The following is a 69,199-nucleotide window of genomic DNA, read 5'->3' as shown; positions in this document are numbered from 1 at the left end:
ATAATTGAAAATAAATCACTCTCTTTTCTCTCCTTATTAAAATAACCATCCATCTTTTTCTCTCTCTACTTGCTTTACTTAACAACTCCTTCAAAAATCTCATGCCATAAAAAAATGTGAACATTTTAAGTGAACGAATGAGTAATATATGCGAGGGTGTAAGAACACTGTTTCTTTTTCAATAATAATTCTGACATGGGCCACTGTTTAATCATGTGGAAACAGATGGCTTTGTTTGGTTTGCAAAATGAATGTTCGATTGGACTAACGTTTCTATAGGTCCAACAACAATTTATTTTGCTATAAGTTTCAAGCAACTCTAAATCGATTACCTCTTTATTTTTTAATATTGGGTGCTACAAATAATTTTGTTTAGTTGTTTATAGGTTGTAATTTTAAAATAATGTTAGTATATCATTTTTTTATAGTGTTACAAGAGGCTAATTTTTTAAGTTTACCTTTAAAATATAATTTTTGTATTATTCAATTTATTAATAGGGCTTTTACATAATTATTTACATAGAATTTGAATAAATTTAAAATTTTTACTATAAAAGAAAAAAAATACTCCAATTTTGGTAGGAGCTAAAGTGCCCTCACACCTCACTTCTTTATGTTCGCTACTCGCTAGTGATTGATATTCTTTTTTTTTCATCAAATATTGGAAAACCGTGAGCCTTGCTATAAATGAAAAATTAGTAGAATAAATTTGAATGGGATCTTGTTGATTAGGGATGTGGACTTGGAGGTTGAGTAGAGAAATTGAGCATTGGATACTCATCTTTCTTTTTTTTTCAAAATAGACAGCCCCACGCCATGTGTAGCCTAATGCAATTGTTTTTCGTAGGCAAACGTGCAACTTGTGTAGTGGATTAATATTATTGATTTTTAATATTTTCACATCAACACAAACAATTACACAAAATTGAGGATTGTGTTCTGTTTTATTTTTCGCTTCTTTCCTTTATAGTTGTGTTTGATTTACTAGATAAAATAGTAGTGAGATATAATTTAGGATTGTGTTATAAGATTATTTAGTAAGAAAGGTTTAGCTATGATTAATTATCACATGACTATTTATCTATGATTAAGTCATTAGACTCAACCTCATGAACTAAATATAAATACAAATTTAATCATGGAATATAATCTTGCAAATCGAATGTGCAAAACATATTATTGGTATTATTACCAATCTTAAATGTCTCTTTCTACTTTACATGTTTTCAATGACATCTACTTGTGTTACAACTGGAAGGAAATTTATTGAAAATATATCTTCAAATTTATGGACCAATAATGAAGTGCTTGCTAAAAATATGATGCCACGCATTGTCGCATCATATATATGTGGAAATTTATTTTTTAGAATAACTAGTTGTTTCAACTTTCAAATAAATAGTTTTTCTCCTTTTTTAATCTCGAATGTTGTTTTGGACGTCCTTTTTAAAATTTTCTACGGCTATTCGATGTTCAATTAGGGGACATTTTAGGAATAAAGTTACACATGTAAAATACTAGGAATATCTGTTTTTGGCGTACCGTTTTTACTAAACATATCAGATTGATTCATACAAACCAAAAATTCACATTACATTGTTAATACTATGACTAATTTATATTATAGGAAATCGCATATTATATCATACTATATCCCATTATAAGGGATTAATATTCCTTTTTTCATTGTCTTAAGTAATCAATTTTCATTTTTAGCCAAAAATAAAAACACATTCATCTTTTCTATTTTTTAGCTCTTATTTTATTCTCTTCACTTAATTTAATAAATATTATTTTTTAAATATCTCGTACCAAACAAAAATGCAATCACTTTTAATGACACGTGGAGGAGTAACAAGTAACCAAGAAATAAATGTGCAATATCTAATAATGTTATTTCCTGAGGTTTTTTTCTATTGTAACAGCAATTCCACCTCATAGTTTCAGAATCTAAAGTTCTCTTAACTAAAGAGCCATGTCAAACTTTGGAATTTCAACATATAATTTTTTGATAGAATTTACAAGAAAAAGCAAGTATATATAATCAATATATCAAGCTCTAGTCTTAGTAGAAATAAGATAGAAATTGAGCTTGAAAATAGATACACATGCAAATTGGTTCACTTTCTTTATGGCTCAATACTTAACAAATTATTCTGCTTCAATACTTAACAAAAACATTCCTTCGTTCACCGGTTCACCCTATCATGTAGTAAAACATTATACTCCTCCGTCCCATAAAAATAAGAACTTTGGGGACGACACAAATTTTAATACAAAATTGATAATGTAGGAGAGAACCAAAAAGAAGAGAAAAATATACCAAAAAATGAACATGACTATTTTTATAGGACGGTCCAAAATAAAAAAAAAATGCAAAGTACCATTTTTATTGGACAAAGGAGTATTGCCTAATTTTAAACCCCCAAAAAATAATGGGAGTGAGAAACATATGGAGTATGTCGTTTTAGATCCCTCGCTGAGGCCATCCACTACGCTGTCTCTATACCGTCTCTTAAACCGTCCCTTAACTACTATTTGAGCACTATTTGAGGGCCCCACTGTCCCTTTTTCATCCATCCCTTAACTAAGGGACGGAACCTGCAACGCTCCGTCCCTTAACCGTCTCTATACCGTCCCTTAATTACTATTCATTCAATTTCATTTATAATTTTTTTTTCAACCCAATTCAATTTAAACAAACACACTTTATTAAAATTAAAACAACATTACAACTTAAAATTTAAAAAAAACGAAGGCATAATTAAAATTCCCAAAAAATAAAAATGACATAATTTAATCTGCTCCGCCAAAGTTTTCCCAAATGTGCTCAATTAGATCCTCTTGGAGTTGGGTGTGGGCGCTAGAGTCGCGTGTCCTTGCCCGAATAGCCAACCGTTCTTGTATAGACGGATGCGCTCCACTTCGAGGCGGACTACTTGCGGTTGAGCTTCCGGGGGATTCGGGGTCGAACCAATTTCCCGCATCGGGTCCTTCGTCTCGGACAATCATGTTGTGCAAGATTATGCACGTATACATGATGTCGACCATGCTCTTCATGAACCACGAACGAGCCGGGGCTTTGATGATGTTGAAGCGCGCTTGGAGAACCCTGAACGCCCTCTCCACATCCTTGAGCGCAGCCTCCTGCTTCTGCGCAAAAAGAGCTTGCTTTGGGTTCGCAGGCCTGCCGCACGTCTTCACGAAGGTCGGCCACTTCGGGTAGATGCCGTCGGCGAGATAGTACCTCATTTTATACCGCCGGTTGTTGGCGACGAAGTTGATGGCCGGCGCTTTACCATCCAAAACTTCGGTAAAGAGGTCGGACTGTTGGAGCACGTTTACGTCGTTGTTCGAGCCAGGAACCGCGAAGTACGCGTGCCAGATCTAAAGTCGGTAGTCGGCAACGGCCTCGAGTACAACGGTTGGGTGGGTGCCTTTGTGGCCGCTCGTGTAGGACCCCCTCCAAGCCACCGGGCAATTCTTCCATTGCCAGTGCATGCAATCGACACTGCCAAGCATCCCGGGGAATCCGTGCACTTGTTCGTGCAGGTTAAGGAGGAACTGACAATCCTCCGTGGTTGGCCTCCGGAGAAATTCGTCACTGAAGGCTGCCCGGACGACTCTGCAGAAGTTGAGCAAGCACATGCCCAGTGGTGTCTCCGATGTGCAGGTATTCGTCGAATATGTCGGCCGTTTGTCCAGTCGTAAGCTGCCGGATGGCTGCAGTACATTTCTGCAGCGTCGTGTGGCTGGGACGGCCGACCGCGTCGAACCCTTCTCGGAAGAACTCTTCCCTGGCCGCCAAAGTATTCGCTATGTGGAGAAATAGTGGTTTCCGCATGCGGAAACGGCGACGGAAGTAGGTATCTCCCCAAATCGAGTTATCGCAGAAATAGTCGCGTACTAACCGTGCGGCGGCTTCTTTCCGGTTCCGATTGATGTACTTCCGGGAGCATCGTGGGGGTGGCGCGGCTTCCTCCGCCTCCCGTCGTCGATCTTCTTCGAGTGATTGTTCCATTAATTGACGCATTTGCTCAAAATGATCCATTTATTTTAGGTGATTGAAGATGGAAATTGGAGTGATAGAGAGGATTTGAGAGGAATAGATGTGTGTTTGTGTTTGAAATGAGTATGAAATAAGATTATTTATAGAGTAAAAAAAATAAAAAAAAATAAAAAACAAAAATATAAATCAAACGGTAATATTACCGTTTGTATAAAAAAAAATTAAAAATTCAATTTAAAAAAAACGAATTATTGTGTCATCAGTGACGTCGCCCACTCGCGGGGCAGCGAGTGGGCGACACGCACGCAAGGGACGAGCGCCACGTGTCCCAGGCGCGTGGCGGGACAGCGCGTCCCGCGTCTCGCGGGTACGGGCTACGGGACGAGACGGGCTCGGGCTGGGGACGGGATGGGCGCTGCAACGCGTCCCGCGGTGAACCCGTCCCTCCGGGACGAGACGCGAGACCGGGGCGGGACGCGTTGTGGATGGTTTGAGATTCTTACTCAGCTTTCAAAAATTACAGTATAATCTTGACAATAATTTTATTTTGTAAAATTGTAATTCCGTTGTTCCATAGTAAATGTCACACTTTCACTTTCATTTTGAGTTTGTATCAACAAAAGATGTTACTCTCTTCGTCCCAAGATAAGTGAGCCAAAACTTTTCGACACAGAATTTTAGAAAATGAGGTTTTGTTAGTAAAGTGAAAAGTGAATAAAATAAGAGAATTAATAAAGTAAGAGAGAATGTCAAAAAGGAAATGTCTCAATTATCTTGGGACGTCCTAAAAAGGAATGTGAGTCGCTTATCTTGGGACGGAAGGAGTACATTTTTTTTATAAAAAATCCCTCTCACATTAATATAAATACATTATTTTTTCTCTCAAACTAACCCATAAAACAACATGTTCTAAAATATTATGTCATCATCAAGTATGCCTATTCGGAGGGAGTAGAATTATAATTTAAAGTTTAAAGATAAAGTATACATGAGATAGATAGTGGGTCCCATGGGGTCAGTCTCAGCGAGACAGAAGGAGAGAGACACGGGAATGGGTCACGGGCTCATCGGGAATTGCGAACTCTCTTTCTGACATCGCTGCAGCATTTGTAAATTATTTTCGCCATATTTTATTTGTATCTACAATCTATCTGATTTAAAATTCACACCTTTAATTATGTTGTAATGATTTTATTCCCGAACACACGACCTACTACAAAGCTTATTCACTTTTACATGTTACAGCCTTTTTCACTTGTATATTTGTTTAGGGATCTAAAATTGTGAACCCTAAATAGAAATATTAGGTAAGAATAACTATTACTCCAATTCAAATTTCACAGAGCCCCATGTTTGTCGAAAAGTTGAAACTTATTAAAACCATTCCACGTTTGACCCATCTCACTCTATTTTAGGTCCACCTTTTTCAAAAGAGTGATGCTAAATGGTCATAATGTGGCTGACCATAAAGAGTTAATTTAGTCCATTTACATGTATAAAAAAATTAAAATGACCGATATAAACTTATATGTGTGTGAATGGACTTGTGAGTTGATACTTATCTTTGAATTCCATTACGTAAAACACATTAATATCACGAATTACTGTATACGTTGAGCAACAATCAAGAAATGACAGTAGTAATAAGTTGAGCAAAAACTACGAAAGAGCAACACTAACATGTTGAGCAACATATAATGAAGATGATATAAAAGTAAAATCAAGTAGTATTAAACCAAAAATTTGAAAAAAAAATCATTTTTTTGTTATTTAATTTTTCCAAAATTTTGTTCCATGTATTTATACTTATCTATGTGTGTGGCTATTAATCCGAGGTTTATGAGTCAAAGGAGAAAAAAATTGGAGTCCAATATGAGATTGTTTTCGTGACGCTGAAAATAACAAACTATTCACATGCCACTCCCTTTATATATACATGGAGCATAAATATGAAACAATTCGAAAAAATGAAAAGGTGCACCAATAGTAAGTCACTGTATTCGTGCGACTATATATAGTCAGTTGTGATTCGAATAGAAACTATTATTCAAATATTTTACATTTTAATTCGAACTAGCTAGCTATAGTATTCAATTTTTTTTTACCAATTACAGTGAAATGCATATCTTAATTCTTGGGTGTTGGTAATTGTCACGACCGCCCTTTAGGGTTAATAAATACGGGCGATCGTGATTAAAAAAACTTAATAAACAGGCGTAGAAAACTAGGGTTTCACTAAAGAGTTTGACCAATAATTAATATTTAAAAAAAACGACCAATGGTTTGACATTATCCAAAAGATATCAAGTTTTCAAATATCCAAATAATTAGGTTCAAAGCTAAATAAATGATGAGAAAAAAAAACAATGTCTTAGCGGAAGCATTCAAGAGAAAGAGTGACGCCATGTGTGGAGACACAACGACACTCGTAGTTCAAAGATAACCAAATAATACTTCAATTTTAATTGCTCAACACCACCAATTGCTCGTCGCCGCTCAACCTTCACATAAGAAAAACTCATGCAGGGGGCTGAGTACTATAAAAATACTCAGTGGACTTATGCCGAAAACATGTTATCAAAATAGTATTTATCATGCCATCCATAAGTAACCTTCGGGATTTAGCTTTAGAAAGGCCCGAGGCACTCAAAATCATTTCCATTGTAAAAAGTCGATTGATCGGTCATTTTCCCATAGACGTTAATCATATCTGCACATACATGACATGGAATGTGGCCACAAACCAAGTCACTAGACCGGCCAACCCATACGCTAGCACACGGTCTACCATAGGTGTACACTAATCCAAGTAGGGTTTGCAGCCCTACGAGGACCCGAATTCGATTTAAATAATAATGGCAAAAGCCACATCAGATAAGCACGTTAAAATCAAATCACAGCATGATAAACATAGTTTCATTCCCATCGATAAAATATTTAGGACATTGTCCTTATTTAAAAGAAAGCACACCTCGAGTGCTTAATCCAAAAATATATTCTTTCCCTTGCGATCACGATTCACTTGCGAAGAATCACCTTTAGAATTTACATAACATATAAATCAACACACTTTCCAAATAAATAAATAAGATGCATGCATCCTATGTCTCCAATTATCTTCCTCGTTCAAGACTACCAATTTCTCACGATTAGGGGCTTGGGCATTTTTGATTAATTCTGGCCGCTCACACCCCAACCATTCATATTAGAAACAAGCCCAATCAAGCCGGGTTACCAGTGTGGGAGTTTCACCACTGTGGTGGCTCCTTGTGTGCTGGTTACCAGTGTAAGTTCCTCCCACCTAATGGGCCGCTGAGGTACCGTGTTTGAACCCCTCCATAGCGATGTCGGGCCGGGTTATGGGGGCGCCTGGGGTGAGCGAATCACCTTTTGTCCCTAAGAAACAAGCCCAATCAAATAAATTCATTCAGCAATTTTAATTTAAAACAAAAGCCTACTAGTTAAATAAAAAGTGAAGCTTCTGACTTAAAGACAAGAAAAAGAGTACACTTCCATTTTTATTTTTTTTAAAAAGACACACGTACACATACTCTTTGAACTAGTAACACAATTCAAGTAAAAACAATTTAATAAGAATTCAAAAACTCCCATTTGTTTACACATACCCTCACATCCCGTTTTCTTTTAAAGAAACTACGAACGGGAAAATACTTATAAAGAAATCAGTACAAATAAACAATGAAGAACAAAACTCCCCATTCCATACCGCCGGTTTCTCTCAATTTCACAACAAAAAATTGAACAGCAAATTAGAGCTTTGACGCCCTCACCCACAGCCGTCGCTCGGCGCCGCAGCAGCCGCTGCGTCGCCACTCCGACGGCCCCGAAGATAAGTTCTTAATTTGGTTTCACGAATTAAAGTTTGGTTCTTTATTTTATATTATTCAAATTATTGATTTGCTTCGGTTACTGGTTTCATGAGATGCACAAGTATGGAATTGGATTTGGATGGGGAAAGTGTATACCTTCAATTTGCTGACAGATTGTGAAAGAATAGATGATGACACTTTCCCTGATTTTAGTTCTCGGTTCCTGCCAGAGAAGGGGATTTGTACGTCATTGTGTGAAAAATATTTGTGAGGAAGGAGATGGTAGATTTTTGAAATTACCAAGTGAAAGGATTGAATCGTGTGTGGCTTGAACAAAAGCTTGTCTAACTCTCTGCTTCCTCTATGTTAAAAGATATTCCATGAGTTTGATTTGAATAGAGTGGCATTAGTGAGATAGAACAAAGATGGATGGTTACCTCGGTGGAATTAGGATTGAGAGGGGGAGAATGATGAACTTTCTCTTCTCTGGCGCCTTAAGAAATTTTTGTGATTAAAAAGTGAATTGAGGGTAATTGCAGAATTGGTGTTAGGCGGAGAGATAGGGTATAGAGATTTATACCGCATAACGTGGGAGTATAATTAGGAGTTAGTTGTGGTTTAGATTTGGAAGAGATTTACGGACTGGGATACGTTTTTTGTTGAACGTGGGAAAGGGGGTGGAATATGGGTAATTAATTTCACAAAAATTAATTAGGATTGACTAATTTTATTTCTTTGGAATTTTATTTGCAGATCACGGAGGAGGTGAGGAAAAATCTCTACAGAATATTTATTTAAAATTTGAACTAAGGAAAGTCTTGGTGACCAAGTCAATGAGGAAAAGATTTAATTAAATTAGTTTGATTCACGGTCCTTTGTATTTTATTTAAATTGTGCAGCCCACAATTTATTTTCCACAAGACTGGATTTTTGTATTATTTATTCAATTTATCGAATCACACACGAAATTGAGTCCAATAAATATTTCTCACGGAAATGAATTATTTAAATTCGCATTGTGATTTACTTCACAAATTTCTAGCTCTCATAACAAATTATCAATTATTCAAAAACAATTAAATTCACCTCACATCAATTATTCAAAGCAGTCACGTCACATATTCAACAAAGTTGACCCGGTCAAAATTCCAACTCAAAATTAGGCCACGAAAAATATTCAACAACAATTGCACTCGACAATTAATCCACGGACTTTGCAACATTAAAAGTATTAAATATAAGTACTTTAGGGTTCGAAAATTATGGTTCAAAAAGTTAGGCGTTAAAGTAAAAGAAGTATAATAGAATTGAGCTCGAAAAACTACGGTTGACACAACTGATTACAAGCAGCATACAGCCAATGTAGCGTACAATCAATTGTATCTAGAGAGAGAGAGATCAGACAAAGCTGGGCCCATCAGCTATTTCTATGGCTGACCGACTTTGAAATTACGTATAGATAATGAGATAGGAGTTAGAACCAGAGAGAGAAGAGAGAGGAGTTTGGTTTGTTAGAAGAATAGAGAGGAAATATTCTCTTTAGCTTTCAATGGTATTTTTGGTGTTTTGCTCCTGAAATCAAACAAATCATCCACCAGATTGTATTCTTGTGTTGTGCTCCTCGGATTCAAAACGTTATTAGAAATATACTAATTGTTGCTGTTGTGTGTTTTCGTCTTCTTACTTTCTTCTTTCTTCTTTCTTCTGTTTGTATTTGGAGACCTTGTTTGTTTATTTTGTTCTGTAGCTCTGCTCCAAGTCCAACTCTTTATTTTTCCTCCTCACTCATTCACCTTTTCAATCAAATGATGTCTGGTGCCCCCAATTCCCAAACAAACCCTAACTCCAAACCCCCTTCTTCTGCAAAAAGGCGACGACGAAATCTTCCCGGCACACCAGGTACATAATTATTCAAACAGTTATTTATATCTATATTATGTTGTGATGCTGATGTTGACACAGAGATACATACTATATACATACAGATCCAGATGCAGAAGTTATCGCTCTTTCTCCAAAGACACTTATGGCGACCAACCGATTCGTCTGCGAAATCTGCAACAAAGGTTTCCAGCGAGACCAGAATCTCCAGCTGCACAGAAGAGGCCACAATCTACCGTGGAAGCTCAAGCAAAGAGCTAACAAGCATCAAATCAAGAAGAAGGTTTACATCTGCCCGGAGAAGACCTGCGTCCACCACGAGCCTGGCCGGGCCCTCGGCGACCTCACCGGAATCAAAAAGCACTTCAGCCGAAAGCACGGCGAGAAAAAATGGAAGTGCGACAAATGTTCTAAGAAATACGCAGTTCAATCCGATTGGAAGGCTCACTCCAAGACGTGTGGTACCAGAGAGTACAAGTGCGACTGTGGAACTCTCTTTCCCAGGTACAAATGTTTTCTTGCGCCAATTTAATTAATGCTCTCGAATTTATTTCCTTCAAATTAATGATTAGGTAATTATCATTTTTATTGCTTTTTGCAGAAAAGACAGTTTCATCAAGCACCGCGCCTTTTGCGACGCCTTGGCGGAGGAGAGCGCCGTCGCAACCAACAATTTGAACTTGAGAAATGATTTCGATGGGAATATGATGAATCAGGGAGAAAATTCGTTATCGGTGGATCAGAATCAGCAGAAGCCGAGGCTGTCGCTTTGGTTGGATCAAGCCAATTCTCAGCTCAATCACATTGATCATAATTCAAATACTATGTTTATGCCTTCATCGACCGGTTTGACGGATATGATTCAGATGGCGTCGAACGTTCTTTTCGGCTCGAATTCATCCATGGGAAACAAAGCAAACACGGCGACGATGGCGGATTCCCTGGCTTCGACTCTCTACTCAGATAGCCAAAACTCGGGCATGTCGGCGACGGCGCTGCTGCAGAAGGCCGCTCAGATAGGGTCCACGAAGAGCAGCTCGACGTTCTTCGGCAACACGGTCGGAGTGATGAACTCGTCTTCGCCATCGGCGTCGTCCACCAACACATTGCCGTACGGCCCTCCGCAGACCGAGCTGCATCAGGTGTTTGGGGAGAATCCCGCGGGGGCGATGATGAATTTCAACAACAATCTCGGCAACGCCGCACAGGGGGCTAATTCGGTGAGCTTGCATTCGGGATTGCATGGTTTCACGAGGGATTTTCTAGGAATGGGCGGAGACGGCGGAGGGACATTTTTGCCGCAGGAGCTGGCTAAGTTCGCTTCGATGAGTCCGGCAATGGGGCTTACCCACTTCACTACCAATCACTACTAGCACCTACCTTTTCTTATTTTTTCCCCTCTTCCTTCGTTTTTGTTTTTTGAGGTTTTGTTTGATACTACCATAATAAAAAAGTGTTTATACCTCTAAATAATTACTCTACTTAAGTAAAAGTTAACAAATTAAAAATACCTTGCCACTAGACTCAATTAACATGGAAAAATGATTCAACCAACATATTTAATGAATTATAGATTTATCTGCTAAATAATACTCCATACTTCTTAATATTTTTCTTTTAGTGATCAGATCTTTTGGTTTTTATCATTTTCTTCCTTTTTTCTGTTAGATACTTTGATTCTTTTAACTATTTTTTGCTTCTTTTGTCCTTGATTTTCTCCTACTATCAATTATTCCTTCGCATTGCATCTTCAAGAATATCAAAAAATGTATATATGACAGGTAAAACTATATTCATTTTGCCAAACTTTCAATAAGATATTTGTTCAAACATTTTAGAAGCATAGACAGAGTGATATAAATACATTCTTCAAGCAAATTCATAATATGACTCCCATAATAAAATATCTACGAAAAATCTCTTTGAAATTGGGAGAGAGAATGCAATAGAGCAAGGGTAAACAATTTGTTACGCTTTCCCCCGCTTTTTTAGGGAAAGTCTTCTAATCATTGTCGTTATGGAGATGGAATTCGAATCCAAATTTCAAAAGACAAATATAATGGAAAAAAATAATAATAAATGTTTTATTAGGCACTCACAACGTTGCACTTTCTTATTTGTATTTTTAAAAGAATCATTGGTGGTTCCTCGAACCCTATCCATAAATTCAAACTCGCATTCATTTATAATATCAACAAATATTGTGGACATTTTTTTTTTCATTTTTCTTCCAATTTCTTAGTTTTTCCTTTTTAAAAAAAATCTCTTCAAAATACATGTATCCACATGAATAAAATGAGGATTCATCCGACAGGAGTGTCTGTCGAAAGAAGATCCCAAAATATCCTGCATAATCAAGGAGAATATTACACAATCAAGGAAGAAATTAGAGGAGATCAATACCGAGAAATTAGGAAGATATTATTGACACGTTTTTTACCTTCTTCCCTTGTATAGCTTCTTTGTAGCCTATATAATGTGTACAATGCACTATGAATAAAATCATCAGAAATTATCCCCATTACTAGTTTCTACATGGCATCCGAGCAGGTTAGGCTCAGAAAAAATTCATCACAGCCCGATTATACCTTCCTTGACCTAAAAGGTGAGAACATCCAGCCAATCAATCCAACCCAAAATGACAAACAATAAAGTAGAAACAAACAATAAAGCAGAAACAGAACCAGTGATCAACAAGATTCGATCAAGCAAAAGTGTTACCGTAGCCTTCAAACTGAATGGCTCGAACTACTCACTGTGGGCACGCCTGATGAAGGTGTCCATTGGAGGCAGAGGGGCATACCGCCACATCACAGGTATCCCAAATCCGCCTGAACCAGGGGAGGCGGGTTACTCCGAATGGGAAGAGACATAATTGTCTTCTCTTGGATCGTGGACAACATGGAAACTAATATCATTGCCGATTTCACACATCACCAAATGGCAAAATCACTCTGGGACAGCCTCGCTTTCACATTCGAAAACTCAGGAGATCCATATATTGCCTACGATCTGAAGACAAATCCTTCAAGATTACTCAAGGGGATTTGAGTTTGGAAGCATATTGGAGCGCCCTTCACGGGCTGTGGATCGATATTGATCAATGTGAAGATCAACCCATTAGCTGATGTAATAAAGGAGTTGGACAATACAGGAGGCATAATTCAAAGAAGAGATTGTTCAAATTCCTCACCGGATTGAATGAGCGATACGAGGGTATCCAGTGTGACATCCTCAAGGAGAGACCCTTTCCCTCAGCTGCTGAAGCGTATGGGTGGGTGAAACGGGAGGCAGGTCGACTCAAGATCATGTCACCGACATCCGGATCACCACCCATCGCCCATGGAAACGACTCATCATCGGGAATTGGATTCGGATTTGGAGCCCCAGAGTATCGCCAACCACAACCACCAAACATGAACAACCAGCAACCGACCCAGTCACTCTCCGCCGGCCCAAATCGATGGGGAAACAAATCGCCCGACAAATCAAAACTTTGGTGCTCTCACTGTGGCATGAACAAGCATACAAGAGAGTCATGCATTCAATTGGTGGGATACCCTGACTGGTGGGAGGAAGAGAAGACGGCGAAAGAGAAAATCGGAATCGAGAACGAAGGGAAAAATCCCATCAGAACAGCGGCTGGAGCTGGAAGTCAGGAAACTTCTCAAGTTCAGGACGGAGACGGGAGGTTTCAAGACTGACGGTGGTCGGCGAGGTGACAACGGCGCCGGAGGAAATGTCGCCGAAGCGATGACAGTGTCATTATAGTGGACGGCGAGGGGTGGCAGCGCAGATGGAGGTAAAGGGTTAGGGGTTGAGAACCCTAACCCTAATAACACCTTGTTTACTTTTAAGTCCTCAAATTTTAGTGAACTGCATATTTTACCCCATCCGATAAATAATCCCAAAACTCACCCCATAGTTACAAGTTATAATGCAGAATACCCTATTAATTGTAAAAATTCATTTGCACCTCTAGAAAATCTATCGTATGCCTTTGATGCCCGGGGGTGTGAGAAAATTGATGATACAGGTTGGATTTTTTGTTGTGGGGCGACTGATACCATTACATATGATAGAAATGATTTTGTGAGCATACATAAAACCCCTAAATCCCATATTCAAACTGCGAATGGGGGGTTAACTCTAGTTGAAGGGGCATGAACTATAGAAATCTCGCCAGATATACTAATTTCAAACTGCTTATATGTTCCGAATTTATCTAAGAAATTAATGTCCGTTAGCCATGTGACAAATGACTTGAATTATACTTTACTGATGCACCCAAACTTCTGCCTATTACAGGATATCCGGACGGGGAAGATTATTGGACATGGCACTGAGCGTCGTGAACTCTATTTTGTGGATGAGATTGTTCGACAAGATGGTGTGGCGTTGTTTGCTCATAGTCCCACTGATCAAGATACTTAGCTCTGGCACTGAAGAATGGGCCATCCCTCTCCGGGTTATCTGAAATCTCTTTTTCCGAACCTTTCTTTTCCTAGAAATTTTTCTTGTGAGACTTGTGTTTTGGCCAAGAGCCATAGGAACTCTTTTAAACCAAATGATACTCGTGTTAAGACTCATTTTTCGTTAGTTCATTCTGATGTGTGGGGTGGTCCTGCACCCGTTGGTACAAATCCGGGTTTTAAATACTTTGTCATATTTGTTGATGATTGTACAAGAACCACTTGGGTCTATTTCCTCAAACATAAGTCTGAAGTTTTTGATAAGTTTGTGTTGTTCCACAAGATGATTCAAACCTAGTTTCAAACTTCAATTAAAATCTTGCGATCCGATAATGGGGGGAAATTTGTGAATAGTTCTATGTTCAAATTTTTTTTACAGAAAATGGTTTAATTCATCAAACTTCTTGTCCCCATACTCCTGAATAAAACGGGGTAGCAGAAAGAAAAAATCGAATCATTCTTGAAGTCACTATGGCCCTTCTCATAGACTCGAAGGCACCTACCTCTCTTTGGCCCGAGGCCATAGCCGTAGCCGTCTACCTCATAACCAAACGGGTAATTACAACCATGAATTGCAATTTTTTTAAGTCCGAGTTTTACTATCACAAACACCTTGGGAGTCAGGGGGAGAATCGAGAGAACGACTCTCTTCGATGTTGTGTGCCAAGTACCTTTGATATAAGACCACCAGAGCAAGTTGGCACTATCCATGAGCCGATCCCATCCACAAATGCGATTCAGACGCTTCCGCCGCGCTCTTCTGATCCAACCAGGTCGGAATCTGAGGTAATTTCTGATCATAATTCTAAAGATACAACTGCCATGACCCCTCCAATGCAGAAGAAGATAATACTATTGATCAAGATACTGGTCAATATTTACTTCCCCCAAGGAGTACAAGAGGCGTTCCCGCCAAGAGATATTCACCGGAAAGAATCGGGAGACAAAATAGATACTCGACGGCTAATTTTGTTGAAGCCAACATTTCGAAAATGGCAAAATCTTTCCATATAGCCCTGTACAAGGAGGAGATTCCTCGAACATTTGAAGAAGCAGTAAAGTTGAAACTTCGGAGGGAAGCAATGCTAGTCGGAATGAGGGCTTTAAAAAGAAACGACACTTGGGAGGTCAGCCCATTGCCTAAAGGGAAGCATACCGTGGGGTGTAGTTGGGTCTTTTTACTATCAAGTGGAGACCAGACGGGAGTATTGACAGATATAAAGCTCGACCCGTGGACAAGGGATACACACAGACCCAAGGGATTGATTCAGGGACGGAACCAGAATATAAAATGAGCCGGTGCTGAAATTTTACAACAAATATGGGAGGATGCGTGATGCTCCTAGAATCACCAGTAGCGGCTTGCCTTCCCTAATACTCCCTCGTTCCATAGTAGTGGATGCATTTATTTCCGGCACGAAGATTAAGAAAAAAGATGTATATTAAATAAAAGATAATAAGTAGGAGAGATGAAAAAGTATAGATGATAAAGTAGGAGAGAAGAAAAAGTAAAAATGAGAAAATGTGTTATATTTAACTAAAAAAGGAAATGACTCTACTATTTATGATAGGGAAAAATAAGAGTGAGGAAATATATAATGAAATATCATAGACAACAAAATTAATAAATAATAGACAAAAAATTAATAATTAAATTGATACGTAAAATTTTAAATAATACTACAGATAATAATTGATTCTTAAAACATTTTTAAAAAATAAAAGAACAAAATGGTAGAGTATATTCCTAACCTAATAATTACAATAAATAAGGAATGAAATAATCAACTACTCCTTAATCCTAATCACACAAAACAAGAAAGGGATACGAGTGGTTTCTACTATTCCCTAGGTTATAATTATACTCCTCTTCTCTATTCCTCTTTTCCCCTTTCTTTCTTCTGCATCTTCTTTTTCTAGTCCATCTCTCTTTATAAACAAAATCCAAAAACACTATAGGTCAATTGAGGAGGACGGCTGGCCAAGCCCCCGCTAAAGCGGCGGCTTGGCATATGCTATCTCCGTCCCTTGATTGATTATTCTGAAACCTTCTCTCCAGTGTTGTTCCGGAAGAATGGGCACCTAGATATTCATGAATACACTGATGCTGATTGGGCAGGAAACCCAGTGGACCGACGATCTACTGGGGGATACTTCACATTCGTTGGAGGAAATTTAGTTACTTGGAGGAGCAAAAAACAGAAGGTGGTGGCTCTATCAAGTGTTGCAGCAGAGTTTCGAGGAATTAAGAGTGAGCTAACTGAAATTCTTTGGCTCAGAAGACTGATGAAGGAATTAAATTTAGAGTCAGAGAAAACATGTAAGTTATTATGTGACAACAAGACTGCCATTAGCATTTCAGAAAATTCGGTTCAGCACGATCGAACCAAACATGTTGAAATCGATCGACATTTCATAAAAAAAAATCTTGAAGGGAAAATAGACGAAATTCCATATGTGAAGTCAGAAGATCAGCTAGCAGATATCTTGACCAAGACTGTATCAGCAAAAAGTTTCCAAGAAGTTTTGAGCAAGTTAAGCTTCGGAAATCCCGTCACTTAACTTGATGGGGTGTTGAAAGAAGATCCCAAAATATCATCCACAATCAAGGAGAATATTACACAATCAAGGAAGAAATTAGAGGAGATCAATACAGAGAAATTAGGAAAATATTATTGATACGTTTTTTTACCTACTTTCCTTGTATAGCTTCTTTGTATCCTATATAATGTGTACAATGCAGTGTGAATAAAATCATCAGAAATTATCCACATTACTAGTTTCTACAGTGTCGATCATCAATCCTACAAGAGTTCGTCTTACACAAAGGACGTCATTACACAAGTGCCCCTATCCGATCGTTGTTGATTTTCTATTTTCTATTTTTTTCTTATTTGTATTTTTTAAAGAATCATTGGTGGTTCCTCGAACCCTATCCATAAATTCCAACTCTCATTCATTTATAATATCAATAATATAAATTAAAATGTTTAAAATAAAATGAAATATATACACAATTTGATAAATATTAAAGCATGGTTCTGAATTGTGAACTTGAAATTTCCGATTGTTTCTCTATTTTAAAATTATATTAATAAATACTAATACTAAGGGCAAAGGGAAGTGATCAATTGCTAACTAATTAGCAATCTCAAATTAAGAACAAATCTTAGTCATTAGATTAAGATTATATTAGAAGATCTAGTGGTTGAAATAATATTATATGAACTATATTTTAAATTTTAAAAATTATTAAATAAACTTAAAGGGTATTAATGTCAATTCGCTCTCATCAAAAGCATCTTAAAACTTTAAATTTACTTAACTCTCTCGATTTAAACTATTTTTTTACAAAAATTATATCAATTTAAAGATAATTTTATAAGGATTCTAACGAGATCTCAATTGCATATGTTCCGACGATGTTCGGGTGATGATATTTGATAAATTATATTTCAATTTTCGTATATGTTGATAAGATTTTATCACCAACTGCAAAAAAAATCTCAATATAGTGTATGCAAAATCTCAATATAATGTATGTAAAATATCAATAAAACTGTGTTGATATTTTCTTGTCATATTGTTGATATTTGTAATATAACTATGTTGATATAAAAAAACACCCATAAAAATTATCATATGATAACAAAATGACGATATTACCCTCTTGTTGATATTTTGTCTACTATTTATTGAAATTTGTGAGCTTTAATCTCATCAACTTATTTTAAAGTCTAAAGGTGTAAATTTAGTCTTAGTTTTGAATTACGGTGATAAGCATTAGAAGAGGACCCCTAATGCAAATATTTGCATATATAATAATTTATAAGTATACTTTGGAGGGTTAATTTTACCAATCATGATTGTTAGAGTAGTTGCACTCTGTAGCAACCAACCATGACCCTTTTAGAAAAACTCAGCATGCTTCGACTTTCTAAATATGGGTACCTAAGGTTATGTTTTTTAATATAAGCCCATGTATCTGGGCTAAGATAAATAAATCATATGGAGGCCCAGCCCAGTTGAGGCAATTTCATGCGTGAGGTAAGAAATAGGTCCCTCCACGTGGCATATGTTGATTGGTAAATGGTCTCGCACGTGGCAAGAGTTTATAGGTTAAAACAACGTGGAATTAGCCATGGATCTTTCTTCTTGCCACGCAGCCAAGCTTACAATATTTTGATAGGAATTAAATTCTAGAGTGGCGCTACACATATCTTTAGTAGGGATTTGTCACAAATATTGGAGTGGAGGTTGCAACATCGAGGTCTAGATGGGGATGAAGCTCTGTGGTTTTGATTCTGTGGCGCGAAGAGGCTTTGTCTACGCAGCATTGATTCTCAACTTCGTGTTTTGCTGCCACCTTCTCCTCCTCCAACCGCTCGTCGCTGCAGGTTTCTTTAAAATTTCTCTTCTTTTTTTAATTGCATTAACTACTCCATTGATCTGCTTTTATCTGCATAAAATGCATGTTTCATTCCGATTTTGACTTGTCCTACTGAAACAACCGATGAGCCTTAATATCCGCAGTCTATGTTATAGAATTAGGTATCTAACTTTCTATGAATGTTCTCTGTTTTACAATTTTGAAAAGATCTTGTTCTAGGAATGATTTGATTGTTTAGGGCTACATTTAGCAACATGAACTCAGGCGCGGTCTGTATTTGATAAATTATGGAACTTTGTTGTTGGGACACACTAACTAGTTGGATACCATCAGGTTTCTTTGTTTCACGTGACCCGTCTCAGCTCCAGGGATCCCTGAGCTTCAGAGTTCAAATCATGTTATAGAGCCTAGTTTCAGTTTATCCTTTCATCACTCATCATCTTCATGTTCTCTTTAGGCTATTCGATACAAATTTAGTGTCTTTCTATGTTGAATTCGCATAGTTCTATGAGAAGGGAAAGTGGAAACCTTGTTGGCCAATCTTTAAAATTCCCCGTTAGGATATGTATGGTCTTTAACTAGTTTTGGAAGACATAATGGCATCTTGGATTGAGTCAGAGTTACCAAAGTTACTTGTTCATCAAATACATGAAGATTGGTAATTTGTGCATTGCTTGATTGTTCTATGATATTGGTTAAAGTACCTCATACTCTTAAGCATATATTTTTTTACTTAATGAGCAGATGGCCAAGCAGGTGGCGCTTCTCTCCTTGAGAGAGTTTCACAGAGTGTCAAAGTGAAGAAGTATAGTGAGGCTCTCAGTGACCTCAATGCTGCTATAGAGGCAGATCCAGCCCTTTCAGAAGCATATTGGCATAAAGCATCAATTCTTCGTCAGCTATGCAGGTCTTTTTAGCAGCTATTAGCTAAACTCAATAACTGTACTTGTATGTTGGCAGCTAAACAAATTTTTCTGTGTTCTTACTTATGCTGACACTTGTATTATCACTCCATGTCTGTTATTTCTAAACTCTTAGATCTTAGTTCCTTGAGGATGGGATCTGGTCCTCCCTTGCCTGTTCATTTCATCTTTACCTTATACTCCCAAAAACTTAAATCTGCTTCTTTTCCGAGCAACAACATAATGGAACCTTAGCCAAATTTTATTTTGTTCAGAGTCATTATACTGTTCGCCTTAATCTGATTATTTGATGTGATTCTTAAGGTTTTTATTTATGTTTACTAGAGACTTAATACACATCATCATGTCACTGAGTGTTGGATAAAGGGATGGTCTCAAGTCATTCTTTATTCTTTTGCATCTGATTGTTAAATCATACGATTCAGGAAGTTTTTCGCTAATGTAGATATGAAGAATCAGAGAGAAGTTACAAAAGTTTTCTGGGGATGAAACCTGGAAATTCGGCAGCAGAAAAGGAGCTTTCGCAGTTATATCAAGCTCAGAATGCCTTAAATTCAGCTGATGACCTTTTTGAATCGGGAGATTTTACTAAAGCATTGGAGTATATTTATAAAGTTGTACTGGTGTTTTCTCCAGAATGCTCTAAGGTTTGCTTTTTTACTACTACATCCTATATGAACAGAGGACCAACTTGTTTTTAGTGTAAACATTACATATAAGTCTTAAGTCACTTTATTTCAGGCTAAACTCCTTAAAGTGAGGCTGTTGATAGCAGCTAAAGATTATTCAAAAGCCATATCTGAGACAGGATTCATTCTTAAAGAAGACGAAAATAATTTAGAGGCTTTGCTGTTGCGTGGTCGTGCCTACTATTATTTGGCTGATCATGACATAGCCACTAGGTCTGTTGAAATCATATACTCCTAACTTATTTTCCTCACTCATTCGTCCAATTGTAGCGTCACATTTAATTTCTTATATGTTTTTCTTTACTGTTTCGCATACTTTTCCTTAGGCATTACCAGAAAGGTCTTCGTTTGGACCCCGAGCATGGTGAACTGAAGAAGGCATATTTTGGATTAAAAAACCTCCTAAAAAAGACAAAAAGTGTAATGTTCTTTCTTTTTGACTTGTTAATCTGCATTGTTGCAGCAAAATGAGGACCATTCTCAATTCAGTTCATTTTACTTACAGGCCGAAGACAATGCTGGCAAGGGTAAACTCCGCCTGGCAGTGGAGGATTATAAAGCAGCCCTTGCTTTTGACCCAAACCATACTGTACACAATGTACACCTTCATCTTGGACTGTGTAAGGTCTACGTGAAGCTTGGTAAGGGAACTGATGCGTTAAAGAGCTGCACAGAAGTACTCGAAATTGATGGAGATCAAGTTGAAGCTCTAGTCCAGGTATTAATCTTCCATTGTTTCACATATTGTCTTGTAAATGGAAACCTTTCTTGGGAAGGGTACTTGAACTTTTTTGGCCTATGTCTAGTGGAGTAACTCAATTATTCTTCAAAAAAGATGTTTATAGTATATTTTAATTTCTAACAATATCTTGCAGAGAGGTGAAGCGAAGCTTTTAGTTGAAGACTGGGAGGGAGCTGTGGCTGATATAAAATCAGCTGCTGAAAAGTCACCTCAGGTTAGTTACTTTACTGAGTTATTAAGTTTTCCGCTTCAATTATATGGACATATTTCTGAAATGTTTCTTCATGCAACTTACAATAATTGAAGCTTTATTATGTGTTTGTGGGACTTCTCCTATCCTATCCCCCCCCCCTCCCAAAGAATAGTTAGGGTTTTGTATCTTTGAGATTCGTATAGAGTTCTGTTGTTGCAATGAGTTGCATCTGAAAACAAAATATCCTAACTATTTCTTCTACTTTGCTGATTATGACTTCGGCAAGAATGGATGACATTTTGTTTTAGATTACGTATCTTCTGAAACTTGGGTGAATGGTAGCATTCTAGTTTGATACAGAAGATTAACACATAAATTCATGTTCAACTCACATACAAGTGTTGCCAACTTTCAGCTTAGTAACTTGGACGTGGTAGTTGTAAGTCACAGTAGTCTATTTCAAATTTCTATTATATTTGGTATCCATGAGAAGACGATAGTTGAAATTATACTTTGTTACTTATATATATGTGTGGAGTTTCTGCAGCAGTTAATTAAAAAAAATATCTGCTCATAAAATGTGATACTAGTATTTTTCCTTAATAAAATGTGTTCATATAAATGACTACCTTTGATAGGATATGAACATACGTGAAGTGTTAATGAGGGCTGAAAGATCGTTGAAGTTGAGCCAACGCAAAGACTGGTACAAAATTTTGGGAATTTCAAAATTTGCATCAATATCAGAGATAAAGAAGGCCTACAAGAAGCTCGCATTGCAGTGGCATCCAGATAAGAATGTTGACAATAGAGAAGAAGCAGAAGCTAAATTTCGTGAAATAGCAGCTGCATATGAGGTAATAGCTTCTTCATCTCATCTCGCACACCGACTTTTTGGTCACTTCTGCAGATCTGTAGTTACCTAATGTATCAGCTGTGATTCGCATTTTTCTGTTGTTCCAGATTTTTAGAATTTCATTGACTAATGCTTAAAATTTCGTTTGATGACCTTCACCAATGAAGGTTATTGATTTTAGTGTGATAGGTGTCGTCATAACTTGAAACTTTAATGTCAGGAAAACTGCATGGTAGGAAAGGTCAAATTACAAACTTAACCTCTGACGCTGATCATCGCTAATATCATTATACTCTAAAACCCACTTTGGCTGCTGTTACCTATAATAAATTGTAGGCTTCTTAGTTTTTCCTTTCAATATTTGTCGGTGCATCTTAATCTACTCTTGTTTTTGTTACTTACTGTATCTCTTCATCTCTGTATTTCATGTTCATCTTTTTGTAACTTTTTCTCTACTGTAATCTTACTGCTTAGAAAACTTGGTGTGTATTTTTTCTCCACAGATACTTGGCGACGAAGATAAACGTACCAGATACGACAGAGGAGAAGATATGGATGATAATGGCATGGGAATGGGGGGAGGAGGATTTAACCCTTTTGGTGGAGGAGGGCAGCAATTTACATTTCACTTTGAAGGAGGCTTTCCTGGAGGGGACTTTGGAGGATATCATTTTTAAACTTGGGGGGAATTATGAAATGTGATAGCTTTTACCAAGAGAATGACATGGAGCGGTGAGAATAGAATTTTTTGACTAACCGCTTTGTAGGTTCAGTTCATTTTAATCTTATAGTCTGTTGTTAGTGTTTAAGCTTGTACCTTACAAATATGTACAAATTTGATTTGAATTATAGAAAGGCAATTGCTCGAATGCTATAAAACTCTTGTATACATGGAAATCCAGTAGAAGAAGCAATTGACAGTGCACCATATGAAAATATTTGCAAATGTAATTCTAATATTGCTATTTAATGCAGGCTGTAGTCCTTATTTAAAGAAAAATATATAAGCAAAAAATGACTGGCTTGTGCTACTCAAAAGAAATCTTGTAGCTGAGCATCAAGTTATGAACTAATCTTCATGCGAATGCAGCCAAGAATAGGATCCCACAGGCGACCATCTTTGTAGTAATAACATTTGCATTGGAGGAATCAGGAGTGGCATCAGATCCTGAGGGCGAGTCCGGTGCCTTTCTGTGAGTGGAAGGTGAAGGAGCCGGCGATGGAGTCACGAAAAAGCTGAGAGGAAGCAGCACGTGGTCAACCTGGTAGACAGCGAGCTGGGAATCAGTGTAAACAGTACTGGCCACCGTGGCATTGGTGACGCCGGTGGTTATGTTGACCTGGTTGGCCGACACGGTGACGTTGAGCGGGTAGGAGCCCCCGGCCTGGGTGCGTATGGGGTTGCTGGACGTCTGGAACTGCGAGATGGAAAACACGGAAGGGAGGATGTGGAACTGCATGAGCTCCACCTTCTGCTCGTCAGTGAAGGAATTGAGGGTCCCGGCTTTGAGGTCGGAGAAGGAGCTGTCAGTGGGGGCGAAGAGGGTCACCCCTTGCTTGGAGCTGTTGAGCTGCATGTTTATCTGGTCTGCTACTTTGGTGTTTGTGTAGGAGGCGGATGAATGTGCCGAACTGTCAGGCCTTCTCGAGGATGGCTGTCACGTTTGTGGGGCCCGCTGGGGCTGGCCAGGGGTCATGGTGCAGCATATCGAGACGAGGAGAAGGAGAGGGAATGTGGAGAGCAGTGGTTTCATTTCGTTGAGTGTTTCCAACAAGGAGGTAGAATGGATGGGCGAGGGAGAGAGGAGGCTTTGCTTTAAATTGAGTAAAGGGATGAGCTCTTAAATTTCAATTGATCGATATTTGATTAGTAGTACTCCTAGGAAATAAAGAAAATGAGTAGCTTGAAGTGGGGGTGAGGTGAATGAATCGACGCTTTAAGGTGGGAAGATATGTTGTGAAAATGTGGGGATGATAAAAAATATATATGATCATCATTCATTTTTTGCATCTGCAGAGACAATTCAAGCATTCAGCCAAATGGGTCCATACATATATCATCATAGCACTATGTTTTATTAAACGAAATAAGTTGCCGAATGAATGCCTCCTGTTTCCAATCACAATATAAAATAGGCGGCATGCGAACTATCTCTAACCATTTACACTAAATTTATAGAGTATTTATTTTAGGGCTTGGGTGGTATCATGAAAAGTAATTTTCATGGAAGTGGAGATAGTGGGCTTTTCTCCAACACATGGATAGTGAGTGCAATATGGTGTTTGGTACAAGGGAGAAACGAGATATGCTCAACACATGCCTTCAAAGTAACAATGAATACATAGACAGTAGTATATGGGAGTGAGAAACCCGCTTAGTTTATACCGCCGGGTCATTGTATTCTTTTCAAACCTACCAATACATACAGAAGGTAAATGTGATATTTCAGGCTATTTCAGAACTACCACTCGCCCCTTAATATAAATGTCACATAAAATAGATAGATAGTGATTTTACTTTAACTATTTATACTAAATTTAAAAGAATATTGTCTATATTACTACATTTTTTATTCACAAAATTTGAAATTATTTAAATTTGTTTCAATGTAAACCTAAAAATTTGTATATTTTACTTAAAAATAAAAAAAAGATTGGTCTTGGCCTTGGGATACTATTAGAACCAATTACATATTTCATTTTAGGTTTTAGTGTATTGGTCTTTAGGCAATCCACAACGCTGTTCCTATACCGTTCCTATACCGTTCCTTAAACCACTATTTGAGGGCCCCACTGTACTTTTTTACTCCATTCCTTAACTAAGGAACGGAACCTGCAACATTCCGTTCCTTAACCGTTCCTTAAATTACTATTCATTCAATTTCATTTTTTTTTATTTCCAACCCAATTCAATTTAAATAAACACACTTTAAAAAACAAACACACTTTATTAAAAAACATACAACATTAAAAAAAATTACAACTTAAACTTAAAAAAATAAAAAGCACACAATTAAAATCCTAAAAAAATAAAAGTACACAATTTTAATAATTTCATCCGCCAAAATTTGCCCAAATGTGCTCAATTAGATCATGTTGGAGTTGGGTGTGGGCACTAGAGTCGCGTGTCCTTGCACGAATAGATAACCGTTCTTGTATAGACGGATGCGCTCCACTTCGAGGCGGACTACTTGCGGTTGAGGTTCCGGGTGATTCGTAGTCGGAAACGGCCTCAAGTATAACGGTTGGGTGGGTGCCTTTGTGGCCGCTCGTGTAGGACCCCTTCCACGCCACCGGACAATTCTTCCATTGCCAGTGCATGCAATCGACGCTGCCGAGCATCCCGGGGAATCCGTGCACTGTTTCGTGAAGGTCGAGCAGGAACTGACAATCGGTCGTGCTTGGCCTCTGGAGAAATTCGTCGGTGAAGGCTGCCCGGACGCCTTTGCAGAATTTGAGCAAGCACATTCGCCCAGTGCTGTCTCCGATGTGGAGGTATTCGTCGAACATGTCGGCCGTTTGTCCAGTGGCAAGCTGGCGGATTGCTGCAGTGCATTTCTGCAGCGTCGTGTGGCTGGGACGGCCGACCGCGTCGTACCCTTCCTGGAAGAACTCTTCCTGGGCTGCCAAAGTATTCGCGATGTGGAGAAATAAAGGTTTCCCCATGCGGAAACGGCGACGGAAGTACGTATCTCCCCAAACCGGGTTATCGCAGAAGTAGTCGCGTACTAACCTTGCAGCGGCTTCCTCCCGGTTACGATGGATGTACGTACGGGAGCGTCGTTGGGGCGGCGCGGCTTCTTCGGCCTCCCGTCGTCGATCTTCTTCAAGTGATTGTTGCAATATTTGACGCATTTGTTCAAAAGGATCCATTAGTTTGATTAAATTTGGGAGAAGGAAACGAGAGTTGATTTGAGATGAAAATTGGGGTGGAAATAGAGAGGAATAGATGTGTGTTTGTGATTGAAATGAGTATGAAATAGGACTATTTATAGAGTAAATAAATAAATAAAAAATAAAAAAATATATAAAACGGATATAAAAAAACGGTCACATTACCGTTGCAAAAAAAAAAAATTTTTTTATTAAATTCGTATTTAAAAAAAAAATTGAATTATTGCGTCACCGGGACGAAGCCCACTCGCGGGGCAGCGAGTGGGCTTCACGCGTCGAATGGGAGGCCGCCACGTCGCCTAGGCGCGTGGCGGAACGTTTCGTTCCGCGTTCCGGACACGGCATAGGAACGGGGGCGGCACGGAATGGCGACGGAACGCACGCTGCAACGCGTGCCGCCGCGGAACCGTTCCGCCGGAACGGCATAGGAACCGCAACGGCACAGCGTTGCGGGTGCCCTTAGCCCTACATTATGCTTACCACCACTTTCACTTACCAAAGAGGGAATTAGCAAGTGACATCTATAAATATTTGTAATCTATGAATCTAAGTCAAGTCATAATTCTTCAGGCAATCTAAACTCTTTTTATCCCTTGCATTAACTAATACTCCATACAGAAGCATCTAAGGCCATCCACAACGCTGTTCCTATACCGTTCCTAAACCGTTCCTTAAACCACTATTTGAGGGCCCCACTGTACTTTTTTACTCCATTCCTTAACTAAGGAACGGAACCTGCAACCCTCGTTCCTTAACCGTTCCTTAACCGTTCCTTAAATTACTATTCATTCAATTTCATTTTTTTTTAATTTCAACTCAATTCAATTAAAAAAACAAACACATTTTATTAAAAAACACACAACATTAAAACAAAGTTACAACTTAAACTTAAAAAAATAAAAAGCACACAATTAAAATCATAAAAAAATAAAAGTACACAATTTTAATAATTTCATCCGCCAAAGTTTGCCCAAATGTGCTCAATTAGATCATGTTGGAGTTGGGTGTGGGCGCTAGAGTCGCGTGTCCTTGCACGAATAGATAACCGTTCTTGTATAGACGGATGCGCTCCACTTCGAGGCGGACTACTTGCGGTTGAGCTTCCGGGGGATTCGGGGTCGAACCAATTTCCCGCCTCGGGTCCTTCGTCTTGGACAATCATGTTGTGCAAGATTATGCACGTATACATGATGTCGACCATGTTCTCCATGAACCACGTACGAGCCGGGGCTTTGATGATGTTGAAGCGCGCTTGGAGAACCCCGAACGCCCTCTCCACATCCTTGCGAGCAGCCTCCTGCTTCTGCGCAAAAAGAGCCTGCTTTGGGTTCGCAGACCCACTGCACGTCTTCACGAAGGTAGGCCACTTCGGGTAGATGCCATCGGCGAGATAGTACCCCATTTTATAAAGCCGATTGTTGGCGACGAAGTTGATGGCCGGCGCTTTACCATCCAAAACTTCGGTCAAGAGGTCGGACTGGTTGAGCACGTTTACGTCGTTGTTCGACCCGGGGACCCCGAAGTACGCGTGCCAGATCCAAAGGCGGTAGTCGGCAACAGCCTCGAGTATAACGGTTGGGTGGGTACCTTTGTGGCCGCTCGTGTAGGACCCCTTCCACGCCACCGGGCAATTCTTCCATTGCCAGTGCATGCAATCGACGCTGCCGAGCATCCCTGGGAATCCGTGCACTGTTTCGTGAAGGTCGAGAAGGAACTGACAATCGGCCGTGCTTGGCCTCCGGAGAAATTCGTCGGTGAAGGCTGCCCGGATGCCTTTGCAGAATTTGAGCAAGCACATTCGCCCAGTGCTATCTCCGATGTGGAGGTATTCGTCGAACATGTCGGCCGTTTGTCCAGTCGCAAGCTGGCGGATTGCTGCAGTACATTTCTGCAGCGTCGTGTGGCTGGGACGTCCGACCGCGTCGAACCCTTCCTGGAAGAACTCTTCCCGGGCTGCCAAAGTATTCGCGATGTGGAGAAATAACGGTTTCCCCATGCGGAAACGGCGACGGAAGTACGTATCTCCCCAAACCGGGTTATCGCAGAAGTAGTCGCGTACTAACCTTGCGGCGGCTTCCTCCCGGTTACGATGGATGTACGTACAGGAGCGACGTTGGGGCGGAGCGGCTTCTTCCGCCTCCCGTCGTCGATCTTCTTCAAGTGATTGTTCCAATATTTGACGCATTTGTTCATAAGGATCCATTAGTTTGATTAAATTTGGGAGAAGGAAAATAGAGTTGATTTGAGATGAAAATTGGGGTGGAAATAGAGAGAAATAGATGTGTGTTTGTGATTGAAATGAGTATGAAATAGGAGTATTTATAGAGTAAATAAATAAATTAAAAAAAAAAAAACGGCTATAAAATTAACGGTCTCATTACCGTTAATAAAAAAAAAAAATTTTTTTTTTTATTAAATTCGAATTTTTTTTAAAAAAAATGAATTATTGCGTCATCGGGACGAAGCCCACTCGCGGGGCAGCGAGTGGGCTTCACGCGTCGAATGGGAGTCCGCCACGTCGCCTCGGCGCGTGGCGGAACGTTTCGTTCCGCGTTCCGGAGGAACGAAACGCGGCACGGCATGGGAACGGTGGCGGCACGGAATGGCGACGGAACGCACGCTGCAACGCGTGCCGCCGCGAAACCGTTCCTCCGGAACGGCATAGGAACGGCGACGGCACCGCGTTGCGGATGCTCTAATAATTCTGCAGGGACAGTTCTGAATCAGAAGAGAAGTAAATTATTGAATTTGGCAATTCATTCTTGTATTAGCATAGTAAGCCATATGTTGAGCCTAAATTTGATCCAATTACCCTACGAATGGGTTTTCTTAAACTAATTTCCGTTTTTCCTTAAACTGCCTTTGTAAATTAAAAATGTAACACAAATTATCTATAAACAATAAATATTTAATATAATAAAGTAACAGACTTAGTAACTTTAAAGACACTAAAAGTAAGGAGATCGATTGGGTAATAACTTGTTGTGCATTGGATTCTAGAATTCTGCATTCGTTCCATATTACTTTTCACATCATATCTTATTGTTCTTGTTTATCTCATTTTATTTTGAATTTGTCAAAATAGTATATTAAAAAAACAAAAAAACCAATTCGAATAATCTAGATAATAGTTAAGATTGATTCGCGGTAAAATGAAAGCGAGTCAATTATCTAAAAGTACTAGTAAAATATGGAGAAGTTGACTTCTCAAATAAGTTTTAAACATCTATGATCTAATTTATTTATATATAGTTAATGTGATTTGTTTAATTGTATATTGTGTGCTATTGATAAAATATTTTGTTGGCATTAATTTATTTTAAGTTTTATATTTTAAATTAAAAAGTAATAACAGTAAATTTATAAAATATTAAACAAAATTACGTGATTCATTAAAAAGATTCTAAAAACATGATCAAAATAATATAATGATGATAAAAAGTTCTTTATATAGTAAAATCTTGATATACACTAACTAATTAAATTATACTCCATCCATCCCAGGGTAGTTGAGTTATATATTCATTTTCGGCTTAATCCATAGTAGTTGAGTCATTTTTTGTTATCACTTTTAATTTACTCTCTCTTTCTCCCTCATACTTTATTATAATATTTTATAATCCTTTATTGAAAAAACTTGCATGCGATAAAACAATAATTATGATAAATATAATTTATACTTGTATATTTTATCAATTTATTGATATTTTGTAAATCTAATTTATTGTAGTATACTTAAATCCTTGTTATGCACATCCATAGATATAATTATTTGTACAATAAAATAATTAATCATATTTGTAACGGTATTGGTGATATTTTTTTGATTCTACATATCTCCACCGTTGTCGATAAAATATTATTATTATTATTATTATTAATTTATTAATTTTTGAAAAAAAATATGTCCATAGATATCTAGTTAATAATAACAAATTAATTTAAGTATAATTTGCACTATTTATTGTCCTATTATTAGTATAGTTACAAATGATATAAAATGCACTATGTATTCTCCTAATATTAAAAGTGCATTTGACCTCTAAACATGCGTCTTTGATTCAGTTAAAAACTTCAAATTATAGTAGTGAAAAAGTCATCAACTGAAACATGGTTATTGGTTATCCAAACGTTGATTGTGGCATTCTACAGTTCAGCATTCTCTATAGAGAAGTTTTTTATAATATTTATTATGTACTAATATATTTTTATGATCAGATTTTACTAATACATATTACTTCATTCATCCACAAAAAATGTCTAATTTTTTTTATATCCACAAAAAATAGTCTCATTCCAAAAATAAAAAAGTTCTTTTTCATATTTATATCTACTTTTTCTCATCTCTCATACTTTATCCATTTTTTACTTTATCAAATTCTTATTAAAACTTGATATTGATTTTTTAGATACTATATTTAACTTGTGAATATTCTTCTTGTAGAAGTAGATTTCTAATCGTGTTATAAGTAATTTACGTGTGTGTTTTTAACAAAATTATTCAGTCATATCGTTTATGTTACACAAATACTTATTAAGTAGTACTTCATATATTATATTTTAAATTCATATAATGATAAAAGCATGATAAATTAGTCTTAATTATACAGTGCACGAGAGTGAATATTAATTAGTATGTTAATAAATTTTACTTGACTACTAAAACAATAATAATTCCCAGCTTGACTATTATACCAAGTCACCTCACATCTAATTTTATTTCGGTGGACGGCATGATCCATGGCTTCTTCATCATCCACATCTCATTGTCGTTTCTCAATTTTTTGAATTCTCCAAGGGCCAAAAAATATGATCTACAATGTCCAAACTCTTACACACTAATCTAATCTAATCTAATCTAATCTAATCTAATCTAATCTAATCTAATCTAATCTAATTTCATAATTTATATGTGAAACGATATTATATTATCACTAAACCAATTGATTATTGAATGTCTAAGCTCCTAACTCTAGCCTACCAACATCTCATCAATTATCAAATTACAAAATTCAGATGTTTTAGATGGCAAACAGAAAAGTGCACTCCCTAGTTTCCAACTCTTAAAAAAGTCAATACACAATTAAAAATAGGGTTTTTAGCCTATAAATACATAACTTTGAGTTTTTTCTTGTTTTTCTTCTAAACTTTAAAATTTGAATATAAATGCATGAAGTTTTGATGTTATTTGATTTTTCCCCAATATATAAAATCAAAATACATGTGACTAATTAAAGCTGATGTGGCAATCAAAACTACACCAACATGTTTATATTAATTAAAAAATAATAAATATTAAGCCCACATCAGCCATCTTTCACCCTCCCTGCTCTTTCTTGTCGAGCTCTTTGTGAAGGCTCTGCCCACCGCCGTCGGGATAACGCCGAAGATGTTCGTGTCTCAAGTTCCAACCTGTTGCCTCTCGAAGATTACATCAATGGCGGAAGGTAAAGAAGCTCACGTGGTGGAAATTCCAGTGGTGGACGAGGAGCAGCGCCGCAGATCAGCTTGTATGGCGGCGATGAGGAGCCATCTGCCGGCGGAGATCTCGCGCAGCCCGGGGCACTTCCTCCTTCTAAGTGCTAAAGAATGTCGAAAAAGTAATCGCGAATGGACTCGATCAGGCGAGAGATCTTCCACCTTTGCACTCAGTTCTTCCTCTTCCATAGAGAATTCTTCATGATCCTCTTCGCCTCGTCATCCCCATTGCCGAACGAGCATTGAGGCAAGTGGTGGTTTCCGTAGATGCTGTCGGTGTGCGCGTCAGCAGCGATCGCGTTCATGGAGAACTGCGGGTGGAGGGGCAGATGCAGAGGGAGCTTACGGAGGAGTGCGCTCACGCGGTGCGAGCTTCAATTTGAGCAAGGAGACGGCTGGTGGAGATGCAAACATCTCCGGCGTTGTCCCGACGGTAGTGGGGTAGAATCTTCTTGAAGAACTCGACAAGAAAGAGTGGAAATGGTGTTGTCCATAAGAGATGACTGATGTGGAATTCAAATTTATTATTTTATTAATTAATATAAACATATTGATTGCCATATAAACTTTAATTTACTACATGTATTTTGATTTTGGATATTGGGTCAAAAAATATAAATTCATGCATTTATATTCAAATTTTAAAGTTTAGGGTAAAAATAAGAAAAAACTGAGCTTATGTATTTATAGGCTAAAAACCCTTAAAAATATCAAATCTCAATCTCAGAGTATTCCTTTTGGGTAACTCATTCTCTCACTCTCAAAACTCTCTCTCTCAACTCAACGAGGCCAGAGAAATTAAGAGGCAAAAAACAAAAAAGAAGGGGTGAAAAACCCTTGATACATACATACTGGCAGACGATACAATACGCACAACCCAGAAAACCCAGCTCTCTTTTATTTTTATTTTTATTTTTATTTTTATTTTTATTTTTTAATTAATTACTCTTAGAAAAAGGGAAAAGAATAGATGTACCCTTTTTCGAGTTCATGATCTCGTTCAAATTTTGACTTATCATCGCTATTCTGAGATTTATTAGTGGGTGAGGAGAATAGATATGATGAACAGTAGTGGCGCGAGTAACAATATGATGTCCTCGTCGGCGGCGTCGGCGTCTGGGAACAACGCGCCGGGCCCTGGTTTGAAAACCTATTTCAAGACGCCAGAAGGTAAATATAAGCTCCAGTATGAGAAGACTCATCCCGCCGGTCTACTTCACTACGCCCATGGTAAAACAGTCACTCAGGTACCTCAATTTTCATTTTCTCTAAATTAATTTTTAGGGCTTATTTTTCCCCAATTTTTTTTCATAAATTTCTTGTATAAGGGGCTTGTTCGAGTTTTGCATCGTTCGGGCGGCAATGATTTTGTTGTGATTGTTTGTTAATTGTGGTTTTCTGCTACATATGTTGTGAATTTCGTAGAGTTGGGTTTTGGTTTGGTCAGTCTGGTTCTATTGATTTTCCCGTGATTGAGGTTAAAAGTTGAAGTTTTCAATAGGTTATTTGACAATGTGCAGGTAGGTAGTTGAATTATGCGTGGAAAACTGGAAATTGTTTTTTCAATACCTTCTTTGGATTTTGAGATGTACTGTGACACGCTATAGATATCTTTTGACCGTTAAGGTATTTGACTTTGTGTTGATAATAACTACAGCATATAGATTTGTGACTCATGTAACTGTAATGGGTATGGTCACTATATGAAGAAGATATAACGTTTTGTTAATTGCCTTCAGTGATTCAGGCCTTCTTTCTGAAGCTAGTTTAAAATTTAAAAATTGTTACAGCATCTGGTATCTACTTCAATCTTCATTCAGTTAAACATTGGGAATGTGTTATTTTTCCTTTGGAGAGCAGACTGATATTGTAAAGTTTTTATTGATCATAGTGTGATTTCATTAATTTGTGATCAGGTGACGCTAGCTCATCTCAAGGAAAAGCCAATGCAGGCATCATCACAATCATCATCTGCTTTAGGTGTAAGCAGTGGTGTGAGGTCTGCAGCAGCTAGGTTCTTAGGTGGTGGTAATGGGAGTCGGGCACTTAGTTTTGTTGGAGGGAATGGTGGAAGCAAGCCTGTGGGTGGCAGCAGTACTAGAATAGGATCATTAGGGGCTTCAAGTTCAAATAACGTTGTTGGTAATCCCAACTTTGATGGAAAAGGAACTTACTTGGTATTCAATGTTGGGGATGCAATTTTTGTGAGCGACTTAAATTCTCAAGATAAGGTACATATGGTTTTCTGCACTTAACCTTTCATTCTCATTTAGTCGTTTCTAAATGAATTGATATCAAGAGGTTTTTTTTTGTGCTGCATAGGATCCTATAAAGTCTATACATTTTAGTAATTCAAATCCTGTTTGCCACGCATATGATCCTGATGCTAAAGATGGGCATGATTTGCTTATTGGTTTAAACTCTGGAGATGGTATGCCTTTATGCTCAGAATGTTAATTAGAACTAGTATTTATATCTTACATTTTTTATTCAGTATATTATGTTTTGTTTTTGTCTTTTGTAGTATATTCTGTGTCTCTTAGACAACAATTACAAGACGTTGGGAAGAAGCTTGTGGGGGCCCAACACTATAATAAAGATGGTTCTATTAATAATAGGCAAGAAATTGACTTTTCTCTTTCCTTTCCTTTCATTTTGTTTGCCATTGATATACTTGTATCTGATCTTTCATGTAATTTCTTGGTCCCTTAATTATATAATGGTGTTCTACTTGATTTATTAAGATTATAGCTTCGATCATTTTTTTTAGTTTACAATTACACGATCTTGGTTTTGTTGTAATCTGTGGTGGTTCTTAAAGCAGCTAAATTCTTTGCAGCTTTATACTCCATGATTTACTGAAAAGTATTGTCTGCATATTTGTCAAACCTAACATTGTGAATGAAAATTTCCTTTGCAGTCCTTGTAATGTGTGAAAATTAGCATTCTAAATTTCTAATAAGAAAAAGGATTAGAATAGGGCATTGAAGCTTATCAACTAGCAAGAAAAGTCTATCTTGAGAGAGAGAGTGAGAGTTATGTTTGGTACTTAGTAGACCAGTCCGGTTGCCTTTTGTTTGCAATGCTTCATATACATTACCATTAGTTAGCGGTATAGTCTGTTCCAAGTTCAACTAATTTCTTTGCTTAACAAATTAATGATGCCCATCAGCCCATGAAAACTCCCTATTTACTGACTACAGAATTCAGATCTGTAAATTTGTTGTCATCAATTGCTTTATTTTCTTTCAACAGTCGTTGTACTTGTATTGCGTGGATCCCCAATGGAGATGGCTCATTTGTGGTATCTCATGCAGATGGAAATATGTTCGCATATGAAAAGGCAAGTTTTGGACTTTATTAGGAATGAAATTGAATGTTCTGTTTTTGTTTTACTGATATGCCCTCATCTCTTTTTTAGAACAAAGATGGCTCTGGTGATCCTTCGTTTCCTGTAATCAAAGATCAGACTCAATTTTCTGTATCACATGCCCGTTATAGTAGGGTATTCACAGTTTTATGTCCTTTTTCAATTCTTGAACTGGTTATCCATTTCCTTCCTATTAGATTCATTTCGTATTTACCTTCTTTCCTCAGCATGGTGGCTCACAATTTAGTATGTTGGGGGGGGGGGGGATTGATCTAGTGTTATTTGTCTTGAACTTTACGGTTTTTGGACCAAATATTTTGTTAAATTGACCAGATTTTTTAGTGTCAACTATATTGGGGTTTGTGAACTGAAGATAGATAAAATTCATAATTTCGTTATCCTGCTAGGTAGTTGGTCTCTAACTTCCTTCATATATTGGTTTTTTGCTTCGGTTTCATGTATTCAGTCCGTGACACTTGTTATGAGCAGTGAACTATCAAGCACTGATGGATGTCTGTAATGATGTCATTTAAATTTGATGAAAGGTCTTTCTTTATTGTCTGCAGGTTTACATTATCATCTTTTGTCTGTCACCTTTAGGAGTTCTGGAATTACCTCATTGGTTATCCACATCTATATTGACCAAAAAATATGAATACATATTTTATGCACCATACTTTCTTTCCGATGTCCATCGTTTCATGATTAAAGTATTGCTATTGTGTTGCATATCATCAGGTGATCAGTGAAATGTCAGTAACTGGAATGGGAAATAGTAGTACTTGTGTAATGGCCAGTGAGGATTTTAAGTCTGCTAGCATGTTGACTCTATGATTTAAGACTCTATAGCTTTAGACGAACAAGGTCTTTATTTCATATCAATATAATGAAGTTCTTTGACCATCAGTGGAATTGGAAGCAATTGCTATGCATGGACTTGCCACAGTTTTGTTACATTTTAACTAATTTTTTTCTTTGTATGCTCTTGTTAAACTTCCAAATTCTTAATTTCTTTTATCTAATCCCATTCAATTATTTGCAGAACCCAGTTGCTAGGTGGCATATATGTCAAGGTTCAGTAAATGGCATTGCCTTCTCAGCTGATGGTGCTTATATAGCCACCGTAGGGAGGGATGGTATTGTCATATTCCATTATCCTTTCAGTGTCTAGGTTATCTTTTCCATTTTCATGTTGACCCTGTTTCTCCATCTCTATTTATTTGGATGATGACAATTTTTGGCTACAGGTTACTTGCGAGTCTTTGACTATAAAACCGAACAGCTTATATGTGGTGGAAAAAGTTATTATGGAGCTCTTTTATGTTGTGCTTGGAGGTGTGTTTACTTTCTTGTCTTTTATTATTGGCTTGGGAGATGTGCTACTTAATTCAGTTCCAAAGTTGCGATATTTTGCTTTCTCGTTATCATTGAAGTCAGAGTCTCCAGAATTAAATTAGTTTGTGTCAGTGTTATATGAAGTTAGCTAATGTCTAGTCAAACAACAGCATGGATGGAAAATACATTTTGACTGGAGGCGAGGATGACCTTGTGCAAGTTTGGAGTATGGAGGATCGAAAGATTGTAGCATGGGGAGAAGGACACAACTCATGGGTGAGTTTCAATGTTATTGAATAAATTGTTATGATTGAGAAGAATTCCTTGATTTTGATGCTGGGCAACTGGGCATTAACATGCTCTTACATTAATAGAAATACATTATGTCTATGTGTGTGTGTGTGTGTTGGTTTAGTGGTAGAGTGGTTAATTCCTGATGCCAAAGGTCTCGGGTTCAAGTCCACTATGACGCAACCTTTAAAATTTTTTTCATTTATCAATGAAAAAAATACATTATGCTACCGAAATAGCACTGAAATAGTATCGATTTTTAGTTTATCATGTTGCTGTGGATGATTCTTTTATTTCATGCTCAACTTTGGCAGGTTAGTGGAGTAGCATTTGATTCATATTGGCTTGCTCCAAATTCAGATGGTGTTGGGGAAAACATAGTCTATCGGTTTGGTTCTGTGGGTCAGGTATCTAAACAGTATATTTATCTATTTGATAAATTTGGTTTTATGAAACTGATTCGTGATAATTTATCTTCTGGCCAATCTTAGATTTTTTGTTTCCTTTTGAAATTCAATACCAAACAACTTATAGGTTGTAGCCCAGTACAGACATTCCATCCACATATTGGAACTTTAATATACCTACCCCAGGGAAAAGCTCATAGATTTTCTCGACTTAGTAGCCGCACCTCTGTCCTCTGGCTCTGTGAACACTTAATGAAATGATTCTACTGATTGATATGAATTTAAAAATGTAATGGTGATGAGAATCACTCTAGCATGACATTTCATAATGTCTATGGAATGAGAATGGGACGAATTATCATTCTTTAGTTTAAGAATTTTGGCAATATGGTATGCCGAAATTAACATTTCAATTAAAGTGAACACCAAGATTTTGAGTAAGAAAAATAATTAATAACCAGTTGATAGACTGATGAATGTGTACTGAAATGAAGTCAACTTTACTGCAGGACACACAATTGCTCTTATGGGATCTAGAAATGGATGAGCTTGTAGTGCCAGTTCGCCGTGCACCCGGTGGGTCTCCAACTTTCAGTACTGGAAGCCAGTCGTCTCACTGGGACAGTGCCTGCCCTGTGGGAACCTTGCAACCATCTCCAAGCATGCGAGATGTTCCCAAGCTCTCCCCACTGGTAGCTCATCGCGTCCACACAGAGCCTCTCTCTGGTTTGCTATTCACTCAAGAATCCGTCTTAACAGTATGCCGTGAGGGTCACATAAAAATCTGGATGAGGCCAGGCACTGCCGAAACCCAATCAACTAACTCGGATTCTTTCATGAGCACAAGCTTGAAAGAAAAAGTGGCAATAGCCGGGAAGGGAGGCAGACAATGATTCAAGATTGAGATTGTGTTGTGCATAAAGCTTTCGCCGGAAAAGATGATGCTGCTTTTGCCATTTGCACAGTTTTTTGTTTCACTGAAATGAGAGAGCATATGATAAAAAGTCAGGTGCTGTAAGATTAACTGTGAAGAGCAATGTATAGGCAGAGAGGGCTTTTGGAGTCAGCCATGATATTGTTGAGATAGAAAAGCGCAGCCAAAGTTTGTAAGTAGGAGAGAGCCATGAAAATAATTTGCCTGGCCAATTTTGCCACACGATATAGCTTGTCAATTGTTATCATTTCTTTGATTGACCACTACGCTAATTTGTTATGAATATTTTCTTTTTCATCACAGTCTATGCATCATGACTCAGCTTGCCATTTTCTTTTCTTTATTGCGTATCTTGTCAATTCATATTGGAAGTATTGAAAAATGATCACTTGCTATATAATGTTACTTAGATCAACAAATTGAATCACGATTCCACCTAATATCCAATTCTGTACATTTGTTTTGACAACTCTTAACCATGATAAAAGGAAAATAACCTATGAAGGTGAACACCAAAGGTATAATATTTACAAGGATATGAGAGCAACTGTGTATCAGTTGTGTTGGCCATTTCCATCAACTCTGGTTGGGGGTGCATCACTAGTCTCCGAAGCTTGAGCAGCATCGTGTTGGGAAGCCGACCAATTGCTCCATGTTCTCCTCCACTTGAGTATCTCGAAAAGGATGGAAGTGCCACACATAGCACCTCCAAAACCAGCAAACGTCGCAAGCAGAACAGATAGAAACGCTTGCACATGGAGCTGTATAAACGAAACAGAAAGATTATATTAGCATCTTGAAGGTCAATGGAGGAAAGAACTGGCAGGTTCATCTAACACATTGTGTAGGTGAATACTTACCAATGAGTAAAAGATATGTGCGAAAATAACCACCATTGTAAACTGAATCGTAGCATACAGCCAAGCATATCTCCTCCTCACTACCCAAATACAGCAAAACAGAAGAATGAGTTGAAAAGAAAAGTTGCTTAATTTTGACCAGTAAAATGACATACCCATGGTAGTCGAGCTCATTGATGCGAGGAGACCTAATATACACGAAAAGGGCAACGATATGGCAATTGCACTTGATCCCATTTTCTTGACCTGCGTGTGAAAAAATGTAGAATCTTGACCTACATTTGTAAAGAACACACAACCTACATATAAGAATGAATTATACTCATTTCACTCACCAAAAGTTGCTCTAGAAAACAAAAAAATGCAAGCATGCTGACGATCACAAGAACCGGAACATCCTGCCACACCCTATATATGGTTGCAACTGTTAGTTCTCTTAATTATTTCGCTCTTGGAATTCATATACTTGCCTGTATCGAGTTATTTCAGGTGGTCGAGTTCCATACCCTCGAGTTTGATTGGTCTGAATGCGTAAGAGTGTGACAGATAAATTTTTGACCTCTTGCTTGCAGATATCACAAGTTTTGTTCCCTTTTATGCTAAACCATTTAATAGCACATTCCTGGTGGGCTAGAGCAAGTTCACCTTTACAGCTGCATTCCATCTTCAGTGTGTCTGAGCCCTCACCCAGCTCAACAAAGCAGATTCTACACACAGCCTCTTCCTGAGGGATGTCCTCAGCATAATCATTCTTCTCATCTGAACACGATTACTAAGATAAGTCATGTGTTTGGAAACACAAGTCTGAAAAAGTAAGATCAATAAGAATGGTCGGACTAGAACTTTCGACCCAAATGTCGCTTTAACTTTCAGCGAAGTAGTTCACAGACCAAAGTAAACAAATTTAAAGACTAAGAGCAACATGCAAACACACTACTAAGCTGTAAGACTTAGAACTAGAAGGGAAAAACAAGTAGATGGTTAATTAGCTTAAGATGGAGCAAGTTATTAAGTCCTACACAACGTGGTTGTTGGAGTCTTAAATGTATGGCAAAGAACATAATAATTTATGCCTAGGTCCCTCCTTAATCATTATAGACATAATATATGTACCTGCACCAATTGTTCCAACAGGTGGAGATGCTGCAGAAGTCTGTTCGGTAACCCTTGGAGTAGTAGGAACCACACGATATACACTGCCCAAAGAGTCCATCTGTTTTATACTTCCCTCTTTGTTTAAAACAGGTACAGAGCGTGAGCGATGCATTGGCAGCTGGCACCCACCTTTCTGCATAATGACTATATCTGTAAGATCCATTGAGAAATGAGGTCGAAATTTGATGAATATTGTTCCCATCCAACAGATGGAATTATTCGATTGCATCAATATTGCAGATGATCTAGAACTAACTTCACCAAGGTAGTAATGGTATGACAATTGAGACAAGAGATGAAAAATGACCAAGTATTCCTATCATTTTACAAATGAAATTGTAAAGAGAAGAAGTACTCACATCTGCAACACCGGTAAATCCTCCATGCGCAGACTCGGGATTTGAGTGGAGAATAGGAGAAGTTGGTAAAGATGATGTCCTATCCATCTTTGGTGTAAAAAGCTTGGAAAGAGAGAAAGTCCTAGGAATCGAAGTCGAAGGCATCTCAGGGGAAACTTGCAGTGCTATGATGGCAGCCTTTTCAATATCTGAGTTTGTATTCCGGAATTTGAAGCTGAGTCTAGGAAGAAGATTTTTGATGGAGGATTTCGGTTTGGTTGAAGGAGATGGAGATCCATTAAGCTTGAGTCTATTAGGACTAGGTAAGGGCGAGAAGTTAACTCTTTTGGGAGTGGGAATTGGAGAAGGGGGCATGTTTATTGCCACAGACACAGAGTCCTCATGCTGCTCCCTGATTACAGCCTCTTCAATCACTATTTCACTCCATTCTCCAACCTATTACCAATAATGATAAACCTAAGCTTTTTAAATAGCTCAAATCAGTTTTTAATGATGTGAAGATAACAAAGAGAAAGACAACACTAATCTTTCACGAATTTTCTTGTACTAACATTTAGAGAAGTATTTTTCAGAATCAATATCATCCCGAACCAAGAACAGAGTCCAATCACAAAATACATCAATACACATTACTTTTCAATTCTTGTTTAGCGAATTTTTTTAAGAATATAAAGCTCGTTATCGAATTTTTTGGAGAGCTCCAAGAGTTGAATCAGTATTAAAGTTGATGAATTGGTTGAAAGTTACAATCTTTGCACTGCATCAATACTGGAATTCAATAATACAAGCAAAATCAGATAAAAAAGAGAGAAATGCCATGATTACATTTGCAGATACAGAAAAACATAAATTCTTTAAGAAAAAAAAAGATACCTTTGGGTTTAGGAGTAGAGGCTGAGGGGGTGATAAATTAGAGCAGTGATGGAGTACGTACTAAACAAGCCCAACAGCAGTAAAGCCCAAGAAAGAGTATCAGTTCGGCATGACTAAAGAGTTCAGTTCGGCACAACCAAAGAGTTCGGCCCCAGCCTACAGCTCGGTAAAAGCCAACCGATCAAACTCTGCTCTCAGGTCGGCATCAAGCTCTACTCTCAGATCGGCAAAAGCTGCTCGGCAATAATTCAGCAGTTCGGTCTCAGTATTCGACCGAACTGGGAGATAGTGGACTCATGAAGAACCTCCACGACCTCCACTACACCCATGATCTATTTAGTGGTGTCAAGCAGTCATTAACTCATGCAGGATAGTGGACCCATGCAAGATCGCCACGATCTCCACGACATCCACTACCTAGTAAATAGCTGCATGCCACGATCTTGGTCCTTGGTATAAATAAGAACCTAGATCAAATAGATAGGGTCAGCTTCTAGACATTCTCTCGATCTCTAGAGATAAAATACAAAATAGCAAGTCTGTATTGTAAGCTGTAGAAAACAGATCAAGCAATACAACTCTGCCCTTTTTTCTTCCCGTGGACGTAGATTTACCTCAGTAAATCGAACCACGTAAATTCTCTGTGTCGTGATCTGCATTTTCCTGCATTCATCACTATCAAAAATTCGCCGACTCATCACTGGCGCCGTCTGTGGGAAACAGAGAACCAAATTTGTGATAAAGCGAATTTTTGACCCTTTTTCTACCCCAAAAAAATGCATACCAGATCACATAACACCCATAATACCGTTCGTGATAACCGTGAGGAAGTTAGTCCAGCTCGCAGGTCTGAAAAACGGCCTCGGGAGACGCCTACCTCCGGTTCTCACGAAGAAGGAACAAGCCACTCCAGGAGTCATCGCACCGAGTCTTCCCAGCAGCCCGATTTAAATGAAGCTGTCAAGCTGTTCTTGGCCGAGAAGCAGGAGGAGTTCTTAACCTTCCTGCAGAAGAGCCAACAGCCGGAGAAGACAACGACGGATTCTCCCTCCTCATCTAGGCATGAAAGTCACTACCGCAGTAGTGACGTGTCTTCCAGGAGAAAGAATCCTCAACCCCGACATGTTCCTGTTCCTCCTCGGTACCGGAACCACAGGAGAACTCCATCTCCTCCGTACCGAAGAGATGTCGGGTTCGCCATCTACGGAGCATTGAAGACTCCGTTCTCGGACGATATCACCCGAACTCCTTTGCCGCGGAACTACCGAACTCCGTCGATAACCTATGACGGACTCGTGGATCCTCATGATTTCTTGGGACGCTATCAATATAACATGGCGAACCAGGGTCTCAACGAGGTCCACATGTGCAAGCTGTTCCCCGAGCTGCTCATCGGGAACGCCAGAAGGTGGTTCGACAGCCTTCCTCAAGGCAGCATTAGATCCTACCGAGATCTAATGGATGCTTTCCACAGGAGGTTCTTTCAGAAAGCGGAAGCCCGAATTACTTCGGCTCAGCTGCTTTCTATACGTCAAGGTCGCGACGAAAAGATCAGCGACTTCCTGACGAGATTCCACAAGGAATGCCTACAAGTAGATGATCTCAACGATCTACTTGTCATTTCGGCATTCCAAAATGGAATCCAGCCCGGAGCTCTCTACAGAAAGCTCGTGGAATGCAGTCCGCAAACAGCTCAAGAGATGTGGGACATTGCGGACCAGTACTCCCGGGCCGATGAGGCAGACCGTCGCAAACGGTCGTTAGACAGCTCATCGTCCCGAGGAGACAGAAGGAAGCCCGATCATAGCGACCAGGGGCATCCTCGCCGGACTCCATTTGAAAGAATTCAAAGGGCTCCGGTGCAAGACAGATTGGGACCCCGTCTCAATCCTGAGAAGCCGCCCGCTCAGCTCGTACCATTAAACAAGTCAAAAGCGGAAATTTTCGAACTACATTCCGATATGTTCGAAAGACCAAAGCGGATGACGAAATCAGCCGCGCGGCGACCTCAGGATCAATATTGCTCCTTCCATCAAACCCACGGTCACGATACCGAGGAGTGCCGAGATTTGGCTGCAGGTATTGATGTTCTTGTGAAAACGGGAACGTTAAAAAAATACCAAAGCAAGCAGCCGAAAAAGAACAAAAGGCAGAGAGGTGCGAACTGCAATCCTCAGGATCCGAAAAGGCATGAGGATCCCGAAGACGACGACGAGCCGCAATATGATGGAGTAATCCTGACTATTGATGCTCTCCCTGCCGGGAAGACTAAGTCGTCCCTAAAAGCAGAACGCAGAGGTTCCAATCAAGAGGAGCCAACACATAAAAGGCTGAAGAAAGACGAAGTGATTACATTTTCAGATGCTGATCCCGTCCCAGCCATCTCTCCTCACCAAGACGCTATTGTCATTCAAGCCGGAGTGGCAAACAAACTGATCCACAGAGTATTTGTGGATACAGGAGCGTCAGTCAGCATTCTTTTTAAAGAATGTTTCGATAAAATGGAAGTGGATCCAGCTCGGCTCAGTCCGGCTCCACTTCCTCTGAAAAGTTTCGCCCAGGAAGACACCCGCCCTGAAGGTATTATCAGCCTTCCGATCACGGTGGGAAAAGCGCCTACAAGCTCCAATACGATGATCGAGTTCTTTGTGGTGAAAGCTCGGTCCCCGTACAACATCATCCTGGGGAGAGACTGGCTCAACACAGTTCGGGCCGTTTGCTCTACTTATCACCTCACCATCAAGATCCCCACTAAAGGTGGGATAGCGGTCATCCGAGGTGATCAAAAGAGAGCAAAAGAATGTCTGCAGATTGCGCTTAAAAGTGCCGAGCAATCAGTTCGGCACCATCAAGCATAGCAATCACAGCAACCGGAGTCAGAGGCAAGCGAGATGACCGAAGTCACTTCAGAGCCGAACTCAATGACCGTTCAGTTATACGAAGATGATCCATCCAGAGCGGTCAAGATCGGCTTCGCAGGAACGCCTCTACTCCGGGAAAAAACCATCCAGCTCCTCAAGGAGTATAAAGACGTCTTTGCATGGTCTCCGTTGGACATGACCGGAGTGCCCCCCGAGGTAATCACTCATCGGTTAAATATTGATCCTTCGGTCCGGCCGATAAAACAGAAGCAAAGACTCTTTGCGGCAGAAAGAAGCCAAGTCATCCATGACGAAGTCCGCCAATTACTAAAAGCGGATGTACTATTCGAGGTGAAATATCCTTCCTGGGTGGCCAATCCTGTGATGATCAAGAAAAGAGAAGGAGGATGGCGGATGTGCATAGATTTTACCGATCTAAACAAGCACTGTCCTAAAGATTGCTATCCCCTTCCGAATATAGATAAAAAAGTAGAAGCTTTGATCGGCTTCGAAATTTTCTGTTTTCTTGATTTGTACAAAGGATATCACCAAGTATTGATGGATGAGAGTGACGCTCCGAAAACAGCTTTCATTACCGATTTCGGCATTTTCGCTTATAAAAAGATGCCATTCGGTTTAAAGAATGCCGGAGCCACTTATCAAAGGATGGTAGACAAGCTTTTTCGGCACCTGATCGGAAAGGAGGTCGAAGTGTATGTTGACGATATCGTCGTCAAAAGCAAAAGCACTTCGGAGTACGAGCACAACCTCAAGTCCACTCTCAACGTGCTCAAGAAAGCCAACCTCAAACTTAATCCCCAAAAGTGTACCTTTTTGGTAGATTCGGGAAAGTTTCTGGGTTGTTGGGTTTCAAAGGACGGACTCAAGGCAAACCCCTCAAAAGTTCAAGTCGTTCAGAACATGGCAATGCCGAAGTCCATACATGACGTGCAAAGGCTAACCGGATGTCTAGCCGCACTGAATCGATTCCTTTCCCAAGCAGCCGAAAAGCAACTGCCGTTCTTCAAGGTGTTGAAAAAGGCACCAAAGTTCGAGTGGGGAGCCGAGCAGAAAAAAGCCTTTGACGAGCTCAAAAGTTATCTAGCCGAGCTTCCTATTCTCTCTGCTCCAACCGAAGCCGAAGTAATATTCTTATACTTAGCGGCTTCAGATCAAACCATCAGCGCGGTGCTTGTACGAGAAGAAGGCCTAAAGCAGCTTCCCATCTACTTTACAAGCCGAGCATTAAGAGATCCAGAAACAAGGTATCAACCTCTGGAAAAAATTGCTCTGGCGCTAGTAAATGCAGCAAGGAGACTGCGGCCATACTTCTATGCTCACAAGGTATGCGTCTTAACCGATCTGCCTCTTCGGCAAGTTTTGACCAAGCCAGAAGCATCAGGCAGAATCGCCAAATGGGCCATAGAGCTGGGAGAACACTCAATCGAGTACCTACCTCGGAAAGCCATCAAGGGACAAGCCTTGGCAGATTTTCTTACAGAGGCCAAGTTCGATCAAGCAATCCCTGTCATTGCCGAACAGAAAAATTCTGCCAATGCCGAACTAGCACAGCCCTTGGAATCCGAAGTAGAGCCGCCAGACTGCTGGAGCGGATTCGTAGATGGAGCTTCAAACAAGATGGGAAGTGGAGCTGGTATTTTACTCGTCGCTCCCGACGGACACGAGGTAACCTACTCACTTCGGTTCCTATTCCCCACTACTAATAATGAAGCCGAGTACGAAGCCCTCCTGGCCGGACTCCAGTTAGCGCAAAGTCTGCTCGTCAAATCTCTCAAAGTCCATTGTGATTCACAAGTCATAGTAAATCACATGTTGGGTACAAGTGAAGCCCGTGACGAGAGAATGAAGAAGTATTTGGACAAAGCGCAAAGCATCAGCCGAAGTTTCTCCTATTTTCGGATAATCCGCGTTCCCAGAGCGGAAAATAGCCGAGCAGATACCTTAAGTAAGTTGGCCTCAGATCCGAGCTCAAAGGCGGAAGAATTAATGCATCGAAGCATTGATGAAGCCGAGGTACATTCAGTATCCAGCTCGCCGAACTGGATGACGCCGATCTTGCAGTATCTGGATCAAGGACAATTGCCCGAGGATAAGAGAGAAGCTCGGAAGATCACGTGCCGAGCACTTCGGTACGAACTTCATGAAGGGGTCCTCTTTAGAAAGTCTTACCTCCAGCCGTTATTGCGGTGCGTAGGACCAGAAGAGACGGACTACATCCTCAGAGAAGTTCATGAAGGATCGTGCGGCAGCCACATCGGAGCTAGAGCTTTAGCTAAGAAAGTTCTAAGATGGGGATATTATTGGCCAACCTTGGTACAAGAAGCAGTGCAGCTCGTCAAGACATGCCCAAAGTGCCAAATCCATGCAAATATCCCAAGGATGCCGCAGACCGATCTATCCAGTATGCAAAGCCCTTGGCCTTTCATGCAATGGGGCATAGACATAGTGGGACCACTTCCTCAAGCTCCTCGGCAAATGAAATTCCTAATCGTTGCCGTGGACTACTTTACGAAGTGGGTGGAAGCTGAACCATTAGCTACGATAACGAGCTCGAAGGCATTGGATTTTGTCTGGAAGAACATAGTGTGCCGATTTGGCATACCCCACATCCTCATCTCGGATAACGGGACTCAGTTCACCGACAAGACGTTCAAGAATTGGTGCCAAGAGCTGAATATTCAACAGCGGTTCACTTCGGTCTCTCATCCACAAGCAAACGGACAAACGGAGGTAACAAATCGTATCCTGGTGAAAGGGTTAAAAGCTCGGTTAGAACAAGCCAAAGGACAATGGGTAGAAAATCTCCCTCAAGTCCTATGGTCCTACCGAACTACACCCACAACCTCCAACGGTGAAACTCCGTACAGTCTTGTGTACGGCACTGAAGCCGTGATTCCGGTGGAGATCGGCGTATCCAGTCCCCGAACTCTAAATTTCTCCTCAGAAATGAATGACGACGGACTGAGAGCCGAGCTAGATCTTGCCGAAGAAAGAAGAGAATTGGCATGCATAAAAGCAGCCAAGTACAAGGAGCAAGTAGCCCGGTATTACAACCAAAGGGTGAAGAAGCTACAATTTCAAGTGGGAGATCTCGTCTTGAGAAACAACGAAGTAAGCCGAGCAGAAAAGCTGGGCAAGCTCGAACCCACATGGGAAGGTCCGTATCGGGTGTCAGAAGTCCTCGGCAAAGGGTCTTACAAATTGGCTCACATGTCAGGAGAACAGGTACCCCGAACATGGCACATTTCCAACCTCAAAAAGTTCCATTTGTAAGAAACAGTCCAGTCAGTCAGTCTTGAGTCTTGTTCAGTCAATGTGCTTTATTTGGTTTACTTGGTCTTTATTTGTCTCTGTGCGTTTTGTCTACATGCGTTTTGTCTCTCTGTGCGTGTCGTCTCTTACAAATGTTACTGGGGTATCTTGTTCTTCGAAGGCTGATCCCCTTCTTAGAACATATACAAGCTAAACAATTGTGAGTCAAAGCTTCTACAGAAGATACAAGACCACAATTCAGCTTAAACAAGCAGTTCGTCTGAAACGAGCTGCAACAAGCCAACGATTGTGAGTCAAAGCTTCTACAGAGGATACAAGACCACAATTCGGCTTAAAAACCAAGCACTTCGTCTGAAACGAACTGCAACAAAAGTCCGATTCACGCGATAAAACTTGCCTGAATTAGGACAAGGGAAAGTCCGATCCACGCGATAAAACTCGCCGAATTAGGACAAGGGAAAGTCCGATCCCCAAATTAGGACAACGGAAAGTCCGATCCGAGCGATAAAACTCGCCAAATTAGGACACAAGCTTAGTCCGGTCAAAGATGTTTATTTCATCAGACCAAAAGACGAGTCCGGTCAAAGATGTTTATTTCATCAGACCAAAGACGAGTCCGGTCAAAGAAGAGTTCACTTCATCAGACCAAGGACAAACATCAACTTACCCCGTACCATTATCCAGAATGCCGAAGTGATTCACTTCGCTTTTCGGGGGGGGTAGTGATGGAGTACGTACTAAACAAGCCCAACAGCAGTAAAGCCCAAGAAAGAGTATCAGTTCGGCATGACTAAAGAGTTCAGTTCGGCACAACCAAAGAGTTCGGCCCCAGCCTACAGCTCGGTAAAAGCCAACCGATCAAACTCTGCTCTCAGGTCGGCATCAAGCTCTACTCTCAGATCGGCAAAAGCTGCTCGGCAATAATTCAGCAGTTCGGTCTCAGTATTCGACCGAACTGGGAGATAGTGGACTCATGAAGAACCTCCACGACCTCCACTACACCCATGATCTATTTAGTGGTGTCAAGCAGTCATTAACTCATGCAGGATAGTGGACCCATGCAAGATCGCCACGATCTCCACGACATCCACTACCTAGTAAATAGCTGCATGCCACGATCTTGGTCCTTGGTATAAATAAGAACCTAGATCAAATAGATAGGGTCAGCTTCTAGACATTCTCTCGATCTCTAGAGATAAAATACAAAATAGCAAGTCTGTATTGTAAGCTGTAGAAAACAGATCAAGCAATACAACTCTGCCCTTTTTTCTTCCCGTGGACGTAGATTTACCTCAGTAAATCGAACCACGTAAATTCTCTGTGTCGTGATCTGCATTTTCCTGCATTCATCACTATCAAAAATTCGCCGACTCATCAAGCAGCCATCTTCAATTTCTTTGGCTGAAGACATATCTTTGGAAGACTCCATGATTGCGAATAAAGTTATTCCAACTATACAACAGAAAGAAATACTACCTGAGAACAAGGAGGGGAGATAGAGAGAGAGAGAAGAGGTGCAACTAAAACTAGTAGAATTCGTGTTAGTAACTGAAACCTTAATATGTGACAAGCGACATGTCGATAACGTTCCTCAGTTCTGCAGCAGCAGCTGTTAATTTTGATTTCACTATAATAATAATCTTGGGTTTTTTCTATTTTTGTTCTAAAATATAACTTAGATTCCGTGTTTATACTGAACTTTTTTTTTTGTTCAGGGTTTGGGAGAGACGCATGACCCTCATGCGTCTCCTTTTAATGAAACGCATGACGGAGATGCGTCTTTTATAGAGACGCATGAGGGACATGCGTCGTTAAATTTTTATTTTTTTTTCTTTATTTTTTTTGAAAGACGCATAAGCATCATGCGTCACAGGCAAAGACGCATAAACGTCATGCGTCTTTCATTTTTTATTTTTATTTTATTTTAATATTAAAAATAAATAAAATAAATAAAATAAATAAAAAAATGAAAGACGCATGACGCTTATGCGTCTTTCAAAAAAAATAAAGAAAAAAAAATAAAAATTTAACGACGCATGTCCCTCATGCGTCTCTATAAAAGACGCATCTCCGTCATGCGTTTCATTAAAAGGAGACGCATGAGGGTCATGCGTCTCTCCCAAAGGCGGAATAAAAAAAAAGTCCAGTACACTCGAGGAATGTTATCCGTGGTCTAGAACCAAAAAAAGAAAAACCCAATCTTTCCTTTTTTGGGACAGAAAGCTATATGCCTCTATCAAAATTTGTCTGTCTTCATTTTGTCCTAGATTATCCACATAAATACATTATTTTTACAACTGTTTCTCAAATCTATTTTCCATCAAATTTGTGGGAGAAAACTCCATGAATGTATAATTGTTTAGTTAAAAACTATGGACTATGGAATCTCTAGTTTCCATTCCTGCCACTTAAATGCCGCACACTAATAATTAAAGGATTATTTTTCCCTAGTGGTAAAGTTTATAGTAATATAAATAAAGTTGTCAACGGCCGTTTATATGGAGTTGAAATTGGTTATGCATTTCTTCACGTACATTTGATGGAGGCATAAAAAAGTACAGTACAAAGTTAGCATTATTTGAGAGGGTTAGTCAGCTGTGATCCACCACATCTTGTACTCCTTAATGGTTATCTTAATCAATACATAGTTAATCCAATTAATACATCATAATCACCACCTATCACGCATTGCCTTAATGTCAACTTAGTGTCCTGCTTTTTTTAATTCAATTTCGGTCATTCTCAATGTGTATTATAAGTTTTACTTACTAGTACTACTTATTAAGAAATGATTTTCGACAATTAATCGGTTAGCCGATTATCAAAATCAATTAGATGTCAATTGCAATTGCAATCTCCGATGATTACTTAGCCATTGTGCTTTCTAACGACAGCATGAATTGTATGATGTACAACACAATACAAATTCTGATTGCGGAATAAATAATAAAGACGTATATCACATATTGTTAGGTAAATAGAAAAAGGAAATATAAGAAAAAAGTGAAAAAGAAAAATAATGGAAGTGAAAAATGTGAATCAAAGTCCATTAATTATATCCGCCTCACTACAATTTGGGTACGTAATCCCCCAATTTTGTCGATAAATCATGAATTCTTGGGTTCTAATTAAAAGGGTTATCAAAATGCAGAAACAATATAGTATAGTATGAGAGATTAACTAAATTTTGTGTTGTAGTTGTAGATACGTATTAACTTGGCAAACAAATCGGTTTCGAGCTCTAGTGGGATGCTGATTAAATGAGCTTTTGGACGAGATTCAATTCTGTACGATAGTAAGATAGAAACAACCCAACATGGAATCATTTTATTTCAAACCCATTTAGTTGGATTTTAAGTAATACTCCACTTACTACTGTGTAACCAAAATTTGTAGTAGTTAAATAAGTAAATTCGTAATGTAAAAGCCTAAAAGAGAGTTTCAATTGGACTTAATAGGAAAGATGAAATATGTGTGGAAGATTGTACTCCCTCCTTCCCCTATGAATATTGGAGGAGATTTAAATTAATTAAATACTTATAAGAAAAAGAAATAATTAACAACTTTGTAGACGTGGAGGAGATTTAAATTAATTAAATACTTATAAGAAAAAGAAATAATTAAAGTGTTAGTTGATGATGAAATCAATATCATAAATAGTAAACGGACGGGAAGAGAGCCTTAAAACTATCTTTCCAAGGCTCTTTATGTTTGTCAACCGAGAAGAACAACTACATTCAAGAAATAGGATTTGGGAGAATGAGAACCGGAAATAAATCTTTAAATGGAGGATAAATCTTTTTGCTTGGGAAGAGGATCTGAAGAAGAATCTTTTTCTAGCTATGAACCGCTTTGTTTTGAGAGAAAACAAGAGGGATGAAAGAGTGTGATTGGGTATTAAGTCAAATGTTTTCTCTTCATCTAATTTTGTTTTGCAGGTTACGGGTGCGTCTTGACAACACAAGCACAACGCCTTGCTTGGAAAAACGTTGTCCCACCACGAGCAATACTATATGTCTAGTTCGTCCTCTAGGGAAGACTCAACACCAAAGTTAGACTTCGCATATTTGGTACTCCAGGAATCGAAGATGATATATGTAACATTGGAGCATATCATCTTTAGCTGCAAAGTTCTTGTAGCCTTTGGTATTATTGTTGTGAGAGGTGAAATATCTCATTTTGCATGCCCGGAGAACCAATGACATGCTTCATCGCTTGGATGAACACTCCTCTTATCAAAGTTGACAAAAATGCTTAGGAGCTCTATGTTCTTCGTCATTACTTGGTTAATTTGAATACTCGAAATAAGGTCATTTTGAAGGATTGGAATCGAATTGGGAGCTCGAAAAAAAAAGACTCATCTGGCACCTTAGATCATGGATTAGAAGTTGGTGTCCGAATTTTACCAACCTAACAAAGTCCTCCACCGATTACTTGAGCGTCCTAAGAAGATGGATCGGAGGCTAAGGTATTTGTTGTTTGGATCTGTTTGCTTTCGTTTGAAGTGTTGTTGCTCCCTTTCCTTTGGGCTTTGTGTTTGCTTTGATGTTTCATTCTTTGTGTAATTAATAGTTCCTCTGCCCACTAAAAATAGATAAGGTTTAATATATAATTGGTAAAGTAAGAGAGAAATAAAAAATGTAGTGGAATGAGTGTCAGTGGATTGTGGGATACACATTTAGAATGATGTGTATGGTTAATATTGGTTAAAAACTTTTTATTTTTAGATTTGGTCTAATTTTGGTGGACACCCGAAATGATAAAACTAGTCTATTTTTTATGGACGAAAGAAGTAGTGTAGGAGTAGTACGTAAAAATGTTTTTAAAAATATAAAGTAGATTTTTGTGGAATAAATTAAAATAATTAAAAAAAGACTATTTTTTTTAAAGACATGGAATACATAGTTTTATAAACTTGGTTCGACCAATCTCCTACCTCATTCATTAGGTGGATATTTATTGATGTTGTACTTTAACTTTGAAGGATTTTCAATATTGTGAGCGTTAGGCTTAATTAAAGGTAAATTATCAAAAAAGTATAAAGTTTATAGACAAAATTTTAGTGTATTCATTAATTTTAAACAAAAGTGAAAAAAATGAAAGTTTGAATTTATTCTCTGCTATCTCATTTTAAATTTTTGGTCAATACATGTAATATGTAGTTCATATTTCTCAACTAAGTATTGTCATTTTTAAGAAAAAATATCATTGTTTAATTCATTGCAATATGATTCTTTTTGCTTCCATATCACATAATTTCACAAAAAAAATTACTTACGATCGTTAACAAAAAAAATAACTTCATACTTTCTTATTGATTTTTAAAATTATGAAACAAATCAAAATTTATCTAAATTTCATAGTTTTTTTATATTAATTTATCCTTTAATTAATTAGGGGTGATAGGTAGAATTAGAACCACAAGGAGTGCTCCAGACCAATCTGCAACAATTTAGTGCTCCACCAAATTCAAATTCACAATTTACATTTATGATATGTGCATAATCTACAATTGAATTATTATAAATAATCAGAATTAGCTTAATCCCTATTTGGAATTGAACATAAAAACAGAAATAAGCTGAAATGATCTCGTAGAAGCGTCGCACTCGCACCAATTTGTGATGACCAAAATGTGTGTTTTGAAACTTACAAAGGCCAACTACTCTATATCTGCCTTCTTCATTCTAAGCTTCCTTTTCTATGAGGGTTTGAAGTTAATCCTGTCGTCCTAGCCGAATTACACATTGAAACAGCCTAATTTATAATCAAGATGAATATTTCGTTTTGGATCTTTGTATAGATCTTATCCTAACCCTAATTACTCATGATACATTGAAAAATATATATTCAGCACAAATAAAAATGGAGGACATTAGATCACATGCTCGTTTATTTCTTTTTTTTTTTAATTCAAATAATGGATTAGATCATTTAATAAGTCTCTGTCTTCAAAATCTAATCTAATCTTCTGTAATTACTTGATCGGAAGCAACACCAATAAAATCAAACTTAATTACTACTAAAAAATCGTGTGTGCTGACTCAAGTGTAATAATACTCGCGAATTATCCAGTAACGGTATTTAATTATGAAAGTTTGCTGGGTAGCTGACCCTCGTAGTCCGTTCGAGAACTTCATTTTTATGTTTTTTTTTATTTTTAATTTCAATAAGATTTTTCCGCTTAATGGATAACCATTTGCTACCAATGGAGAATTGTTTCTCATCTTAAATTAAGGTGATTGGATTTGCACCAATAGAAACCATAAACTTTCTACAGAATAGAAGGATAGATTTGCTTATTTTTAGATACTTAAATGGCCTCTTTAACTTTTGTGCAATCATGAAACCGACTCAATTTTAATTTATTTTATTCTTTGCCTTTTAAATTATTTGAGTTAGACTAACATTTGTTTTAGGCAGTATCAACTGCTAGTCTCGTTCAATGGAAAATGATCCGAAAATGTGATAATAGTAATGTCAACTAACTTTGAGTTGAAGATTAGTGGATGCCATGCCAATCATATATTCTTGCTAGTCTTGTGGCTATGATTTCATATGCTACAACAATATTTATATTTGGGAATTGTATTTTCTAAATTTTGAATTTAAAATTAAGAATGCATTTTTCTGGTATAGTGATAAAGCTTATATATTTTAATCATACCTCATATTCTTTGCCCACATTAAAACGAAGTCGCCTCAACAAAGTGGTTTCGACGCTACGCACTGTACAAATTCAGCAGCTAGAAACAGAAGTAAAACAAATCAAAGGATGGAGGTTTATTGAAATAAGTCGCATCAAATTTACAAAATGAGGACAAAAATCACGATGGTATCCAACTAAACAAACTGAATACTATTTAGGATGGAACCCAAGACCTCTCTCTTAACAATAGAGGAGGTTCACCGGATATTCTATATGCAATGTAAGTTGGATTTTCTTCATTCATCACTCCCTTTGCTCACCTTGATCTCCAAAAGGCGCTCAATCGGCTGCCGGCATATTGGACATCTGTTTGCTTGAAACCTCAAAACTTTTGCACACTCCCCGCACATGCACTGCCATCGATCACACAATCTTATTACTCAAAAAGTTGCTAAAAATAGCCAGCCTTATTCGTAGAAATCAAGGAGAGGGAGGTTACCATATGTCGACATGGAAGGACAGTGGTGTCTCGCGGTTCTGAAAGACACACCACACATTCTTTTCCAGGGTCATTCTCATCGAATTCATGCTCGACTGAATTTCCAATCCCGAATATCTCCTGCAATTCATACCTCATGCCATTCACCCATAATATTTGTTTGACAACTTTCACCTTATATTCTTCTCTGTCCTCGAACACGGCCAGAGTGATCTGGGAGTTTGTGGACCTGCTATCCGTGTCTCCACCTGATGAGGCCTCTGCCTTAATTGCTAGAGGGTACACGCCCGAGTCACTGTCGTTTGAAAGTTCTTCCTCTTGAAAACTTGATAGGTCTATCCCAGTTCCAGAGGGCTGTTTAAACTTCTGCGCCAAACCTTTTTCAAACTTCACGGTGATAGTCTGATACAAGTTTTCTTTCATTGGAGTCAAGTGACAATCTTCACCCACCTTAGCGCAGAACATTAATGTTAAGCTGCATTACACGTCAGATTTTTGTCATAATGCAGTTAAAGAGGCAGCAGAGACTGGCATAATACTTGCACATGATTATTGAATATAAACAATAATGAACTTGATGAAATGAATTAAAAGATCACCCTCCTTACTCCTCCCCATCCCAACACAAAACATGGAGGGGAAAAAGTTTATAATGACCTTGATCTTCCTACCTCTTTGTAGTTACATTTACATTAGTGATCACGGAAGATGATATGAATCCACCCATCCCTCAATCGTTTCCTAACTTTATCTCCCTATCTTTTCACTGATCACTTGTCCCACAAAACAAGGTAAAGCAGCATTCACATTTTATTCAAAGAACTAGTATTAAAACTTTTACAAGTTTCAGCTAAGCAAAGGTCAAGAAATTGCCATTCAGTAACTATAGATGTCCAATTACAGTAATTAGGAATTGTATATCCATTTACAGTAATTAGGAATTGTATTGAAACGAAAAAATAAGGTCCATACATACAAAAGGAAGATAATACACAAATGATGGTTACTTATTAGTTACCATTAGCTGTCCACTCCAACTAATTTAAAAGGACAAGCAAAAACTACAAATGGGGAAAAAGCATGTAATGCATCGAGTCTTTTAGAAAAGACTGATCAACACATGCACATATTAAAAAATTATTGAATCATAGGACTGCACTATGATATACTGTAAAAACTCAAACCAAAACAATGTCACATATAGTTCAGTGTAACCAGCCGGGCTTCACTGACGAATTAATCTCCATAAATACAATCCATCAAAGAAACAATCCAGAGTTAATCTACCTAACATGAAAGATCACCAAATACCAGCTAGGAAACAGTAATGAAGTCCAAACTTGCTAAGGTGCATACTGCAAACAAAAGGAAGGTAATACACAAGTAATGGTTACTTATGAGTTACCATTAGCTGTCCACTCCAACTAATTCAAAAGGACACAAAAACTACAAATGGGGGAAAAGCATGTAACGCATCGAGACTTTTAGAAAACGCTGATCACCACATTCACACATTAAAAAAATTATAGAATCATGGCACTGCACTCTTATATCACAAAACTCTAACCAAAACAATGTCATACATAGTTCAGCATCACAGGCTGGGCTTCACTGACGAATTAATCTCCATAAATTCAATCCATCAAAGAAACAATCTAGAGTTAATAACCTAGCTAACATGAAAGATCACCATATAGGCAAGATACCAGCTAGGAAACAGCAATGAGGTCCAAACTTGCTAATTTATCAATCAAGGTACGCTTTAAGGAGATTCTAATCAAATCATATACCAAGAAAATTTGATCAGCAAAGCTAATTGAAGAAGACCAGTCAATAACAGAAGCAAGCAAATCTCAGTAAGCCATAATTCATTCAGATTAATCAATCAAAAGTAAAAAAGCTATTTAACAGGCCGAATTAAGCAGTAAACAAGCTATATCCACTCGATTCATCAACAGGTACAACTGTTCTTATCAAAGTTCCAATAGATTAAAAACTCAGAAGAAAACAATTTGATAAGAAAAGCAAATAGAGAGTGAATTAGCACCTGCCCTCCACCGTGGCGTCGAACGAGAAGGCGACGAGGAACTTTCTAGAATCGGCTTCATCGGGCTCGAGCGTGAGCGTCTCCTTCTTGACATTGACATCGTTCCGAATGGTGACAGCCTTCTGATGCTCGACGGCAGGCTGAGGCGGAAGCATCGGATACCGGGCACCGGCCAAATTGGCATTCGGCACTCGATGAGGGTAGAAAGCCGGGTACTGGGGATAGGGCGTGGAAGGCGCGAATACATTGTGCGGAGGCGGGGGATTGGAGCCTCTGCTACTGCTGTTGCCCATCCTGGTGATTAATCAACAACAAATTCGGAGGAGAGAGTGAGAGAGGGGAAGAGGGGTTAAGTTTGGGTTTGAGCTGAATCAAAATTATGGTTTTCCTAAATCGGAGAATCCAAGGAAGAGAGCGTCACTTCTCGCTAAAACAAATTATCTATTTTTTCTACTTTAAAAGAGAACTACGCCTATAATGTAATTTTAGGAAGAAAACTATTTTTAGTCTTTATTAGTACTCCCTCCGTTCCATTAAATATGCAACATTTTCTTTTCGATACGGGATTTTATGTAGTGTTGTTTTATGAGCTAGTGAAGAGGGAGTAAAGTAAGAGAGAAGAAAAAGTAGAGAGAGTATTGTTTCCATTTTTAGAAACGTTTCATTTTTAATGGGACAGACCAAAAAGGAAAACGTTTCATTTCTAATGAGACAGGGGGAGTATAATTTATTTGTAATTTTCATACTTTAAGAAATATGTTTTTACATTTTAAAATTTGATGTAACGTCTATGTAATTTTGATCTGGAATATAGGTGAACTTTTTTATTTGTGTTATCCAACTTTGAGAAAAGCGCGTCATGGATCCGTGTCTTTCTTTAGTCACACTAACATATTTGCGTGTTTAGTCATGCATTTTGAATATAAGGGTATCCACTATAAGGCGGTCACGGCCAATAGCCCCGCTCCAGTTTTTGTCCATAGCCCCAGTTTTATTGTCCACAGCCCTAAAATTCTATTCCCATCATTATAGTGGATACCTCCAATAGCCCACAAATTTTGTAATTAAAATAATCGCAATGTAAATAAATAGAAAACGAGGTAATTAGGGCCGAATATTCGTTGTATTGCAAACCGGTAAAATTATACAACGAATAATTAAAATAAAATACAACTCCTATGCTGGGACGGAGTCGCGCCAAAGCCAGACGGCTGAGAAGCATAGGCGCCAAATCCCGATGGCTGCGAAGGATAGCCCGACGGATGTGATGGATTGCTGCCATAGCCCGATTCCTGAGAGTCGGTTGATTCGTCGTCGCCTCGGTACATTTTTAGAGAGTGGTTGTGTAGATAGTGAGTGGATGGATTTTGTGAAAAATGGTGAAAAATAGGTGGTGGGGAGTGGTATTTATAGAGATAAATAAAAAAAAAAATTCGAAAATGAATCCGCCGCGCCGGTTGTCCGCCCCCTATGGGCGCCGCGCCTATGGGCGCCGCGCCTATAGGCGCGGCTAATACTCCCCAGCCGCGGGCTCGCCCCCGCCTATCCCGCGTCCGCCACCCCTACCGCCCCCAAATATTGTCCGCCCGCCCTCCGGACAACTTTCCCACTATAGCCGCCCGCCCTCTGCCCCAACCCACGGCTATAGCCGCGGGCTCCCCGTAAGTGTTCTAGCGAGCTTTTTGAATTTGCATTTTGTTTTTTTCAATCATGCATAATAGATCTGTGTTTTTACCTTTATTTACCGAATCGGTAAGTTTTCTTATTTTTCTTGCTTTCATATTCATATATGTGTATTATACTAATGTATTATTTATCCATTAATTAAGAAGTTTTGTTTATTATTTGAATTTTTAGGGTTTGTCTTGTGTTGGGCTGTGAAATTTGTTAAGTAGATTTTAGTGTTGTGTTGTGTAAATAAATTTGAGGTGCGTGCTGTTAATATATTGTGAATTGTTAAGTATATTTTGGTGTTGTGTTGTTAATATGCTACTATTAATTTTGATGGAATTGTGTTTGATTTTTTTTGTTGGAATTGTGTTAATTATACTAATATGATGGAATTGTATTATGAATAAATTTATTAATTTTGTAGATATTATTCAATTACGTCTTATTCAAGAAATATTTTATTATGTCGGAAAGACCCATCAGTATTATATATATATATATATATATATATATATATATATATATAGAGGTTAGTGATCAAGATATAACAAATATTAAGTGTATAACTAGAGAATAAATCTCAGCCACACATCTTAATGGAACAAATATTATTTATTTTAATAATATAAAATAGGCGAAGGGTATTTTTGGAAATTATAATAGTAATACATGTCATGATCTGATCCCCAATTTCTCCGGAGCTAAGAGATTCGCGCCTGCGGTTCAAATTAGGTCCTTGATTCCAGTGTGTGCGGCTCCACCGGTCAGGCTCAGATCCGACCAGTCGTTGCCACTGAAATAAGAAGTTCCGGCTCCGCCGCCGCTGCCATTGTTGAAACAAGAAGTTCCTACTCCGCCATTGAAACAAGCAGCTCCAGCTCCACCGCCGCCATCGTCAGAGTTAGTATTAGCTTCATCTTTGAGTAATCTAGAGTTGTGAAAGGATAGAAAAAATACTAGTATGATGAATTTTCAAATCAAGTCTTGTAAGTTGAAGTGATTAAAACTTTAATCCCCCTCCTCTTTTTCGGGTTAATCAAGGAGATCGAGTGCTATTATAGAAAACTTGGGAATTATCCAATTTTTGCAATCATGAAAAATACATAAAAATGCGGCATCCGATTAGAAATGCTATGGCCATACCCATATCCAATTGATTAGAAATGCGAAATAATCACCAAATAATATTATTTATTTTAATAATATAATATTAAGTATTTGGACCGTATTTTGGTATTTAGGGAGGTATGATGATAGAAAAGCCAAAAGGCCGTTTGTTTGGGATTTTTGTGAACAAAATTAGTTTCCTTTTATAGGCTCTCTTCGCATACAACAAACAAGGGCTCTTACTTCACTGTTGTTTATAAAACACATCACTCTTAACATGATTTTACTCTACTCTTGTTTACAAAACACATCACTCTTAGCATGATTTTACTTCACTCTTGTTTACAAAACACATCACTCTTAGCATGATTTTACTTCACTCTTAGCATGATTTTACTTCACTCTTGTTTACAAAACACTTCACTCTTGTTTACAAAACACATCACTCTTATTGTGATTTTACTTCACTCTTATTTACAAAACACATCACTCTTATTGTGATTTTACTTCACTCTTATTTACAAAACACATCACTCTTATTCTAATTTTACTTCACTCTTGTTTACAAAACGCATCACTCTTATTCTGATTTTACTTCCCTCTTGTTTACAAAACACATCACTCTTATTCTGATTTTACTTCACTCTTGTTTACAAAACACATCACTCTTATTCTGATTTTACTTCACTCTTGTTTACAAAACACATCACTCTTAACATGATTTTACTTCACTCTTGTTTACAAAACACATCACTCTTAGCATGATTTTACTTCACTCTCGTATACAAAACACATCACTCTTAGCATGATTTTATTTCACTCTTAGCATGATTTTACTTCACTCTTGTTTACAAAACACATCACTTTTAGCATGATTTTACTTCACTCTTGTTTACAAAACACATCACTCTTAACATGATTTTACTTCACTCTTGCTTACAAAATACATCACTTTTAGCATCAGTCAAGATGTCGATTTGCCTTCTGATCCTTGTCGGTTCAATTAATTCTTACATTACATATTTGTTGGCAAAAACCGTATCAGATGACAACTACAAGTGATATGTTTTTATAGTAAACTTAAATGAAACAATGAAAACAAACCCATAGCTCGAAAAAATAACAACAGACTAAAACTACATAACACTTGAACATTTTCTATAATGAGAACTTCTCAAAATAACTTTGAAATATAAATTCGAATCCACTAACAGCAAATATGTTAGTACTAACAGAATCCAACAACAACAATGATTATTGGTTGATGTGTCATTCGCTCGCTTTATCCACTCATAGAGAGGATACTGATTCATTCCGCAATGTTAGTAGAAATATGGTTGACTCAAAAATCAAAATCTTCCATTTCGTGATTCTCGTCGCCTTCTTCAATCCGTCGCTATTGTCGGCTGCAGCAGAATCAGTCGGATATGGCTACCGTCTCCGATCAGTAAAGGCTGATTCGTCGCAAAAATCTATCGACACACTTCTTCAGCTTATCAATCCCTCCACCGTTTATGGCGCTGATATTCCAGAACAGAGAATAGGAGAAGAATAAGACGTAACCTAATTTTGGCTATGCAATGACCATTATACCCCCGCCTTGTTATTGTGGAGTAAATTTGTGATTGAGGGAACTAATTTCTCCTTAAATTAGAAAATTACATGTATTAATACTAGCCCTTGATTTTCTTGATCTTGTGGCTATGATTTGTTCTCTAGTTATAGGTTTAAGGGGCTCTTGCCCTAGATCACTACTCTCTCTCTCTCTATATATAATATATATATATATATATATATATATATATATATATAGGATAGTGATCAAGATATAACTACTCTTAAGGGTATAACTAGAGAACAAATCTCAGCCATACATTTTAATGGAATAAATATTATTTATTTTAATTATAGAAAATATGCTGAGGGTATTTTAGGAAATTACATTATGAATTTAAACCTGCGTCTTACATGCTATCAAATTCATTCAAATCTGCGAATTCGGATCATCCAGCAGCTTCGCCAGCTCCTTCTCTTCCTCCTCGAACAGCGAGTGCCTCAGATCTGGATATTTATCATCATCGTCGTCGTCGCCGCCGTAGAATTCTCGTATAGTTTCACATCCGCCGCTGATGTCTTTGCAGCAGCTGGCCGCGGAGTTGCTGCTGTAGAGGACGATCGCCTTGCTCGGATCATTGTCGTCGATTTCGTCACCAGATTCGTGGTGGTGGTGGTGGAAAATGTGGTTGATCTTGGTGGTGATGGTGGCGATGGAGAAGCTCTTCTTCTTGGAGAGAAGCGTGAGCGATGTGAGCATGAGGAGCGCTCTCATGGCGTCAGTTTTGCTTCTGACGACTATGCATTTGGCTCTGGTCATGCAACACACCATTGATATCAGCTGCTTCAACCTCGAACTTTTTTCCTTCATGGTTAATTACTCTGTGATCTCAACACTGACTTGCTAAAGGAGTGGTCACTATATATAGTTTTGTGTATGTAGTGAATTTCTTATGTAGAAGTTTAAGATAAAGCATTTGTTTTTATCTATGTATTAATGTCACAACTTTTTGTTGTTTCGATTTTGAAATATCTTTGTATTGTCTTTTATTGCTTGCCACTACCATGGTTTGAGCATTTTGTATATTGCCAAAAATTAGGCGAACAATTATGTACACAATCAAATTCAGATTTCCAATTAAAATATTGTCACGACCGCCCATACAAGGGGTACCACAAACGCAGCGCTCGTGACCGACATGCATGGATTACAATTTAAAATGACAACTTAATTAACTTAAAGAAAAGAAAACAACTTAGTTTAAAGATTTTAAGGTTAAATTTTTTTTTCGAAAAGGCATAAGATAAAATACTTTTAAAAGGACAACGGTAAAAATTTGACTTAAGGAATACATCAACTAACTAAAGTTGAACAAATACTTAACTTAAATCTCGAAGAATAAAATTTTAAAAGACAACGTAAACACTAGTTTAAAACTCATCACCACCATACATGTTCACACACAAAACATAAAGGAAAGATTGAGTCTTGAGTCATAGTTCAAATTATAGCAGAGGAAAAATACGGTTTAAGGAGAGTCAAGGACGACGCCTATGTATGACGACACAACGCATCCTAAGTACTTAAGCCAGCTCAACATCCACCGCAACATCCCGCTCAACCTGCACATAAGAAAATAATATGCAGGGCTGAGTACTTGTTGTACTCAATGGGCTCATGCCGAAAACATTTTAATAATAGTTATGTCATCCATACCAGTGATCTCGAGTTTTATGTAGTAGGAAAATATCACGAGAAACACAAAAATATTCAAGTCTGGCCAGACAATTTATCTCCCCATTTTTCACATCAATCCAACAATCACAATCACAGTGCGACGATAGTGTGGCCACACTATTCGCCCACGAGACCGGCCGACTTGCAAGGACGGCTCACGATCCCACCAGTGTACACAGCCCGATAGGGTTTACGGCCCTACTCGGACCCGAATTCGTTTCACAACACAGCCATATAGCCTAACGGAGTAAACTCATACGAACTAGACATCAGGCACACAATCTCATAACAAAAACAACATGGCATGACCTAACAGTTAAACCACCCTTATATCTCCACATAATATTTTTCGGAAAAGTAAAGAGGTTTGAAAAGAAAGCCCACCTCGTTCTCTTAGCAATTCACAACCCAACTTAGCAACTCTCGATCCTCGAGTTCACGACTACACAACACCCTCGTCAAAGACAACACAATTAGTTTCCCCCAACAACATATTACTATGCATGTCCTATCGATTCTCTCGTCGTTTTTCTCAAATCCCCGACCCAACATACGTCACAAAGATGGGAGAACACATTTCGATTTATCACACGTGATCACATCATTTAGACACGTTCCTTGGACATACATGCATCATACAATACTTTTAGACTTGAAAATAAGAGATATTTTAACAAGGTAGAAAACTGGCAGAATTGCGCGACCGTTTTGTAAAAATCACTATAAATTCACCCGACCTCAAAAGAAGCTAAATTTTGGTCACAATACAGAAGACACATTCAAGTTCATACATGAAAATTTTCACACCGAAATCACGTCATTTATTTAGTCATATCACATATTGAACTCTCTGGTCGTAGCATACAATTTCCGACAGTATTGCGCAGTTCATTTGAAAAATTCACCATAAATTCATCCGATGCCCAAAAAGGCTGAACATTTAACACGACTCAGAAGACACTTCAAATTTTCATATAGTTCAAGAATCACATCAATCGGAGGTCATTTGGTCAGTTAAACAGAAAACGAAACATTCATGGCGAGAACTCACGTTTCTGGCAGATTTGCGCGGTCAACTTCAAAAATTTATTAAAAATTCATTTTTCGATAAAACAGGCTGAAATTTACACGAGACACAGAAAACACCTTGAAGTTTACTTTGTAAAAATTCATAGCAAAATTCGTTCGTTTGATGGGTCAAATACAGATCATAAGTCACTGGTCGTGCATCACAGATTTCTGGTTCAAGTTCGAAAATAGGGTTTTTTTAACTTCCACAACACAACCACCGATTTTTCATGCTCGAAAACACATAATCATGCTTACACGTTCTTCATACACATATTTGCATACAAACTCATATTATTCACCAATTAATTCAATCCAACACACATGATTCCAATCAACAAAGTAAAAATCAAACAAGTTCTTATGAACACACAATTTCCCTCCCGTTAAAACTTGCGATCTATCAAACCTACACTCTCTACATGCATGTAGGACTCAAAACATGGTTCAAAAGAGAAGGAGAAGAAAAAGTGTGCAATTATACCTTCCTTTACAAAAACCAATCGGTAGAAGAGAAGAACGAAGCGATCCGTCGGAAACTCTCGAAGGTACTTTCAATGGATGCAAGAATAAGCTTGAATGGAAGATTTTTGGAGATGGGAGAGTGGAGAGGAGAGGGAAAACGTGTGAGGAGAGAATGAGGGAGAGGGAGGCGTGTGAAAATAGTGGCTAGGGTTAGGATTTATTCTATTTTATGTACTAGGTTTAATTCACACCCAAGTAATAATTAAATTGTGGGAGGAATAAATTAAATAAAAATCCCACAATTAGATCACAAAGTAGGCGTATATTTTGAGGGGATTAATTCCAAAATTTGCTGATTTAATTACAAGGAAATATAGCAATATTTACTTGGAGAGAATATATTCATAATTTAGGAAATAAAAATAATGAATACAAGGGAACAATTAAATTAAATCTCCAAGTAGGAAATAATAGGAGGGGGCTAAAAATTTAAGGAGAAATTGTACAAGGAAATTATTTAAATCCCCAATTAAACAAAATAGGATTTAAATTAAGTAATTTCTTTATAGGAAAAAGGGCTCCCATAAAATAGGCAACAATTAATTAAATTCCCACAAGGAAAAATAATGCAAAGGGGCGTGTGATATGGAGGAAAAATAGAAGGAAAATATTCACATCCCCAATTAATTAGACATGAGAATTTATTTGAAAAAAGGGGGTTCCACAAAATAGGAACAAATAAAATATCCTCCATATTTTATTAGAGGGGCCGAAAATTATTAGGCTAAAATAGCCAAGGAAATGTTCCAACTCTCTATTTATTTTGGGTGAAGAAATAATATGTGGCATGATTTAATTGGATTTAATTTAAAAGAAGAGAGTCAATAAAGCACCAATTAAATCAAATGAAAAAATAATCCAATCTCCTATTGGAGATTTTCGAAACTCCCAAGGATAAAAGGATGGAGTTCGAATTTCATGTAGTGTAATTTAAGGTCCATTGGTTTGGATTTAATTTGGAATAATGTCCCAAAACAATTAATTAAATCCACAAAAAGAAGTACTATTTCAATAATTTGGGAGGGCCGAATTTTTCAATGAATTGACTTGAGAAAGAATAAATGCATGATCCTAATAATTATTTCCCCACATTGGAATAACATAAATCTCAAGCTCGTCATTCCATAATAACCACGTCAATTTTTTTCACACAAAGCACTTAATCACATAGAATCAAACGTTTCAGAATTCCCCAAAATTCCAATTACATGAAAAGAAGTCACAAAAGTTTGGGATGTTACATCCTTCCCCTCTAAACAGAAATTTCGTCCCGAAATTTAAACGTCTCACACAAACAGCTCGGGAAACTTTTCTTTCATCTTATCTTCTAACTCCCACGTAGCTTCCTCGGGACCATGGTGCTTCCACAACACCTTCATGGACGCTATCGACTTGTTTCGAAGCTCTTGTACCTTCTGATCTAGTATTGCTTCGGGCCTTTCCTCGTAGCTCATGTCGGGGATTAGGATCACTTCCTCTTGATGAATCACATGCTTGGGGTCGAACACGTACTTGCGCAACTGCGACACGTGGAACACGTTGTGCACGTTCCCAAAGCTGGGAGGTAACGCCAATCGATACGCTACAGGACCTACTTCATCGATGATCTCGTACGGTCCCACAAAACGCGGTTTCAGCTTGCCTTTCATTCCAAATCTCACAACTCCTCTCGTCGGGGACACCTTCAGGAACACTTTGTCACCAACGTCGAATTTGATTTCCGTTCGACGCACGTCAGCATATGATTTCTGCCTATCTTGAGCTTCCTTGATCCTTGCACGGATTCGATGCACAATTTCGGTCATCTCCTTTATGGCGTCGGGTCCTAACATCTTTCTCTCGCCAACTTCATCCTAATAAAGTGGGGATTGACACTTCCTGCCGTACAAAGCTTCATACGGAGCCATATCGATCGTCGCTTGATAACTATTGTTGTAGGAAAATTCAACCAATGGTAGAACCGTTTCCCAACTTTCTCCTCGATCTAAGACAACTGCTTGCAACATATCTTCAAGTGTCTGAATCGTCCTCTCGGACTGCCCATCCGATTGCGGGTGATATGCAGTGCTGAAGTTCAGTTGTGTGCCCAATTCGCGTTGCATACTCATCCAAAACTTTGATGTGAACTTCGTATCGCGGTCGGATACAATGGTCTTTGGCACTCCGTGCAATCGCACAATCTCGTTCACGTAGAGCTTTGCTAGTTTGTCCGCGCCATAAGTAATCTTAATCGGTAAGAAGTGCGCGCTTTTAGTAAGTCGATCAATGATCACCCAGATCGCAGTGTTGCCCTTCTGTGACCTTGGCAAACCCGTCACGAAATCCATAGCTAGATGCTCCCACTTCCATTCGGGAATTTCGAGCGGTTGTAACTTCCCATATGGCCGTTGGTGTAAGGCCTTCACTTGTTGGCATGCTAGACATCGTTCCACAAATGACGCTACGTCTCCTTTCATTCCATTCCACCAAAACCGTTGTTTCAAATCCCGATACATCTTCGTGCTTCCGGGGTGTGCGGTGTAAGGCGTGTCGTGCGCTTCACTCAAAATCTCCTCTTTTAGCACCTCATCGCTTGGCACACACAATCGTCAATCATACGTCAAAGCATTATCCACATCCTCACGGTAATGATCAAGCTTCTCGGCTCTCACCTTCGCACGTAACTCCTGCAACCTTCCATCACGTCGCTGGGCTTCTATGAGCTTGGTCCTCAAGTCTGGCTCAATCACTAGCATCGCCAATCTTGCACCCACTGTCTCGGGCGCTTTCACTATCTCCAAACTCATCTTGTCGAACTCGTGAATCAACGCTTCCTCTTGCGTTAGGAAATAAGCCAGTTGAGGTTGGTTCTTCCTACTCAAAGCATCGGCGACCACGTTCGCTTGCCCGGATGGTAATTAATACCGCAGTCATAGTCTTTCACGACCTCTAACCAACGTCGTTGTGGCATGTTTAACTCCTTCTGCTCGAAGAAGTACTTGAGACTCTTGTGATCGGTGTAGATTTCGCATCTCACTCCATAGAGATGATGTCTCCAAATTTTCAGTGCATGCACCACTGTTGCTAACTCCAAATCATGCGTCGGAAAATTCAACTCATTCGGTCTCAACTGTCGGGAAGCATATGCTATCACCTTCCCATCCTGCATTAACACACATCCTAGTCCTACTTTCGACGCGTCCGTATAGATGGCGAAGTCCTTGTCGGGTTCTGGTACCGCTAGAACTGATGTTGTAGTCAATTTCTCCTTCAATAGTTGGAAACTCGCCTCGCACTCTGGCGTCCAAACCACCTTGATTCCTTTCTTTAGTAGTTGCGCCATCGGTCTCGCAATCTTGGAGAATCCTTCAATGAATCGTCGATAATATCCTGCCAATCCCAAGAAACTGCGGATTTCACTTGGCATTTTTGGCGATTTCCAATTCTGTACGGCCTCGACCTTTGCTGGGTCTACTTGAATCCCATTTGCCGTCATAATATGACCAAGGAAGTTCACTCGAGTCAACCAAAACTCACACTTACTAAACTTGGCATAAAGTTTCTCCCTTTGCAACGTTGCCAACACTGTTCGTAGGTGTTGTCCATGCTCCTCCTCGTTCTTCGAGTATACCAACACGTCGTCGATGAAGACTAACACAAACTTATCAAGATACTCATGGAAAACACGGTTCATCAAGTCCATGAAAACGGCTGGGGCGTTGGTCAGCCCAAATGGCATCACGACGAATTCATAATGGCCATAACGAGTGCGAAAAGCAGTCTTAGGCACATCCTCTCGTCGGACCTTTAGTTGATGATACCCTGATCTCAAATCCATTTTCGAGAATACGCCCGCTCCTCGAAGTTGGTCAAACAAGTCGTCAATCCTTGGCAGTGGGTACTTATTCTTTAAAGTCATCTTGTTAAGCTCACGATAGTCGATGCACATCCTCATCATTCCATCCTTCTTCTTAACGAACAAAACTGGCGCTCCCCATGGTGACACACTGGGTCGAATAAAACCCAAGTCTAACAGTTCTTGTAACTGTACCTTCAACTCGGCCAACTCCTTATGGGCCATTCGGTATGGCGCCTTTGATACTGGCGCAGACCCTGGTTCCAAATCAATAGTGAACTCCACTTGTCTGTTGGGTGGCGGTCCTGGCAAAGCTTCGGGAAACACATCGGGAAAATCTCGCACCACTGCCACGTCTTCCACTTTCAAATCCTTCTTTTCCTCTCCATTCAAGTACACAAGATACGCCGGACGTCCTTTTCTTATCATCGTAGTTGCTTGCAAGGCGGAGATTATGGAGGTTCGTCGGTTCATGGAGATCTCATATAAGATAGTCGGTTCTTCGCCTGGGGCTTGAAAAGAAATCTGTCTCTCTTTACAGTGAATCGTTGCGTGGTTCTCGGTAAGCCAATCCATTCCCAAGATTATGTCTACATTCTCCAAAGGTATAACGTGCAAAAGATGGGCCACTACTCCTAGTTCTCCTAACACAAACTCTAGTCAAACAGTCTTAACTTGGATATGAACAGATTTTGAATTGTAACAATTAGTTATGATCATCCCCTCGGAGCTTGAAAGAACATAAGATAGGTCATGAATATGTGATGGAATCAAATTAATGTCAACTCTCATAGTAGGCTACCAAAAGATAATTCAGTTGTTCGACCAAATCTGAAAGGTCCACATACCAATGGATAATGACTTAAACGGTTGAGGAAAAGAAATGATCAGTTGCATGAGGATTGAGAAATGTAGGCAGTTGTCACAAAGCGGTACTGATCATGGTTCAAGGAAAATCATATTATGGACTGACAGAATCACATCAATGTGTTCATAAATTTGTGAAAGGCAATCCAAGTCAAATGGGCTATTGAAAACAAAAATCAAGTGGATTAAGTTTGTTAAGGCAAGGAACAAAATGTAGGCCTTAACTTCATTTCGTAGAAAGAAAGGTTCTATTATGGAAAGGATACATGAACTGAACCAAAAAGAATTTCACTCTGTAAGAACTCAACACAGACATGGTGACAAAATAAAATGCTGAACAAAAGTTCAAAGAAGAATATCCCATAGAAAACATGTGTAACACTCGTACTTTTTAAAGTACTAATTTAATGTATATCACGAAATAATTAATAAAATTATTTCGAATTATGATGCTTCTCGATAAATGTGCTCTCGGAGAATTATGGTTATTGTGGTTAATGTGAAAAGAAGCGTGCATGTTTATATTTAATTGTGAACGTTGGA

At 38.6% G+C, this 69,199-nt stretch overlaps 7 protein-coding genes across 10 annotated transcripts; 3 read left to right on the top strand and 4 right to left on the bottom strand.

Moving 5' to 3' along the window:
- The first annotated feature begins 9,321 nt into the window (after positions 1 to 9,321).
- LOC121799154 (zinc finger protein JACKDAW-like) lies at positions 9,322 to 11,190 on the top strand. Its single transcript, XM_042198501.1, has 3 exons — positions 9,322 to 9,738; positions 9,825 to 10,224; positions 10,322 to 11,190. The coding sequence occupies exons 1-3, from the start codon at positions 9,645 to 9,647 to the stop codon at positions 11,091 to 11,093; spliced, it is 1,266 nt and encodes a 421-aa protein (XP_042054435.1). The 5' UTR covers positions 9,322 to 9,644; the 3' UTR covers positions 11,094 to 11,190.
- A 7,192-nt stretch (positions 11,191 to 18,382) lies between these two features.
- On the top strand, positions 18,383 to 22,864 carry LOC121748304 (dnaJ protein P58IPK homolog). 2 transcript variants are annotated; one of them, XM_042142581.1, is made up of 9 exons: positions 18,383 to 18,589; positions 19,339 to 19,489; positions 19,951 to 20,152; positions 20,247 to 20,407; positions 20,521 to 20,614; positions 20,700 to 20,912; positions 21,070 to 21,150; positions 21,768 to 21,986; positions 22,489 to 22,864. In XM_042142581.1, the coding sequence occupies exons 1-9, from the start codon at positions 18,469 to 18,471 to the stop codon at positions 22,660 to 22,662; spliced, it is 1,416 nt and encodes a 471-aa protein (XP_041998515.1). In that variant the 5' UTR covers positions 18,383 to 18,468; the 3' UTR covers positions 22,663 to 22,864. The 2 variants fall into 2 exon arrangements, with proteins under 2 accessions (XP_041998515.1, XP_041998504.1); XM_042142570.1 differs by having other exon boundaries at positions 18,384 to 18,589; positions 19,327 to 19,489.
- Positions 22,865 to 23,045: 181 nt separating this feature from the next.
- Positions 23,046 to 23,998, bottom strand: LOC121748312 (fasciclin-like arabinogalactan protein 12). The gene has a single exon (XM_042142592.1). It carries the CDS (start codon positions 23,560 to 23,562, stop codon positions 23,062 to 23,064), a length of 501 nt encoding a protein of 166 aa, XP_041998526.1. The 5' UTR covers positions 23,563 to 23,998; the 3' UTR covers positions 23,046 to 23,061.
- Positions 23,999 to 32,087: 8,089 nt separating this feature from the next.
- Positions 32,088 to 37,994, top strand: LOC121748291 (dystrophia myotonica WD repeat-containing protein-like). Of its 2 annotated transcripts, XM_042142552.1 has the most exons (11): positions 32,088 to 32,604; positions 33,274 to 33,588; positions 33,680 to 33,788; positions 33,882 to 33,975; positions 34,613 to 34,700; positions 34,779 to 34,862; positions 35,770 to 35,863; positions 35,975 to 36,062; positions 36,233 to 36,338; positions 36,668 to 36,760; positions 37,270 to 37,994. In XM_042142552.1, the coding sequence occupies exons 1-11, from the start codon at positions 32,416 to 32,418 to the stop codon at positions 37,651 to 37,653; spliced, it is 1,644 nt and encodes a 547-aa protein (XP_041998486.1). In that variant the 5' UTR covers positions 32,088 to 32,415; the 3' UTR covers positions 37,654 to 37,994. The 2 variants fall into 2 exon arrangements, with proteins under 2 accessions (XP_041998486.1, XP_041998494.1); XM_042142560.1 differs by lacking the exon at positions 34,779 to 34,862.
- A 102-nt stretch (positions 37,995 to 38,096) lies between these two features.
- On the bottom strand, positions 38,097 to 40,907 carry LOC121799138. Of its 2 annotated transcripts, XM_042198488.1 has the most exons (8): positions 40,620 to 40,907; positions 40,069 to 40,503; positions 39,668 to 39,842; positions 39,025 to 39,313; positions 38,890 to 38,962; positions 38,710 to 38,800; positions 38,555 to 38,634; positions 38,097 to 38,455 (listed from the first exon to the last, which is right to left on the bottom strand). In XM_042198488.1, exons 1-8 carry the CDS (start codon positions 40,686 to 40,688, stop codon positions 38,249 to 38,251), a joined length of 1,419 nt encoding a protein of 472 aa, XP_042054422.1. In that variant the 5' UTR covers positions 40,689 to 40,907; the 3' UTR covers positions 38,097 to 38,248. The 2 variants fall into 2 exon arrangements, with proteins under 2 accessions (XP_042054422.1, XP_042054415.1); XM_042198481.1 differs by having other exon boundaries at positions 38,555 to 38,800.
- Positions 40,908 to 53,855: 12,948 nt separating this feature from the next.
- LOC121799128 (probable E3 ubiquitin-protein ligase LOG2) lies at positions 53,856 to 56,745 on the bottom strand. The gene is made up of 3 exons (XM_042198472.1): positions 56,292 to 56,745; positions 54,245 to 54,719; positions 53,856 to 54,158 (listed from the first exon to the last, which is right to left on the bottom strand). Exons 1-3 carry the CDS (start codon positions 56,582 to 56,584, stop codon positions 54,042 to 54,044), a joined length of 885 nt encoding a protein of 294 aa, XP_042054406.1. The 5' UTR covers positions 56,585 to 56,745; the 3' UTR covers positions 53,856 to 54,041.
- Positions 56,746 to 61,053: 4,308 nt separating this feature from the next.
- LOC121780214 lies at positions 61,054 to 61,494 on the bottom strand. Its single transcript, XM_042177782.1, has one exon. It carries the CDS (start codon positions 61,492 to 61,494, stop codon positions 61,054 to 61,056), a length of 441 nt encoding a protein of 146 aa, XP_042033716.1.
- Between the last annotated feature and the right edge of the window lie 7,705 nt (positions 61,495 to 69,199).

Source organism: Salvia splendens, chromosome 1, assembly GCF_004379255.2.
Source record: "Salvia splendens isolate huo1 chromosome 1, SspV2, whole genome shotgun sequence".
NCBI classification, from domain to species: domain Eukaryota; kingdom Viridiplantae; phylum Streptophyta; class Magnoliopsida; order Lamiales; family Lamiaceae; genus Salvia; species Salvia splendens.
This window is presented reverse-complemented; position numbering and strand designations above follow the sequence as displayed.

Excerpts from the sequence above, each read along its gene's own strand:
- LOC121799138 (XM_042198481.1), bottom strand. The coding sequence starts at position 40,688 with ATGTATTTTGTGATTGGACTCTGTTCTTGGTTCGGGATGATATTGATT. Across the intron at positions 39,314-39,667 it reads TGTTGGAACAATTGGTGCAG|ATGAGAAGAATGATTATGCT; the intron begins GTACATATATTA and ends AATCGTGTTCAG. Across the intron at positions 38,456-38,554 it reads CACATATCTTTTACTCATTG|CTCCATGTGCAAGCGTTTCT; the intron begins GTAAGTATTCAC and ends TCGTTTATACAG.
- LOC121748312 (XM_042142592.1), bottom strand. The coding sequence starts at position 23,562 with ATGCAGCTCAACAGCTCCAAGCAAGGGGTGACCCTCTTCGCCCCCACT.
- LOC121748291 (XM_042142552.1), top strand. The coding sequence starts at position 32,416 with ATGATGAACAGTAGTGGCGCGAGTAACAATATGATGTCCTCGTCGGCG. Across the intron at positions 32,605-33,273 it reads ATGGTAAAACAGTCACTCAG|GTGACGCTAGCTCATCTCAA; the intron begins GTACCTCAATTT and ends ATTTGTGATCAG. Across the intron at positions 36,761-37,269 it reads GGTTTGGTTCTGTGGGTCAG|GACACACAATTGCTCTTATG; the intron begins GTATCTAAACAG and ends ACTTTACTGCAG.
- LOC121780214 (XM_042177782.1), bottom strand. The coding sequence starts at position 61,494 with ATGAAGGAAAAAAGTTCGAGGTTGAAGCAGCTGATATCAATGGTGTGT.
- LOC121799128 (XM_042198472.1), bottom strand. The coding sequence starts at position 56,584 with ATGGGCAACAGCAGTAGCAGAGGCTCCAATCCCCCGCCTCCGCACAAT. Across the intron at positions 54,720-56,291 it reads GACGCCACGGTGGAGGGCAG|CTTAACATTAATGTTCTGCG; the intron begins GTGCTAATTCAC and ends CGTGTAATGCAG. Across the intron at positions 54,159-54,244 it reads TCCTTCCATGTCGACATATG|TGCATGTGCGGGGAGTGTGC; the intron begins GTAACCTCCCTC and ends GATCGATGGCAG.
- LOC121799154 (XM_042198501.1), top strand. The coding sequence starts at position 9,645 with ATGATGTCTGGTGCCCCCAATTCCCAAACAAACCCTAACTCCAAACCC. Across the intron at positions 9,739-9,824 it reads AAATCTTCCCGGCACACCAG|ATCCAGATGCAGAAGTTATC; the intron begins GTACATAATTAT and ends ATATACATACAG. Across the intron at positions 10,225-10,321 it reads TGTGGAACTCTCTTTCCCAG|AAAAGACAGTTTCATCAAGC; the intron begins GTACAAATGTTT and ends TGCTTTTTGCAG.
- LOC121748304 (XM_042142570.1), top strand. The coding sequence starts at position 18,469 with ATGGGGATGAAGCTCTGTGGTTTTGATTCTGTGGCGCGAAGAGGCTTT. Across the intron at positions 18,590-19,326 it reads CCAACCGCTCGTCGCTGCAG|ATGGCCAAGCAGGTGGCGCT; the intron begins GTTTCTTTAAAA and ends CTTAATGAGCAG. Across the intron at positions 20,913-21,069 it reads AAGTTGAAGCTCTAGTCCAG|AGAGGTGAAGCGAAGCTTTT; the intron begins GTATTAATCTTC and ends AATATCTTGCAG.